The 72,089-nt window shown below is 39.2% G+C and overlaps 1 protein-coding gene across 6 annotated transcripts; it reads right to left on the bottom strand.

The window, feature by feature from the left end:
* Positions 1–19,319: 19,319 nt before the first annotated feature.
* LOC148010607 (F-box/kelch-repeat protein At1g16250-like) lies at positions 19,320–39,999 on the bottom strand. 6 transcript variants are annotated; one of them, XM_087671702.1, is made up of 6 exons: positions 39,688–39,999; positions 38,496–38,594; positions 37,145–37,461; positions 22,549–22,774; positions 20,154–20,539; positions 19,320–20,067 (listed from the first exon to the last, which is right to left on the bottom strand). In XM_087671702.1, the coding sequence occupies exons 3-6, from the start codon at positions 37,442–37,444 to the stop codon at positions 19,711–19,713; spliced, it is 1,269 nt and encodes a 422-aa protein (XP_087527828.1). In that variant the 5' UTR covers positions 37,445–37,461; positions 38,496–38,594; positions 39,688–39,999; the 3' UTR covers positions 19,320–19,710. The 6 variants fall into 6 exon arrangements, with proteins under 6 accessions (XP_087527828.1, XP_087527827.1, XP_087527825.1 ...); XM_087671701.1 differs by having other exon boundaries at positions 38,530–38,597; XM_087671699.1 differs by having other exon boundaries at positions 38,530–38,606.
* Positions 40,000–72,089: the final 32,090 nt, after the last annotated feature.

A 72,089-nucleotide genomic window follows, 5' to 3' on the forward strand; every position in this document is an offset into this window, starting at 1 on the left:
TGGCCTATCTTCAACCAATCTTCTTCAAGGAAATGAACTAAAACTTGAGCAATGCAATGAGCATACTGGCTTCTAGTTGACCACCCTGTTGTTTTCAGCTTTGGACCAGTATATGCAGTATTTGAAAAGATATTTTCAGCAACAGCCATGGAATGAAATTCAACAAATATAGATTCTTCACCTTCATCTTCTTCCATCAGCTCTTCCTCATTGTCATATCTTGCACGTAATAGCATGCCAGCAACTGGATTCGCCTTTCCTGCAATATGATTTAATTCAGGGTTGAGAGATTTAATATATGCAATCCATCTTAGCATAGCAATGCCGGGTGTAGAGCAGTTGGCAATCATGCCCAAGAGTGGAAGACAATCAATTTCTACCACTACATAAGCACCTATAAAGTATTCACGATCACACTTTAATGCTGTTACAACTCCCCACAATTCCCTTTTTACTTGTGCATATCTCCTTTGGCATTCATTGAGAACTTTTGCTCCAAAACGAATTGCATACATGTTACCTTCAAGATCCTCTTGGCCAGCATCCCATCCTATCCTAATGGGACTTGTATCCGCAATAAGGATGATGGGTTGACCATTTGAATAATCAGCCCTTTTGAGAGTGGGGGCTGAAATTAATAGCTTCTCTAATTTACGCATAGTGAGAGTATGCTCATTACCCCAAGAGAATCTTTGGCCTTTTCTTAAACATTGATAAACATTTTTGGCTACATGAGCAAAATGTGGTATCCATATGAGATAGAATACGCATGTGCCAAGAAATCTTCTTACTTCTGAAACATTTGTGCATTTTTTGCATTCTGCTGATGGCATCTATCTTGATTGGTGAAGGTTTGCATCCATAGGGGCCACATAGATGACCGACCACTATGACTTCTTCTACTCCAAAAATTGACTTAGCTCCAGAAAGGGTAAGATGTACCTCTTCTAGCCTTGTTAAAATCCTGTCACAATCATCAATATGGTTAAAGCCATCTTCGTCAAGCTCCTCATTCTTTTCATTGACTTCACATCCCTTAATAGGTACATCATCAAGAAATGAAAGAGTAAGCTGTGGAATAAAGTCCCTTAAGACTTTGTGCATGGCATTCATCATATGGGCTACGGAGTTTGTTGCACCTTGTGGTAGAGTGCACATGCGGACCAATCCAAGAGGTGTCTTCATTGTGGTAATGTCTCAGATTTCTAATGAAAGCTGAAATTAGTCATATCTTGAATATAGGTCGCCCATAGAATAAATTGCTCTACCTACAAAAGCTGTAGCAAATTTGTCAACAATTGGACCTGAACCAACATTTCAGATTGTGACACAATTAACAAACTGTAGATCTTGAATGAATCGTAAAGATCCATTTTTCTTGGGCATGGTACACCATCGGTTTGAGTAAGGTGCTAAAGAAGGTTCTAAAATCTTCATTCTGATCTTCTCATTTAGAAGTTCCAATAATTTGGGCAAATGCGCCCTTGGAATAGTAATAGGCTTGAGGTTCCAAGGCACATGTGGGATCGTAAAAATGACCATAAGAGCCACAATATTTGGATCCACGCAACCTATTTCACTTGGTTGAAATGCAAAAGCTTTTCCATGTTTCATTAGCATTTGCATAAAAGAGTGCTTTTCAGCCGACGAAAGGAAAGAATTTTCACCTATTTTGAGCTCTTTTATACTTTTAGATGTGAACTTGTGACCAATGTTGGAAGGATCACGAAGACTTGGCCGATTTTCTACCTTATCAACCAGCCCTTTACTTTCAACCCTATCAACCAGCCCTTTACTTTCAAGAGGCAGTGGGACTGCCACACAGGCTTGACTTTCTTATCCACCGTCTTGTATTTTGTCTCCACTTGCGCTTCAGCCTTGTTGAGTAAACCAATGTCTTCCTGCTCAACAAATTCTTGAATTGTTTGATAAAAATCCAATATATATACTTCTATGGACTGATTTTCAGCCAGATTTTGTGTATGAGCAGCTGAAATTAGTCATATCCTGAATATAGGTCACCCATAGAATAAATTGCTCTACCTACAAAAGCTGCAGCAAATTTGTCAACAATTGGACCTGAACCAACATTTCAGATTGTGACACAATTAACAAACTGTAGATCTTGAATGAATCGTAAAGATCCATTTTTCTTGGGCATGGTACACCATCGGTTTGAGTAAGGTGGTAAAGAAGGTTCTAAAATCTTCATTCTGATCTTCTCATTTAGAAGTTCCAATAATTTGGGCAAATGCGCCCTTGGAATAGTAATAGGCTTGAGGTTCCAAGGCACATGTGGGATCGTAAAAATGACCATAAGAGCCACAATATTTGGATCCACGCAACCTATTTCACTTGGTTGAAATGCAAAAGCTTTTCCATGTTTCATTAGCATTTGCATAAAAGAGTGCTTTTCAGCCGACGAAAGGAAAGAATTTTCACCTATTTTGAGCTCTTTTATACTTTTAGATGTGAACTTGTGACCAATGTTGGAAGGATCACGAAGACTTGGCCGATTTTCTACCTTATCAACCAGCCCTTTACTTTCAACCCTATCAACCAGCCCTTTACTTTCAAGAGGCAGTGGGACTGCCACACAGGCTTGACTTTCTTATCCACCGTCTTGTATTTTGTCTCCACTTGCGCTTCAGCCTTGTTGAGTAAACCAATGTCTTCCTGCTCAACAAATTCTTGAATTGTTTGATAAAAATCCAATATATATACTTCTATGGACTGATTTTCAGCCAGATTTTGTGTATGAGCAGCTGAAATTAGTCATATCCTGAATATAGGTCACCCATAGAATAAATTGCTCTACCTACAAAAGCTGCAGCAAATTTGTCAACAATTGGACCTGAACCAACATTTCAGATTGTGACACAATTAACAAACTGTAGATCTTGAATGAATCGTAAAGATCCATTTTTCTTGGGCATGGTACACCATCGGTTTGAGTAAGGTGGTAAAGAAGGTTCTAAAATCTTCATTCTGATCTTCTCATTTAGAAGTTCCAATAATTTGGGCAAATGCGCCCTTGGAATAGTAATAGGCTTGAGGTTCCAAGGCACATGTGGGATCGTAAAAATGACCATAAGAGCCACAATATTTGGATCCACGCAACCTATTTCACTTGGTTGAAATGCAAAAGCTTTTCCATGTTTCATTAGCATTTGCATAAAAGAGTGCTTTTCAGCCGACGAAAGGAAAGAATTTTCACCTATTTTGAGCTCTTTTATACTTTTAGATGTGAACTTGTGACCAATGTTGGAAGGATCACGAAGACTTGGCCGATTTTCTACCTTATCAACCAGCCCTTTACTTTCAACCCTATCAACCAGCCCTTTACTTTCAAGAGGCAGTGGGACTGCCACACAGGCTTGACTTTCTTATCCACCGTCTTGTATTTTGTCTCCACTTGCGCTTCAGCCTTGTTGAGTAAACCAATGTCTTCCTGCTCAACAAATTCTTGAATTGTTTGATAAAAATCCAATATATATACTTCTATGGACTGATTTTCAGCCAGATTTTGTGTATGAGCAGCTGAAATTAGTCATATCCTGAATATAGGTCACCCATAGAATAAATTGCTCTACCTACAAAAGCTGCAGCAAATTTGTCAACAATTGGACCTGAACCAACATTTCAGATTGTGACACAATTAACAAACTGTAGATCTTGAATGAATCGTAAAGATCCATTTTTCTTGGGCATGGTACACCATCGGTTTGAGTAAGGTGGTAAAGAAGGTTCTAAAATCTTCATTCTGATCTTCTCATTTAGAAGTTCCAATAATTTGGGCAAATGCGCCCTTGGAATAGTAATAGGCTTGAGGTTCCAAGGCACATGTGGGATCGTAAAAATGACCATAAGAGCCACAATATTTGGATCCACGCAACCTATTTCACTTGGTTGAAATGCAAAAGCTTTTCCATGTTTCATTAGCATTTGCATAAAAGAGTGCTTTTCAGCCGACGAAAGGAAAGAATTTTCACCTATTTTGAGCTCTTTTATACTTTTAGATGTGAACTTGTGACCAATGTTGGAAGGATCACGAAGACTTGGCCGATTTTCTACCTTATCAACCAGCCCTTTACTTTCAACCCTATCAACCAGCCCTTTACTTTCAAGAGGCAGTGGGACTGCCACACAGGCTTGACTTTCTTATCCACCGTCTTGTATTTTGTCTCCACTTGCGCTTCAGCCTTGTTGAGTAAACCAATGTCTTCCTGCTCAACAAATTCTTGAATTGTTTGATAAAAATCCAATATATATACTTCTATGGACTGATTTTCAGCCAGATTTTGTGTATGAGCAGCTGAAATTAGTCATATCCTGAATATAGGTCACCCATAGAATAAATTGCTCTACCTACAAAAGCTGCAGCAAATTTGTCAACAATTGGACCTGAACCAACATTTCAGATTGTGACACAATTAACAAACTGTAGATCTTGAATGAATCGTAAAGATCCATTTTTCTTGGGCATGGTACACCATCGGTTTGAGTAAGGTGGTAAAGAAGGTTCTAAAATCTTCATTCTGATCTTCTCATTTAGAAGTTCCAATAATTTGGGCAAATGCGCCCTTGGAATAGTAATAGGCTTGAGGTTCCAAGGCACATGTGGGATCGTAAAAATGACCATAAGAGCCACAATATTTGGATCCACGCAACCTATTTCACTTGGTTGAAATGCAAAAGCTTTTCCATGTTTCATTAGCATTTGCATAAAAGAGTGCTTTTCAGCCGACGAAAGGAAAGAATTTTCACCTATTTTGAGCTCTTTTATACTTTTAGATGTGAACTTGTGACCAATGTTGGAAGGATCACGAAGACTTGGCCGATTTTCTACCTTATCAACCAGCCCTTTACTTTCAACCCTATCAACCAGCCCTTTACTTTCAAGAGGCAGTGGGACTGCCACACAGGCTTGACTTTCTTATCCACCGTCTTGTATTTTGTCTCCACTTGCGCTTCAGCCTTGTTGAGTAAACCAATGTCTTCCTGCTCAACAAATTCTTGAATTGTTTGATAAAAATCCAATATATATACTTCTATGGACTGATTTTCAGCCAGATTTTGTGTATGAGCAGCTGAAATTAGTCATATCCTGAATATAGGTCACCCATAGAATAAATTGCTCTACCTACAAAAGCTGCAGCAAATTTGTCAACAATTGGACCTGAACCAACATTTCAGATTGTGACACAATTAACAAACTGTAGATCTTGAATGAATCGTAAAGATCCATTTTTCTTGGGCATGGTACACCATCGGTTTGAGTAAGGTGGTAAAGAAGGTTCTAAAATCTTCATTCTGATCTTCTCATTTAGAAGTTCCAATAATTTGGGCAAATGCGCCCTTGGAATAGTAATAGGCTTGAGGTTCCAAGGCACATGTGGGATCGTAAAAATGACCATAAGAGCCACAATATTTGGATCCACGCAACCTATTTCACTTGGTTGAAATGCAAAAGCTTTTCCATGTTTCATTAGCATTTGCATAAAAGAGTGCTTTTCAGCCGACGAAAGGAAAGAATTTTCACCTATTTTGAGCTCTTTTATACTTTTAGATGTGAACTTGTGACCAATGTTGGAAGGATCACGAAGACTTGGCCGATTTTCTACCTTATCAACCAGCCCTTTACTTTCAACCCTATCAACCAGCCCTTTACTTTCAAGAGGCAGTGGGACTGCCACACAGGCTTGACTTTCTTATCCACCGTCTTGTATTTTGTCTCCACTTGCGCTTCAGCCTTGTTGAGTAAACCAATGTCTTCCTGCTCAACAAATTCTTGAATTGTTTGATAAAAATCCAATATATATACTTCTATGGACTGATTTTCAGCCAGATTTTGTGTATGAGCAGCTGAAATTAGTCATATCCTGAATATAGGTCACCCATAGAATAAATTGCTCTACCTACAAAAGCTGCAGCAAATTTGTCAACAATTGGACCTGAACCAACATTTCAGATTGTGACACAATTAACAAACTGTAGATCTTGAATGAATCGTAAAGATCCATTTTTCTTGGGCATGGTACACCATCGGTTTGAGTAAGGTGGTAAAGAAGGTTCTAAAATCTTCATTCTGATCTTCTCATTTAGAAGTTCCAATAATTTGGGCAAATGCGCCCTTGGAATAGTAATAGGCTTGAGGTTCCAAGGCACATGTGGGATCGTAAAAATGACCATAAGAGCCACAATATTTGGATCCACGCAACCTATTTCACTTGGTTGAAATGCAAAAGCTTTTCCATGTTTCATTAGCATTTGCATAAAAGAGTGCTTTTCAGCCGACGAAAGGAAAGAATTTTCACCTATTTTGAGCTCTTTTATACTTTTAGATGTGAACTTGTGACCAATGTTGGAAGGATCACGAAGACTTGGCCGATTTTCTACCTTATCAACCAGCCCTTTACTTTCAACCCTATCAACCAGCCCTTTACTTTCAAGAGGCAGTGGGACTGCCACACAGGCTTGACTTTCTTATCCACCGTCTTGTATTTTGTCTCCACTTGCGCTTCAGCCTTGTTGAGTAAACCAATGTCTTCCTGCTCAACAAATTCTTGAATTGTTTGATAAAAATCCAATATATATACTTCTATGGACTGATTTTCAGCCAGATTTTGTGTATGAGCAGCTGAAATTAGTCATATCCTGAATATAGGTCACCCATAGAATAAATTGCTCTACCTACAAAAGCTGCAGCAAATTTGTCAACAATTGGACCTGAACCAACATTTCAGATTGTGACACAATTAACAAACTGTAGATCTTGAATGAATCGTAAAGATCCATTTTTCTTGGGCATGGTACACCATCGGTTTGAGTAAGGTGGTAAAGAAGGTTCTAAAATCTTCATTCTGATCTTCTCATTTAGAAGTTCCAATAATTTGGGCAAATGCGCCCTTGGAATAGTAATAGGCTTGAGGTTCCAAGGCACATGTGGGATCGTAAAAATGACCATAAGAGCCACAATATTTGGATCCACGCAACCTATTTCACTTGGTTGAAATGCAAAAGCTTTTCCATGTTTCATTAGCATTTGCATAAAAGAGTGCTTTTCAGCCGACGAAAGGAAAGAATTTTCACCTATTTTGAGCTCTTTTATACTTTTAGATGTGAACTTGTGACCAATGTTGGAAGGATCACGAAGACTTGGCCGATTTTCTACCTTATCAACCAGCCCTTTACTTTCAACCCTATCAACCAGCCCTTTACTTTCAAGAGGCAGTGGGACTGCCACACAGGCTTGACTTTCTTATCCACCGTCTTGTATTTTGTCTCCACTTGCGCTTCAGCCTTGTTGAGTAAACCAATGTCTTCCTGCTCAACAAATTCTTGAATTGTTTGATAAAAATCCAATATATATACTTCTATGGACTGATTTTCAGCCAGATTTTGTGTATGAGCAGCTGAAATTAGTCATATCCTGAATATAGGTCACCCATAGAATAAATTGCTCTACCTACAAAAGCTGCAGCAAATTTGTCAACAATTGGACCTGAACCAACATTTCAGATTGTGACACAATTAACAAACTGTAGATCTTGAATGAATCGTAAAGATCCATTTTTCTTGGGCATGGTACACCATCGGTTTGAGTAAGGTGGTAAAGAAGGTTCTAAAATCTTCATTCTGATCTTCTCATTTAGAAGTTCCAATAATTTGGGCAAATGCGCCCTTGGAATAGTAATAGGCTTGAGGTTCCAAGGCACATGTGGGATCGTAAAAATGACCATAAGAGCCACAATATTTGGATCCACGCAACCTATTTCACTTGGTTGAAATGCAAAAGCTTTTCCATGTTTCATTAGCATTTGCATAAAAGAGTGCTTTTCAGCCGACGAAAGGAAAGAATTTTCACCTATTTTGAGCTCTTTTATACTTTTAGATGTGAACTTGTGACCAATGTTGGAAGGATCACGAAGACTTGGCCGATTTTCTACCTTATCAACCAGCCCTTTACTTTCAACCCTATCAACCAGCCCTTTACTTTCAAGAGGCAGTGGGACTGCCACACAGGCTTGACTTTCTTATCCACCGTCTTGTATTTTGTCTCCACTTGCGCTTCAGCCTTGTTGAGTAAACCAATGTCTTCCTGCTCAACAAATTCTTGAATTGTTTGATAAAAATCCAATATATATACTTCTATGGACTGATTTTCAGCCAGATTTTGTGTATGAGCAGCTGAAATTAGTCATATCCTGAATATAGGTCACCCATAGAATAAATTGCTCTACCTACAAAAGCTGCAGCAAATTTGTCAACAATTGGACCTGAACCAACATTTCAGATTGTGACACAATTAACAAACTGTAGATCTTGAATGAATCGTAAAGATCCATTTTTCTTGGGCATGGTACACCATCGGTTTGAGTAAGGTGGTAAAGAAGGTTCTAAAATCTTCATTCTGATCTTCTCATTTAGAAGTTCCAATAATTTGGGCAAATGCGCCCTTGGAATAGTAATAGGCTTGAGGTTCCAAGGCACATGTGGGATCGTAAAAATGACCATAAGAGCCACAATATTTGGATCCACGCAACCTATTTCACTTGGTTGAAATGCAAAAGCTTTTCCATGTTTCATTAGCATTTGCATAAAAGAGTGCTTTTCAGCCGACGAAAGGAAAGAATTTTCACCTATTTTGAGCTCTTTTATACTTTTAGATGTGAACTTGTGACCAATGTTGGAAGGATCACGAAGACTTGGCCGATTTTCTACCTTATCAACCAGCCCTTTACTTTCAACCCTATCAACCAGCCCTTTACTTTCAAGAGGCAGTGGGACTGAAATTAGTCATATCCTGAATATAGGTCACCCATAGAATAAATTGCTCTACCTACAAAAGCTGCAGCAAATTTGTCAACAATTGGACCTGAACCAACATTTCAGATTGTGACACAATTAACAAACTGTAGATCTTGAATGAATCGTAAAGATCCATTTTTCTTGGGCATGGTACACCATCGGTTTGAGTAAGGTGCTAAAGAAGGTTCTAAAATCTTCATTCTGATCTTCTCATTTAGAAGTTCCAATAATTTGGGCAAATGCGCCCTTGGAATAGTAATAGGCTTGAGGTTCCAAGGCACATGTGGGATCGTAAAAATGACCATAAGAGCCACAATATTTGGATCCACGCAACCTATTTCACTTGGTTGAAATGCAAAAGCTTTTCCATGTTTCATTAGCATTTGCATAAAAGAGTGCTTTTCAGCCGACGAAAGGAAAGAATTTTCACCTATTTTGAGCTCTTTTATACTTTTAGATGTGAACTTGTGACCAATGTTGGAAGGATCACGAAGACTTGGCCGATTTTCTACCTTATCAACCAGCCCTTTACTTTCAACCCTATCAACCAGCCCTTTACTTTCAAGAGGCAGTGGGACTGCCACACAGGCTTGACTTTCTTATCCACCGTCTTGTATTTTGTCTCCACTTGCGCTTCAGCCTTGTTGAGTAAACCAATGTCTTCCTGCTCAACAAATTCTTGAATTGTTTGATAAAAATCCAATATATATACTTCTATGGACTGATTTTCAGCCAGATTTTGTGTATGAGCAGCTGAAATTAGTCATATCCTGAATATAGGTCACCCATAGAATAAATTGCTCTACCTACAAAAGCTGCAGCAAATTTGTCAACAATTGGACCTGAACCAACATTTCAGATTGTGACACAATTAACAAACTGTAGATCTTGAATGAATCGTAAAGATCCATTTTTCTTGGGCATGGTACACCATCGGTTTGAGTAAGGTGGTAAAGAAGGTTCTAAAATCTTCATTCTGATCTTCTCATTTAGAAGTTCCAATAATTTGGGCAAATGCGCCCTTGGAATAGTAATAGGCTTGAGGTTCCAAGGCACATGTGGGATCGTAAAAATGACCATAAGAGCCACAATATTTGGATCCACGCAACCTATTTCACTTGGTTGAAATGCAAAAGCTTTTCCATGTTTCATTAGCATTTGCATAAAAGAGTGCTTTTCAGCCGACGAAAGGAAAGAATTTTCACCTATTTTGAGCTCTTTTATACTTTTAGATGTGAACTTGTGACCAATGTTGGAAGGATCACGAAGACTTGGCCGATTTTCTACCTTATCAACCAGCCCTTTACTTTCAACCCTATCAACCAGCCCTTTACTTTCAAGAGGCAGTGGGACTGCCACACAGGCTTGACTTTCTTATCCACCGTCTTGTATTTTGTCTCCACTTGCGCTTCAGCCTTGTTGAGTAAACCAATGTCTTCCTGCTCAACAAATTCTTGAATTGTTTGATAAAAATCCAATATATATACTTCTATGGACTGATTTTCAGCCAGATTTTGTGTATGAGCAGCTGAAATTAGTCATATCCTGAATATAGGTCACCCATAGAATAAATTGCTCTACCTACAAAAGCTGCAGCAAATTTGTCAACAATTGGACCTGAACCAACATTTCAGATTGTGACACAATTAACAAACTGTAGATCTTGAATGAATCGTAAAGATCCATTTTTCTTGGGCATGGTACACCATCGGTTTGAGTAAGGTGGTAAAGAAGGTTCTAAAATCTTCATTCTGATCTTCTCATTTAGAAGTTCCAATAATTTGGGCAAATGCGCCCTTGGAATAGTAATAGGCTTGAGGTTCCAAGGCACATGTGGGATCGTAAAAATGACCATAAGAGCCACAATATTTGGATCCACGCAACCTATTTCACTTGGTTGAAATGCAAAAGCTTTTCCATGTTTCATTAGCATTTGCATAAAAGAGTGCTTTTCAGCCGACGAAAGGAAAGAATTTTCACCTATTTTGAGCTCTTTTATACTTTTAGATGTGAACTTGTGACCAATGTTGGAAGGATCACGAAGACTTGGCCGATTTTCTACCTTATCAACCAGCCCTTTACTTTCAACCCTATCAACCAGCCCTTTACTTTCAAGAGGCAGTGGGACTGCCACACAGGCTTGACTTTCTTATCCACCGTCTTGTATTTTGTCTCCACTTGCGCTTCAGCCTTGTTGAGTAAACCAATGTCTTCCTGCTCAACAAATTCTTGAATTGTTTGATAAAAATCCAATATATATACTTCTATGGACTGATTTTCAGCCAGATTTTGTGTATGAGCAGCTGAAATTAGTCATATCCTGAATATAGGTCACCCATAGAATAAATTGCTCTACCTACAAAAGCTGCAGCAAATTTGTCAACAATTGGACCTGAACCAACATTTCAGATTGTGACACAATTAACAAACTGTAGATCTTGAATGAATCGTAAAGATCCATTTTTCTTGGGCATGGTACACCATCGGTTTGAGTAAGGTGGTAAAGAAGGTTCTAAAATCTTCATTCTGATCTTCTCATTTAGAAGTTCCAATAATTTGGGCAAATGCGCCCTTGGAATAGTAATAGGCTTGAGGTTCCAAGGCACATGTGGGATCGTAAAAATGACCATAAGAGCCACAATATTTGGATCCACGCAACCTATTTCACTTGGTTGAAATGCAAAAGCTTTTCCATGTTTCATTAGCATTTGCATAAAAGAGTGCTTTTCAGCCGACGAAAGGAAAGAATTTTCACCTATTTTGAGCTCTTTTATACTTTTAGATGTGAACTTGTGACCAATGTTGGAAGGATCACGAAGACTTGGCCGATTTTCTACCTTATCAACCAGCCCTTTACTTTCAACCCTATCAACCAGCCCTTTACTTTCAAGAGGCAGTGGGACTGCCACACAGGCTTGACTTTCTTATCCACCGTCTTGTATTTTGTCTCCACTTGCGCTTCAGCCTTGTTGAGTAAACCAATGTCTTCCTGCTCAACAAATTCTTGAATTGTTTGATAAAAATCCAATATATATACTTCTATGGACTGATTTTCAGCCAGATTTTGTGTATGAGCAGCTGAAATTAGTCATATCCTGAATATAGGTCACCCATAGAATAAATTGCTCTACCTACAAAAGCTGCAGCAAATTTGTCAACAATTGGACCTGAACCAACATTTCAGATTGTGACACAATTAACAAACTGTAGATCTTGAATGAATCGTAAAGATCCATTTTTCTTGGGCATGGTACACCATCGGTTTGAGTAAGGTGGTAAAGAAGGTTCTAAAATCTTCATTCTGATCTTCTCATTTAGAAGTTCCAATAATTTGGGCAAATGCGCCCTTGGAATAGTAATAGGCTTGAGGTTCCAAGGCACATGTGGGATCGTAAAAATGACCATAAGAGCCACAATATTTGGATCCACGCAACCTATTTCACTTGGTTGAAATGCAAAAGCTTTTCCATGTTTCATTAGCATTTGCATAAAAGAGTGCTTTTCAGCCGACGAAAGGAAAGAATTTTCACCTATTTTGAGCTCTTTTATACTTTTAGATGTGAACTTGTGACCAATGTTGGAAGGATCACGAAGACTTGGCCGATTTTCTACCTTATCAACCAGCCCTTTACTTTCAACCCTATCAACCAGCCCTTTACTTTCAAGAGGCAGTGGGACTGCCACACAGGCTTGACTTTCTTATCCACCGTCTTGTATTTTGTCTCCACTTGCGCTTCAGCCTTGTTGAGTAAACCAATGTCTTCCTGCTCAACAAATTCTTGAATTGTTTGATAAAAATCCAATATATATACTTCTATGGACTGATTTTCAGCCAGATTTTGTGTATGAGCAGCTGAAATTAGTCATATCCTGAATATAGGTCACCCATAGAATAAATTGCTCTACCTACAAAAGCTGCAACAAATTTGTCAACAATTGGACCTGAACCAACATTTCAGATTGTGACACAATTAACAAACTGTAGATCTTGAATGAATCGTAAAGATCCATTTTTCTTGGGCATGGTACACCATCGGTTTGAGTAAGGTGCTAAAGAAGGTTCTAAAATCTTCATTCTGATCTTCTCATTTAGAAGTTCCAATAATTTGGGCAAATGCGCCCTTGGAATAGTAATAGGCTTGAGGTTCCAAGGCACATGTGGGATCGTAAAAATGACCATAAGAGCCACAATATTTGGATCCACGCAACCTATTTTACTTGGTTGAAATGCAAAAGCTTTTCCATGTTTCATTAGCATTTGCATAAAAGAGTGCTTTTCAGCCGACAAAAGGAAAGAATTTTCACCTATTTTGAGCTCTTTCATACTTTTAGATGTGAACTTGTGACCAATGTTGGAAGGATCACGAAGACTTGGCCGATTTTCTACCTTATCAACCAGCCCTTTACTTTCAACCCTATCAACCAGCCCTTTACTTTCAAGAGGCAGTGGGACTGCCACACAGGCTTGACTTTCTTATCCACCGTCTTGTATTTTGTCTCCACTTGCGCTTCGGCCTTGTTGAGTAAACCAATGTCTTCCTGCTCAACAAATTCTTGAATTGTTTGATAAAAATCGAATATATATACTTCTATGGACTAATTTTCACCCAGATTTTGTGTATGAGCAGCTGCATATATTTCAGCCAATGTGTCAGTAGTAATCAATCCAAAAAAAATGCCCGAAATATCTTCATTTTCAGTCATCATGTCATAAGTTTTCAGCTCCCTTTTTACATGACATAAATATTTTCTTTTAGCTTTAGTCATGGCTGGAAGAGACTTATAACAACCCATAGTATTGGTTGTACATACATACAGATTTTCTAGAGACACAATTTCTATAGCATCAGGAGGTTCAATCTTTTTACATGACGCACTGCCATAGCCTCCTTTTATAGAAGTGCAGCAGCCTGAAAACCCTTGAATTCTTGCGCATTATGAGGCACAGGATAATCACGCAGTTGATCTTTGTTTCGATGATGGTTAACACACACAATAAGGAATTGGACAGCTCGTTCATTATCCTTGCTTTGGATTCGAGCATAGGAAGAACCGTCATCAAGAGCTTTTGTTTCCCAGCGGGCTTCGAAAATATAGGGTTACCCAAGAATGATAGGGTAACTACAAGAGTCTTGAACAAAAAAGTAAAAATTGTATTTTATGTCTCCAATAGTTACCTGCACATTAGGACATGCAGCATATAACTCTCCAAAAGAGTTGTTTGCAGCACTCATTCACCAACCTGGATCAATGTCTATGGGCCATCTGCCACTTTCATAGAGACTCCTTCCATCACGTTTATCTCCGAGCCATCGTCTAAGAGTGCAATACATGGTGTTTCTTTTTCTCCAATTTTGATCTAAGGTGAATTCAATTTTGCTTCCTAGAATTTGTTCTTCTAGGACTCGTTTGAGATCGTTTGCAGATTCTATGTCAGACGGCAATTTGTAGCATAGCTGCTTCCCTTTCTTCTTTCCGTCGGTCTTCTTTGTTTATGGTGCATCTTCCATCTCTTGATCTAGACAACAAGCTTTGGTTATTCAAACATTCTTCTAGTTACCCGTTTCGAAGGGCCAAAAGAGGAAGGCCCTGGTTCATCTTCTCTTCTTCTCTTTTCTTCAATCAAGACTTCTTTATGATTGACGTCAGCCAAATGTGCAAAGGCACAAAAAGAATCTACCCGTTCTTTCCAACCAATTATTCCTCGAATGCATTGACTAGCATTTAGCCAAATCTTCTTTCACTGCTTTACCACGTTCCATTTGATCTAGTGCTTGCATCCATACTTTAGATTGCACATTAGCTTTACATGCTTTTAAACTTGATTTAGTTGGCTCAATTTGCAACCCATAGGTAGCTGCATCAATTGTTGCATAGGCATTCTTTACAGCTTAATCTTCTAATATTTTCTTCATTCCACCATTGCCAAAATTTGGCTCCAGTGGAAGACCAGTTTTAGCTGCATGAATTTTTCCATCTTTCCAAAAGACGAGCTTTTGTGCTTCAGCCTCACAGAAGGCAGAACACTCCCTCTTGTTATGTTGTTGGCTATCACACCAAATATAGCGCCTCTTAAAGCCTTCTCTCATGGGTCTTTGAGTTGATGAACATCCTCGTTCTTCAACTTTGACATCCAGCTTCTCCATCTTTGGAACTAATTTTTATAAGATTCAAATGAAGGTCACACATGTTTTTAATGAGTTCGTCCATGACATCATTTTTAGAAGGAACAGAAGAAGAAAGAGTTGGTTGATTAGTCAAAGGAATAGGGGATTTTGAAGGTGGAACAAGCTCCATCAATGGAGTTGTTGAAGTTGAAGTAGAACCCAATCTTAGCCGCATCCGCTCTCTTCGAGTAATTAAATTAACTGCATCAATAACATCTATCCATGCAGTCTTGACTCTTGATTCGGAGGTAGCATCTTCTAGGCGATCAGCAAGCTTCTCTTGCAGAATGGGATCTATAGCCTTAAGGAATAATTCAAATCTTCTGACCTTCCATACTTTGTTTGTCTTTAGCATCAAGTTGTCCAAATTTACTTTCAAACTCATGGTATAAACCTGTTGCAGCTAAACCTTTGTTGGGTTTCTCAACCCAATCAGTGAAACTTTTCTTCGTCATTAGCCCAGATTCTTCTAAGAAGAATTCTTCACGTAGGGCTTTTTTGAATGGATCATCCAATCTTGTTTAGATGAGGAGAAAAGAAATCAGAAAGAAGGCAGCACCAGTCAGCAGACATATACTTCAATAGCACGTGAGCAACTCTTGGTTCATATTGCCTCCACCAAATGGTCATATTGCAATAAGAAGGGATATCTTGTCAGTACTTGTTGGAAAAAATATACTGACAAAATGAAGTGCAACAAATGTAAGAAGACAATGCATATTACCAATAAATGTCCTACCATCCCCCCAAAGTACCAAAAGAATTGGAGGCCAACTTTGTCTCCAAAACACTTGGTGATCAACTTTTCTACATCTATAAATCCTCTACTTGTAAGCTCTCCTGTAGCGTGATTTATAAAAGTATCCTATTTTGTTTAAGGGGAGGCATCAACATGTCTTGTAGTCCAATGCCACTTTGGCATTGGGGAACATGTGAACCCTATGTATGCAAGGGTGGATAATGGTAGCTAGGTGTGAATGAACCAGAGGGCAGGGGAAACCCTAACCCTAGCTATCTAGAGGCTATTTAAATAGCCTAGAGGTCACTCTCAATGTAGAGGAGAGTGTACCACTTGCACTTGTAAACAACTCATTAAAAAAAATCTTCTTCTTGTACTTGAGCTCTCTCCCCCTCTTGTACACACTTTCTCTTGTTCTCACTCTAATATTTCAACATATATCACTTTATTATTTATTCGTTCAGGGCCATATCACTAAAGGGAAGGCCGGTCACACATTGTGACTGCTCGAGTTCCCACATCTTGTGTATGTGTGTGTGTGTCTCTCTCTCTCTTGCTTTTACTCCTTCCATTATAGCTCTTACTTCCACTCCATGCTTCCACTTTAGGGCTCACTCCCTTCAACAAGAAGTACTTCAATGATCTCATTTGAGAATATCTATCTAGAAAGACTAGAATAATCTCTATTTGTGTACTAACTTAGTGTATTCCATCACTAGTTCATGATGCAAAGACTTAATTAGGTTACTACTTTGGGTCTTCTCCATGATCGAAATAGAACATCCCTATTGGTAGTAACCATTTTTGTTCAAAGTTTTAAGCATTTGACTCTATGTTGAGAAACATTCCCAATATATACAAAGAATAATTTCATACGTCAATTAGTCCACAATTGGTTAGAGTTTGCATTGCTAAGCATTGGTGTTTGCATATCACGAACTTACTCTTTTATTTAATAATGTATATATGATTCAACTGAGACCAACATTACTTTCATTCATCTCCCTTTACAATTTGAGCCTTCATAATAACATTTCCTATTGATAATAAAGTTTTTCAATTGAGCATTAATTATTGTTATTTGAGTCCCCCCCTAATGATATTAACCTTTTTCAATTGAGGTACACATTGTTTTCACTAATCTAAGGAAAACTTGTTATCATTTGTCAAAGTCTCTATTGTAATAAAGCTTTTCAATTAAGCATTAAGCTCATATTTATTGTTATTTGAGTCCTCCCACTAATTGTAGTAACCTTTTTCAATTGAGGTCTACATTGTTTTCACTAATCTAAGGAAAACTTGATATCATTCATCAAGGTCTACTTGTAAGTTTAAGCATTTGATCCTAATGTATGAAGAACCATTCAAAGACTTTTAAACGCCTTTTAATAACCATACATACTTACACATTGATTGGCTAACATTTATTCTACTAGCTTTGGTTGTCATACATAACAAATGCATTTTTCAAAAATGTTAGTAGGTTTATAGTAGTAACGAAGTGTATATTTGAAGGTATAATAAGTACTTTTCTCTAGTTTCTAAAAGTAATATTATATGTTAAATTGTAAGTTATTGTTACTTCATAGTGTGGACAAACATATCTACATTTTGGCCCTGGGAAGGGAAGGAAGCATATGCCTCTTTATTATCCTTAGTCAATGGACATCGTGTCAAAATATTAAGATGGCCTTGAAAGGATCAACAAATTAAAACGGTTCACCCTCATAGAGTTACCAAGACTATATATTGAGTAATGGTATGTTATAGAATGAGTTCCACAAATGCATTAGAATTAGCAATATTTTTATTCTAATTTTGGGTTTGAGACACCTAAAATAGATTTATTGGATTGCCTAGTTAAGGCATAAGCTTTTTAAATGGTACAACTAAATGCAAGTTCCAAAGCAATTGGTTTGCTATTCAAAATCTCTAAGATATTTTAGTTTTATAACTAAAGTACTTTTAAAAATCACTCCTTTTTTAGGACATGACAAAATTTTCATCCATACTTTAGAACTCCAACCGATACAAATACACTAAAATGCTATTTTCAATTAGCGCTATCGGTGGCACCCCTGCCTCATGAAATGTCATCCAACCATGTAATTGATGAAAATTCACTAAATACCCAAATATGTTAAGAAAAATGCACTTTGTTTCCAAAATTCCCACCCCCCCCCCCCCCCCCCCCCCCCACAACCAACCCAAGGTGTTGTGTTCACCTCCCTCCCTTAAAGCACAAAGCATTGAGGTTGAACATTGCAATCTTGGCCTTGGTAGTACATGTGTGATCAACAAAGTACATGAATCAATCAAAGGGTGTCCATGGGCATTAACCCATGTTGCCTAAAAAGTGCTAACATTGTCTACATTGAACCCATCCTCATCACACCACCAACCATGTCTATTGAATCTCTCTAGCTATACACTTGTAATTAGAAGCACACTTGGCCACCAAAAAAACGTAAGAGCAATGCTCTAGTGCATGACCCTAAGCACTTGTTTAATCAACAAAATATGATGTTATCTTGGGACACAAAATCAAGATGAGAAACAAACATATTGATACAATAAGAACATCAACAGTGTTGTAGTTATCAAGCATTCTCACAATCTACCACATCAATTGCACTTTACCCTCCACCCTAACTTTGCAATGTCAAGATGAAACAAACAAAAGTTTGCACAATTATGTATGGGTTTAGCCCTCGCAATGGCTAGACGAGTGATTGTTATGTTGCAAAAACACCCACATCAATGTGAAAAGTTTGCATCTTGAAAAGATGTATTGTGGATCCAAAGAAGGGCAAGATGGGGAGCCCTTGCCATTGAAGGCAATGAACTCTAATGAACTAATTAACTATTACAAGCATGTATTATTGACGATTGCTATGAATTGAAAAATTTACCCCTTTTAGGGATGGCTAGTTTTTGATCCCTTGACCTACATGCTCACATCATATTTTATCTAGGGTATGAAGTGCCCCAAATGAGAACCTAGGCTGCAAGTTGATGCAAATGTAACAGCTCTTGACTAGTCCATACAAACATGACCTAGAAATTGAACATCTAGCTGCCAAATTGAGTTGGTTTCCGTTAAGTGACTCTATGTGGCTTATGTTGTTCAGCTGAATTGGTTACCTCCATGACAACAATCTGATAAAGTGAATCTCCATGAATTGTTTACCCACCAAAAGACAGGAACAAGCCTAGGGTTTCATTGGAGATGGGGAATGATATAAATATCCTTGGGGCACTCGAAAGGTGCATTAAAAAAATACTTCAAGATCTTCATTGTGACCCATATTATGTAGCACCTTAAGGCATGAATTAGAGAGAGAGAGAGAGAGAGAGAGAGAGAGAAAGGGGGTTAAGGGGCCAACAACAAAAGATGAAGTTAAGGTAATTTGGAATCAGATTTTTGCCTTCTTAGAGCACATAAGAGAACCCATACTAGCCCCTACCAAGAAACCAGTTAACATTCGATATTATTAGGGGTCAGGGAATGTATTTGAGAGCATGAACCGTAAATTGAGGATAAAACACTACTTCAAAGGTATAATTAATACACATGTTGTGAGATGGGCTAGATTACGCTCTGACAGAGAAAAAATTAACTCCAGTATCATTTTCCACATAGCTAGCAGAGGATGATACAACAAAGCTTGCTCCACAATGGTGGTCTTATCCAAGAAAGAAATTATATCTAAATACATGTTAGCCCAAAAAAACAACTCGAAGTCCAATACGCCTATCAAGCATACACAACTGCCGATATCTGGGTGCTATAATACACTTCAAATAACTGATCACAAGTGAGACTGCTCTTTGACAGACTCATGAATCTCCTCTACAAGATATAATACACTTCAAATAACTGATCACAAGTGAGACTGCTCTTTGACAGACTCATGAACCTCCTCTACAAGATTACAAAAGGCCCAAAGAGGTGTCGATAAGAAGACACTCCTCTTTCAAACAACAGGACTCCTATAACCACAATACTGCTGAAGCCAACACATTACCTTCACAATTGCCCATGTCTGCTGCATTTTGCCATGGAGTGACCTTGAATGGTCCTTCTGAAAACAATTTGCAGACTTCCGTTGTATTGAGAAATTGTGTGATATATCGACTCTGCTTCGATATTCGCCTTCCACCAACAATGTAAAGATCATCATCGATGCTCTCACAAGCAAAGCCGAAACGAGAGGACTGACGGTTGTACACATCACCCGAAAGATCGCCCACATGACACCAACTATTTGTCTCTTCATCATACATCATCAACTTGCTTTGATGCCCAAAAAGCAATTTTCCATTGTACACAGTGTTTGGCCCAGGAACCTGCCCAAATTCACAAGCAACCTTGAAATGGATCCCTTACATAAAACATCAAGTCAATATAGTTCAAGCAGAGTCTAGAATCATACCTTGTGTGAATCAAGCCACATCTCAGGGATCAAACTCCAAGTACCAGTTTCAGGATCATAGACCTCAGCAGATCCTCTTTTGGGTCTGTTTTCATACTGATTTCGCATATACTCACCTCCTACGACCCAAAACTTACCTTTCAAGGCCAAGCCATAGCAACTCGACCTCACATTTATCATATTTGGAACACATGACCACACATTGTGTTTAGAGTCATACACCTCTACTGAATTCAAGAAGCAATTCTTTCCTTGGCCACCAGCCACATAAACAAAATCTCCTATAGCTGCTGCTGCAAACCAGCTGCGGGGAATATTCATGCTTGCAGCTGTTGACCATCGATTGGTGAAAGCATCATAAACCTTCACTTCTCCAGAGACAACTCCTGAAACACAGAAGAATATACAAAAGCAACAAAATGCACAGTTGAGCTCATGTTTGAAGAGTTGTCCAATGAAACTTAAGTTTACATTCTCCAGTGTCCACAAACGATAAAATGAAACTAGGTCCAATCCTGATCTTACAAGCAAGTGGCAAACAGGTTGCTTCATGAATAGAGAAACTTCTTACAAAGTCTCATGACAGCTAATGAAGGAGAGCAAATTGCCTGTTGAGATAGAGACTAGAATATTTGTGAAATCCAATTTTATACTATACATAGGTGTAAATTGCCAATGTCTCTGTGAAGTCTATGGTTCTGATACCCCCACTTGACACATTTTCAGCTGTTAGTATTGCTTACCTTTCTGCTTATACTTCCACAAATAGCATGCGAACCTTAAAAACTGTAGAGCCTCAAAGGACCTTAGTGTCACAACTAGTCCCATAGATTAAGAATTACTCTAGTAGAGTATCATGAAAGACTCTATTGAAATTTGTCTCAAGCTAAGGCAGTGGAATAAAATAAACAAGTTTATGCTATTGAAAGGGTTTTGGCAGATATAGAGAGACCTATTTCGAAGAACGAAGAAAGGAAACACATTTATATCCACCAAGTTAGCATGCTGGATGATGGTTGTAAGTAGGATTCTTCATCATACATCCTAGGCATCAAATTAGTTATTATAACCATCCCCAAGGAAAAAACATGACATGAGACCACCACCTCGGTATCGGAAATTATTTTGAGACAAGTATATCATGATGTAGAATCGCCCATATAAATCTCTTTGGGGCTGGTGGATCATTTCTGTTGTTGCATTGGCAAGTTCTACAGGTGTGTTGACAAAATTATGGAAGATATATTGGTAGAGCATAAGCTAGAAGTGTAGGAGAGACGTTCCTAATTTTTGACAGGTAGAATGGGAGGGAATGATGGGATTGTGTGCAGGTAGACAAGGTGGATGGCGGGTGCATACCATGCTCAGGACTGTGTGAAGGATTTACCTGATTGGAGCAGTGTATGTGCTATTCATGTCATCTTAATAGATCTCCTAAATGGTGTATTCCTGAACTGTAAACAATTGTTTTGTGCAAGGACCTGGTTCATCTTTTCATGCAGTTGCATTTTTATCTTCATGCCATCTTAATAGATCTCCTATATGCTGTATTCCTGAACTGTAGACAATTGTTTTGTGCAAGAATCTAGTTCATCTTTTCATGAGTTGCATTTTATCTTACTGGAAATTGAAAGTAGAGACAGAAGTTTCATGTGCAATGATGGAAACCAACAACCTAGAAGCTTAGAAAATTAGTTTTGGTATGTCGACACTTAAAAATATTATACTTCCTCATTGTACCATGAAGCACATATAGTGAGCATTGCACCTGGAGACCCTTGTCAGAGTTTTTGTTCCTTCCATAGTACAGCCCATGTTTTTAGCAGCTGGCTTTTTACGGCAGAATATAATTCCATTGTGAAACATAGGGATGTGCCACTGTTGAGCTCCAGAGAATGTTACCTTTCTAATAATCTGCCTTGTAGACAACTTGCATCTCAACAATGTTAAAATTTTCTCTTTCTACTACCTCTAATCCATCCACATCTCTAGATTCTACAGCATAAACCATCCACATTTACAAGTAGTGGTCAAATTTGTCTCTCTGCTACGTCTACATCATCCGCACATTCAGATATCCAATCCCTTATTTAGACTTCGTATGCACCTTATGCTATTGAAATACATCCATTATAAGCTTGTCACTTCCACAACATTGACAAACTCTGAACCATACAATATTTAACTGGAGGGATGCTCGTATGCAATTGCAAAAGTTGAGAGAGTGTTTTAAGCATTACTGAGCATCCCAAAAAGCAGCTCCCTTTACTGTGCACTGTAAGGTGGATATGCGCAGACAAACACCCATACACTTGAGAAAAGAATGTTCGTATAGCAGCACATAACAATAATCAGATTATGAAAGGAAATACAACAAATGTTTTAGTTTACTAACCTGAGGAATATCCATGTATATCTGAAGATTTGCTATGCATTCCACCCATCAGGAGAAGATTAGACCCAACAGCCACACAGGCAAATCCTTGCCAGCACAAGCCTTCTTCAGACCCAGGAATTGGTGGCAATTCATACCACTTGTTGGACTGTGGATTGAAAGCTTTGAATGGTGCACCAATTGGCCTCTCTGCCAGAACATAGAGCCATGCTTCTGCAGATCCAACCTTCAAACACCACAATAGTAAATGTGGTTAATTTTACAAAGCCAACAAATGTGATAGTTGTGTCCATGTTACAAATCTGAAGTACAAGGTTATAGCAATTTTGAAACGTGAAAGATAAATGACAAATCCAAGACTTCCCACATGCACACCCCTCCTTTTGTAATACTTTAGATTAGTATGTGGGGGCCCCAAAAAGATACGAAAATCCACCAGGAAGTACATAAAAGAAATACAAAATCGCACCTCAGAGATGGCTGGGGGTACATGTGAACAGAAACACACAAAAACCTGTTTTACTCAAGAGAATGGGGCAGGCAGAAGCTTTTTTAATGAAAACAGAAACTCTCAAAGCCTGTTTTACTCAAGAGAGAGTGAGAAGACGTAAGTGTATAAAGCTATCAACATCACCAAGTGAAGCACAATCATTTAGGAAAATAGTGTAAAGAACCATGGAAGGAAGAGCAAGGTTGAAAAGATGAAAATCCAAATTTGGCATGGCTGCATGCAGTCCATGTTGTACATGTTGTCCCTTCAATGGTTCCTCACAAGAAGAAATTACAGACCATTGACCAAAATCATCAGTGTGGACTACAGTCCCAGTACTTATGTGCCCTAACACAATAGTACAAGGTTGCTATTGCTCAAATAACATTGTAAGAAGAGTGGACTTTTTGAATGCTTTCCAATCTCACACAGTTGCCCTGAGGATCTTGCCTACCAGTCTATGTGACATGCCTATAGAGGTGTGTAGCATATGGGCAAGACAAAATCATAAATATTCTACAGACCATTGGCCAAAATCACCAATGCCAACTTCAGTCCCAGTACCCAAATTTGCTAACAGAATAGTCCAAACTTGCTAGCCAATGCATGTGCATGCATGTTTAAAATTTTAAGGCCTTCGTGCATCTTTGGAGAGTAAACCTTGTCTGCTCTCACAAATCTCGCCTCCTTTATTCTTGTGATATTACCAGAAGATCTCGATAATGCTCAAATGAAATGATCAAATTCAATTTGTCCACATTCCAAGGATGAGTTGAAGTGCACGTAAGCCATCAGTGCAGACTGGACCATCCTCAATTTGACATGCAACGACAAAGTGGAGAGTTACCAAAAGTCAATCTACTCGTGAAATTTTCCGTTTGCTGTTTATTTGGCCAAAGTAATTTGCAAACCTGGTACCATGCCAAATTGACTCAAGAGTTCATACGAGGTTGCTAACTTTTGCTCTTCATTTCAGAGCATAAAAAATGAGTCACCAGCGTACACATGAGACAAAAGGCGTGGAAAAGTAAACCACCATGCAATAGAAGGCCCTACAACATTTCTCCTACCTCAACTGATCCATGTATACCAGCAAGGGATGCATGGCCATTGCACACACTGTACAATACAGCACCAAAGACACCCTTATATGACTCATTTACCAAGTATCCAAGCATCCAAGCATCAGCCAATCCATTGCTTGTTAACATTGAGAAGTCCCATCCTTATACCACCTTGGACCCACCCACCCCCGCACACATCTTGTGAGTAATACATAATATTACTGAGACATGCATATTTTTGTTTTTTTAATGAAGCCACTCTTCCTTATTCCATAAACAAGGGTTCACCTGAAGATGATACTACCTCAAAAAAGTCAAAACTAATGGAGAACCAACATCCATTACCAGCATAGAAACTACCATAGAGGATTGCTACAAAGGACATCCAAGGAAACTGTAGCCATCAAAAGATATGGCTCCAAACAAGCACAGTTTTTATCCTTCTGTGATATCCAAACTGCTCAATATCTAATCAACAGCCGTCATGTCATTGTCTGCTGCTTTCTGTTTCATGCTGCTGTTTTCGTCAAAACACAGCCTCTTGCTGCCTTCGTGACTGCATCTGCTGCCCAAATGCCCACCATGCTACTCTGACCTGTCCTGTACTGAAAATGCAGCCTCTTGCTGCCCTAGACTGTGGCTACGGCCAGAATGCAAAATTCCCTCATCAGGTACTCCTTTCTTTGAGTGCTAGATGACTGCTCACCTGCAAGATCCATCCTAGTGATGACACACTCATCCTACTATTCATGGCAGTTTCAACTCTTTAGCACTGCACAACACCCGCTTGTTCACACATAACATCAAATCCTCACATGGTATCAGAGCACAGTGCTCACAATTGAGCTATTATGAAGCCTTTGGGCTGATAAGTGCACACAACCTCACCTCTCTGTCTCTCACCCACAACAGATATTCACACTTGGTCATTGTCAGAGCAATTACCGTCACTCCCATCCAATGTCATCTACTGAGGTTGTATGGGAGTGGTATCGACGCATGTATCAACATCAATCTATACGTGTGTCTCCTATTGCTTCACCAATGAAGCTGATGTCTCTTGTGAATTTTCCACCATCTTCTTCAGCCAAACCCTTTATGTCATCAACCTCAACCCACTTGATACAAGGTCAAAGGGATGTGCACTTTAGTCAAGGCAACCAGCTAGAGAGAACGTGTAGCTCTCAGCTGAGTAGGACAGACCACTTTTTGGATGACTAGCAATCCAACATCTTGATCCCAAACAAGTCTAGTGGCAGGTTTTTTATGCCTTTGGTTTACATCAGCCACATCCTTTCTCACATTTGCACAAAAGCAAAGCATCAAAATTTCACATCCTCATGACAGATCTCTATTGTTTCTATGATGTGCACTTGTAGGATCATACAAATATGTAAACCTCTAAAACATTTTTCTTCATGTGAACACGTTTTTACACATGCCCCATTCACAAATCCCAACACACTTGCCCTCTCATCATCATCATCATCATCATATAGAACCCCTTGCATCACCCCTTGGCTGGCCCTAGCTAGGTATCTTTTAGGTCCCTTAGATAGTTATTCAGTAGCTAAACCTTAGCTAATCATTCTATAGGACCCCTTTGCTAGTTATCCAATGAAACTCTTCCCTTTTCTTATCGATATCTCTGCACTCTAGCGTTTTACCTCCATTTGGCACATACCAACCTCATGTGCCTAATGCCACTATGTCTTCTAGTGTTCTATTGTTGAGAACTCCACTTGCAAACCATGCTTACATTTACCTCATGCAAGTACTTACGGCGCTCCATTGCTGGCAACTCCACTCATGAACAATGCACCTTACATTTAGCCTCAATTGAGCCACTTGCACACAACCATTGACCCACCAAAGTCAAATGAGGATCTCATCACTTTATTTCTGAAAAACTACCCACACATTATTTCCATTTATACAGCAAATTATCATCTTGCCCGCGTTGCCAACCTTTTGTGAGTTGAGTGTTGGCTACTACATTACGTATAGTCAATGACCAAGTCTACAACAAGAATCGTTCTTCCCTCGCTTCTATGCAAGAAGGGGCCCTAGTTTCCATTTCTTCAAAGAGGAAGTCGAGGAGTGGCAATACCTCTAAAAATGGTAAGACAAATCTCAAGAAGATCAAATCTGCTTCCCTGTACAATACAAATCTGCTTCCTCGATACAATACAAAATTCCATGCCTTCTTCAAAGGGGAAGTCAAGGAGTGGCAATACCTCTAATAACGGTAAGGCGAATCCCAAGAAGATCAAATCTGCTTCCTCATACAATACAAAATCCCATGCCCAGCCATGTTGATGAAGAATGTGATAAAAAGGCTAGGCAAGGAAGAGTAATCCATCCTGCACTCCCACCCTAGTCAGACCTCAAGCCCTGCTAGAGGTGGCAATGCTGCCCCTCCTTGGCAACTAAGAGGGGGTTGTCCGGGAACTCCACAATGCCACCTAAGATATACTTCATTAAGTACACACCACCCTTGCACTAGAGCCATTCCATTTAATTTCCAAGTATTTGGCACCCTCCTCAATAGAGCTATCCCCCCTTCCAAGTATTTGACACCCTTGTCACCAAAGAAAACTCCATCAGCCAAGCTCAAGCAACTTCATGACAGCATTGGCCTTGCTTCTCCTCCTTCAACATCGCCTTGATGGCGAGATTCTTAACCATGCACTTTAATATAAAACCCCTTCAAGGCACTATTCTTATTAAGACACCTACAATGCATACCCGAATTCGATTTGTGTATAGTGATTGGGGTGTTTTGGCTGGTTGGGAAAAAAACATGGATGGCCTCCCAGTGAAAACCTTTGCATGTGTGTCGGCATTTTCCATCTACTATCAGCAGTACTTTTTGGCTTCACCATCCTATCTTCTACCATGCTGTCATGTTCTTTTAGGATCCTTGACATAAGATAGGTGCTAAGCAAGGTTAAATTTAGGCCAGCCAAATTTTTTTATTAAAACAGCCCCAAAAAGAGCCAAAACAAATTGTTTGTCCAGTTGGGGCTTAGGTAGGACAAATACCCACCCAAGCTCTATAAAGGGACCAAGAGGGGCATCCACATGGTGATAATCAGCCTTCTTGAGAGAGAGAGAGCTTGAAATTTGAAACTTCAATGAGAAGAGAGAGGGAGGGAATGAGAAAATGTGTTGTTTCTTTGCAGTGGCACCGGGAGGGCTTTTTTTTTTGGTTGGCTGGTGGTATGGGTGTGGGGTGGCTGGTCTGTGTTTCAGTAGCAGGTGTGTTTATATACAAGGACAAGGAGCCCTCAACCAGCTACCATAACAGTTTTTGGACCACCCACAAACAGTTGGAAATTGTCACCCAAATGTTTAGTTCAATGGCCACTTTTTTGTCCCATATGCACCAATTATCACCAAATCCCATTGGCCAAGATCTAACTGAACAGGTCAGGATGGATTGGACTAAAGGTCCCATCCACCAGATATGGACAACCCCAATATTGCTACATGACTAGCCCATCAATCATAGTAATTTTCCTAGTTCCATATGATGCCCTCTTGAGAGAGACAGAGAGAGCTTAAAATTTGAAACTTGAATTAGAAGACAAAGGAAGGGAATGAGAAAATGTGTTGTTTCTTTGCAGCAGCCCCACAGCCGGGGGTAGTACTAACTTTGAGCTTAGCTTGGTTTCCACTCACTTGTAATTCCCTATACTCAATGGTGAACCCTGATATGTGCGACATCACGAGGGTGTAGTATTGAGATGGATGTGAGTTCAAAGGTAAAAAATATTATGATGGAGTTAGAATACAGAAAAGAAGAGGAAGCAAGGTGGACATGTCACAGGGATGAACCACTGCATCCACAAGTCGCAGCCCAATTAGTTGAAGAACCAGTGTTAGAAGAAGAGAAGGGGGAGGATGATCTTGGAACACCTCTACCCATTGAGATTGAGGGTGAGGCCAGCTTGGCGCCCTCCTGTGAGGCACGGGATACCTTTGATGAAGAAGAAGATGAAGAAGTAGATGAAGCGATATAGTTAGAAGATGAGAATGGAAAGGCAAAGGCACCTAGGGCAGGGCATCCGTTACATGGAACCAACACTTCGAATGGAAGGGCAAAGGCACCTAGGGCAGGGCATCCGTTACATGGAACCAACACTTCTACCTTAGATGATGATATAGGTGAAGAAGAAGAAAAGAGAGAGGAGTTAGAAGAGAAGAAAGAAGAAGAGGGGGAGGATGAGCTCAGCCCAAATCTTGGAACACCTCGACCCCAATAACCCCAACAACAAGAATCAACCAAACCCTCACAATTCAATGATGATAGACTAGAAAAAGAGTTAAAGGAGAGAATCATGAAAATATGAGATGAGATAGAAGAAGATGATAGGAAAGAATAAGAAAGAGATTTGTTAGATGGAGTCATAGAGAAGATCAAGGAAAAGATGAGACAAGAAAATAGAAGAAAAGAGATAGAAGAACAAGTAGAGTTAGCTAGGAAGAAGCTAGAAGAAGAAGAGAAGCTAGACCATGATAGAAGAAAACAAGTAGAAGAAACCAAGAAGAAGAAAATTAGGAAAAAGATTAGCAAGAAGAAAAAGACGAAGAAAGCCAATTGAAAGAACAAGTATGGAGAGCTAGGAAGCCAAAAGAAGAAGATAGACTAGAGCAAGAAGAGCAAGAAAAGATAGATCAAGGCAAGAAGGCCAAAGAAGAAAAGATAGAAAACAAGAAGGAAGAAGAAGAGCAAAAGATAGAGAAGGAAAAGAAGGAGAATGAGACGAAGAAAAAGTCGAAACCAAAAGCCAAGAAACGGAGGCAGGCCACTAGAGCCAAGATGAGAGATGAGAAAGAAGATGCCTCCAAAACCCCCCAAACTCAACTCGTGGCTAAGAATGAAGCAACCTCAACTTTTGATCCAAGGCCACATCCCATCCCGGTCAAATCGGATCAAAGTAGGAACCAAGTGTACTTCAGCAATGGAGTCATTGGCTACTCCTTTGCACCCAAAGAGGCAAACCCTTGTAAGCTTGAAAAGGAGGAGTCAGAGAACAAAGCCTCAAAGAAGGGAGAGCATAAGGGAGTGCTCGCAATATGGTCCAATCAAGGTGACTTAGTGCCATGGAAGGGAACCTTGCTAGTTGAGCCTTGGAGAACTCTCCAACTCACTCTTAAGGTGAATGTCTTTGGTCTATGGAACCCGTTGGGACCATACTCAATGCTAACAAATATTGAGATCTCGGCATTTAGGCTGCAAGCAATGCAAGGAGTTGTCATCCCGATCCTATAGATCCGTGACACACCAAGCACCACAAATACAAGCGTCACCCCAAGAACTTCAAGGATACCTCTACTTCTGCAAACCAAAATCCGGTCTAAGTGTGACGACTTAGTCCATTCCCTGCCAAGAACCTCAACTCCAAATGAGGCTAAGAAGAGCCAAAGAGGTGCCATGCACCAAGACCGCACATTCTGTGCGAGAAAGCAAGCTGCACCAACCAGCTTATCTAAGTACAAAGCAAGCAAGAAAGATCCGGCAAAGAGGCCAAAGAAAACAACCCAAGTACTTGACTTGGCGATGAGAGCGAAGCGTCTTGGCAAACGAACCAAGAGACCCAAGTCCCCAAGGCCCAAGGCGATGGCATGAAGAAAGAGAGGCCCGGCACAAGGAGTAACTCAATGGACTGCCTCTCTTACAGTGTGGCACAACATGGCAACAACCGCACCTGCTGAGTTGAAGCGGAAACAGATCGATAAAGAGAGCTGAGAGCAGGTACAGTAATCGAGGAGTTCAAGGACTCAGAGCTGAACAATGAACAGTGTTTGCTAAGGATAGAGAGTGAATCGTCAGATGGGTGTGTAGCAGTGCAATACACACAAAATGCAAGAATGTATTTACACTTAGGGTACGGTACACTTACACCCGTTAGGGTGGATTCACATGTGTGAAGAAATATATACACGGGAGAGCGCATAAAGGGCGCGTAAAGGGCCTTTACACCCAACAACCTCCCACTTAAAGGTCATAAGCGAACCTATAACCAACTCCCACAAGTCTAATGCAATGCTCATGTGAAGCCTTTACAAGACTTTTAGTGAGAACATCTGCAGGGTTATCTTGTGATTTGATCTTAGTCAGGGTGACTAGACCATCATCCAAAACCTGTTTGATAAAGTGATACCGAACATCAATATGTTTGGTACGTGCATGAAACATGGCATTCTTAGCCAGGCATACAGTGCTCTGGCCATCACATCTAAGTACAGGTGTTTTGGTGGGCAGCCCAAAATCCTTGACCAAACGACCAAGCCAAATTGCTTCTTTTGAAGCCTCAGTGGCTGAAATATATTCAGCTTCAGTGGTACAGAGTGCTACTATTTTTTGCAATCTAGAGCACCAAGAAACCGCCCCACCCGTCAATGTAAAGATATATCCACTAGTAGATTTGCGAGTGTCCAAGTCACTTGCCATGTCTGCATCACAATACCCCAGCAGATCCAACGTACCCTTGCCATAGCAAATACATTTTTGTTGTGTGCCCTTAAGATACCATAAGATACATTTTACTGCTTCCCAATGTGCTTTGCCAGGATTTAACATGAACCTGCTTACAACTCCCACTGCATAAGCAATGTCAGGTCTAGTACCAACCATAGCATACATGAGTGAAGCACAAGCTGAAGCATAAGGAACACCCTTTATGGTAATGGCTACCATGTCATCTTTTGGGCAATCTGCTTTGCTAAGCTTAAGGTAAGGTGGAAAAGGTACACCAAGAGGCTTAGCATTAGACAGAGAAAAACGATCAAGTACTTTGTTGATGTACTTTTCTTGTGAGAGAAATAAGAGTTGTTGCTCTCTATCTCGTGTGACACGCATGCCCAAAATATGATCAGCTGCACCCAAATCCTTCATAGAAAAGGTTGAATTCAACTACCTTTTCAATGCATTAATCTGGCTTTTATACTTACCAGTAATAAGCATGTCATCCACATAAAGCACAAGTATAATAAGGCTTTCATCATCAGCCTTTTTAATATATAAGTAGTGATCTGCACTACTCCTTTTAAAACCATGTGAGAGCATGAAGGCATCAAACTTTTTATACCATTGTCTAGGAGCCTGTTTTAAACCATACAAGCTTCTCTTAAGCTTACATACCAAATGCTCCTTTCCATGTATAACAAAGCCTTCGGGTTGTTTCATGTACAGCTCTTCTTCCAGATCACCATACAGAAATGCAGTTCTAACATCTATCTGATCAAGTTCAAGATCCATAAATACTACAATGGCAAATAACACTCGAAGAGTGATCATTTTGATAACAGGAGAAAACACTTCCTAAAAATCAATGCCCTCCTTTTGTGTATAGCCCTTAGCCACAAGTCTGGCTTTGTATTTGGGTTTGCCATCCACACATTTTATTTTATAGACCCATTTGTTAGGAATGGCTTTTCTATCCTTGGGCAATGTAACCAAATCCCAAGTATCATTCTGATACAATGACTTCATTTCTTCCTGCATAGCTAGCTCCCACTTTTTCTTTATCTCACATGATAAGGCCTCTTTATACGTAAGAGGCTCACCTTCATCTGTGAGCAAAATGCAGTCCAAAGAAGGATCGAACCTTTCTATAGGTCTTCTAACATGTGTAGACCTTCTTACCCAATGATCTATGTTATCAAGTAGTGGATCCGCATCCAAGGGAATGTCAAAGACCTCATTGTTTGGCTGTTAAACTGCATGTTCAGGTTGCTGTAATACAATAGTGCCTCTCCCCAAAACGAATGTGAGAGATTAGCTGTGGACAACATGCACCGAATCTTCTCATATAGCGTGCGATTCATTCGCTCGACCACACCATTAGAGGATGGATTGTAAGGAGCTGTAAGCTCTCGTTTAATCCCATTGTCACCACAAAACTTATTGAAATCTTTAGATACATACTCTCCCCCATTATCTGTTCTTATGCATTTTAACTTTAGGCCTTTTTGAGTATTAACCAAAGCATAAAACTTTTTAAAAGCATCCAATGCCTCACTTTTCTGTTTAAGCAAGTAAACCCATAGCTTCCTAGAGTGGTCATCAATAAAAGACACAAAATAAAAGAAACCACTATGAGTTTTTATTGGCATGGTGCAAACATCAGAATGGACTAGATCCAAGATATATGCCTTTCTAGAGGCTCCATGAGAGTAGGGACTCTTTACATGTTTACCAAAAATACAATCATCACAAAAGTCGAGCTTTAAACTTTTCACATCAACTCTTCCAAGTGAAGAGAGTGCCTGCAAAACCCTTTTGGCTCATATGTCCAAGACGCTTGTGCCATAACTCCATGTGCGACTGTACTTCAACAGCTGCAATAAACTTTCCAGGAAGTGCCTTGCAATAGAGATAATACAGAGTCCCCTTTTTACCACCTCTAGTGACTAGCATAGATCCTTTATGTATTTTCCACATGCCACCACCAAAAGTAGTAAAGTAACCTTTGCTATCAAGCTACCCAACAAAAAGCAAGCTCTTCTTGATGCCAGGAACATACCTAACATCATGGAGAATCAATTCCTGACCATTTTCCAGAGCCAGGTGTATGGTGCCCATTCCTTCGATATCACATGCATGATTGTTGCCAAGGTAGACTTTTCCAAGATTACCTTTTGCATAAGTAGAAAAACACTCCAAAGATGGAGTTACATGAAAAGAAGCACCGTTGTCAACAATCCACGATTGTGACAAACCATCATGAGCTGACAACAAAGCATCTATCACATCTGTTTTAGTAATATACATGTCCTCCATTGTCATAGCAAGCGGATCTGAAAATGCAACCAGCAAATCAGCATCTTTATCATCTTCTATCTCCTCAATAACAACACTAGATACCACATTTGCTTTTTCTATCTCTTTAGGGATAGAGTTGCCATCCTTGTCATTCTTTTTGCCTTTTGCATTAGCTTGCTTCTTACGTTCTTGTTCCTTTTTAAAGTATCTGCAATCAGGATTTTTATGCCCTTAGCGACCCCATTGATAACAAGTTACATCTTGTTGTTTTTCCTTACTTTTGCTACGACTTTTGTTTTTATTTTCAGCATTATACCTTTTTTCAGGTCTTCCTCTTACATTGTAGGCTAATCCACTGTTTTCCCCACTTGCCTTGCGTCTCATCTCCTCATTCAGAATAGAACCACGCACACCATCAATGTCAAGTTGGGGTTATTGCTCAATGACACAACCAATGCTTCCCATGAATCGGGCAAAGTCGTGAGCAAAAAGATAGCCCTCAATTTAGGATCAAAAGCTAGCAAACCAGCATCCTGTAACTGACTCAAAATACCAGTGAAAGCATTCAAATGCTCTGAAGCAGGTTTGGACTCATCAAGCTTCTAGTTGACTAACTTCCGCATGAGATGTACTTGGTTGACAAGAGTTGTATTCTCATAAGTAGCCTTAAGCTTTTCCCAAACTACATAGGCAATATCAAGCCCCTTTATATCAACCAAGATGTCATCTATGGCGGCCATTTTAATGTAAGTAATGGCCTTTTTATTCATTTTAGCCCAATCCTCATCTAATAAAGCAACAGGCTTATGTTCTTCTAAAGCATCATCACAATCCTTTAGAAAGAGTATACCCTACATACGATCTTTCCAAAGATCAAAACCATTTCCGTCAAATTTACGAATCTCAAAGAGATTCTTTATGTCGAATGTAGATGCACTGCCAGCCATTTTCAGCAATACACAACTGCAATAATGGGCTGAATGCTTGCAGCCAATAGCAAGGTTTCTGAATTGTAGCAGCAAGTACACACTCTTGTACTTCCAAAGTGTCCAAGAAACAGATGTTTAGCTGCAAATTTCAGTCTCAAGTACTGATTACAGCATATGCACGAATCAAATCTAATACATTTGCATTAAGGATAGCTCCCACTTCACATCACCAAAATTCCCAAATGCAATGACCCAAATGCTGTATTTACCACTGTTTCATTGCATAATGAGTATTTAACAATGCATGTACCAAGAGAAACTGCCCTATTTCAACATTTGAAGCATCCAAAACTATAAAGACTCCCACTCAGCAGTGAATCTGCCGTAGATTTCACTGTCCAATCCCAACACGACTCAAAAACACATCACCAATGTAAAAAGTCCCAAAATTTCTGCAGTGAATCTGCTCCAATTGCATAAATACATCATCCCGAGCATCAAGTGCAGGCTAATGTTACAGGAATTTCATGATTTCTGCAAAAGCCCCAAATTTCGGGGTCCAACAGTGCACAATTTCCAAGAAATTGGCTCATCCAAGCAAAAATTTCACTTGCATTTGAGAATCCCCAAAAAATTTCTGAGGCCTGTGCATTCAATGTCTGCAAATTATGGTCCAGAGATCACTGCAATATGTGTCAGGTACTAGATTTGGGAAAAGCCCCAAATTTTAAGACCCAGACTTGCACAAATTTGCACTCTCTGCTTATAGGTGTGAACACCTGGTAGAAGGGGGAAAAAACAAGGTGATGAAAAATTAAACGAAAAATGTCGTTGACCTTCTATCCGTCAATCGTGCAGCCCCGTGCAACCCATTCATCATGTCGCACGCCTGCAGTCCTGTCGCGCAGATCACCCCGTCACGCAGTCTCGCTCAGTCCTGTCGGGCAGGTCGCCTCGTCACGCAGTCTCGCCCAGTCCCATCGCGCAGGTCTTCCTTGTCGTCAGTCTACGACTAACGTTCGTTGCACCTACCCACGACCAGCTGATACCTACTCATCTACTCCTCAACAGCCTAATAGACCAATTGCCTGCTTGCGTGAGCCATTAGCTTTGATACCAGTTTACTGAGTCAAAGTGGAAACAGATCGAGAAAGAGAGCTGAGAGCAGGTACAGTAATCGAGGAGTTCAAGGACTCAGAGCTAAACAGTGAACAATGTTTGCTAAGGATAGAGTGAGTCGTCAGATGGGTGTGTACCAGTGTAGTACACACAAGGAATGTAAGAATGTATTTATACTTAGGGTACGGTACACTTACACCCATTAGGGTGGATTCACATGTGTGAAGTAATATATATACGGGCGAGCGTGTAAAGGGCGCGTAAAGGGCCTTTACACCCAACAGCACCACCACACCTTGACCCCAACAATGAGACAACTTGGAATCACCCCTACAAAGCTTGGCATGCAAAGCCATAAGTACCAAGCCACCTCAAGTTAGGACTATGACGCCTCCACTCCTCAAATGTAATTGAGTTGAGAGTGGACTGGAATGCAAAAACAATAAAAGAACTAAGTCTAGATGGGTAGACCCTAGCCAGCTTGATAGCATAAGCTGTGTTAAGACCCCCAAGTCATAGTGCGGCAGACACTGACCAACTTGATAGAAAAGGCTGCGTTAAGACCCCGCTAAGGAGTCAGGCAGACACTCACCAGCTTGATAGTATAAGCTGTGTTAAGACCCCGGAAAGAGTCAAGAAACCACCCTTAATTGCTGAGGACAGTAATTCATTAAGCGGGGGTGAGTGTAAGGGTATGGGCTTTGTAGCTATACCATGGTGTAGGAGCCAAAAACACCTATATAGAGAGTAGTTGTAACTCTGAGCTCAGCTTAGTTTCCACTCTAAGTGTGATTCCCTATACTCAATGGTGAACCCTCATATGTGCGGCGTCACGAGGGTGTAGTCCTAAGATGTGCCTCAATGCTGTATCTTTTGATATCATGAATCCAGAGATTCCTTATTGATATATCTTGTGTGCCATTCCGCTGTGCCTTTTTGTGCCTCATGACAGGTTTTACCATGAATTCCCATGAACGTTCGTAGCAGGGGGGGTTGTCGTTGGTGTGTGGCAGGGGTGTGTGCACCCACAAACAGCTAGAAATGGTCACCCAAATGTTTAGTTCAACGGCAACTTTTTTGCCCCACGTGCGCCAACTGTCACTGGATCCCATTGAACAAGATTGGATGGGGTCAGACTTACTGAACAGGACAGGATGGATTGGACTAAAGGCCCCATCTACCAAATATGGACTACCTCAATATTGCTACATGACTGTCTTGGAGTGAAAACACAGCTGTTGGCCTCACTGGACTGCTGCTACAGTCATCGGTACTCTACATTGTGCTGCCTTAGGTTATTGTACAATTCATTCATTTCCGTCATTATTTGTATATTCTACCCTTTACAGATAGCCCATCAGCATTCATTTGTTGTCAGAGTTCATTCATCCTTTTTTCAATTGATTATTGCCCACCTGTTCACATGTGGTATCAGATACTCACACGAGAGTCTATCTAAAAAGTAAAAAGTACTTAATAGACTAGGCAATGCCCAAGTAAATGTGGCACAATCTCTGTATACTAAGTGCATTTTCACAATTCTCAATTTGATAGCACTGCCATGACCAGTCCTGGTTTAAGGACTTTACCTTTGACAATGCAGCACCCAGTAAATTCTATACATACTAAGTAGTTGGATCTTTAAATGCCGGTTTTCCCTGACAGACTCAACACACTCTCCTAAAAACCCTAACCATAGGGCTTCTGGAGCATAAGCTTTGGCTTCAGGATCTCTTCGGGTTTTCATGATAAAAAATGATGATATGGAATTAATACATGCCAAACAAGATAGAATTAGGTGTCTAATTTACTGCTAATACTACATCTGCCAAACCAGATAGCTAGCATTGAAAATTAAGTGAATAGCTATGCCTGCCGACAATCCAAAAAAAGGATTAGCATAATAAGGTTTTTTCTTGCCAACCAAATCTCAATGACACAAAGTCCCAAACATTTCTGTTGAATCATTCATCTTCACTGCTATTAAAAACAATGCCCCTTACAGTCTTCATTATCCCAAATCAAATAGGTATATCCAAAATACTATAACAAGATTGTCATGATCGCTTAAATCTACAGCAATCCTCAGCATCACATTTTCTCTACTTACATGTTGGTGGACATCTAGCAATCTGAATATTTTCTATTTTGAATCCATTCATTCCACTTTTTGCTCATCCTGAATTTCTAGAAACCAAAGACAGGAGAGACAAAAATTTACCTGTGATCGTAGATAGTGGAAGTATGTGCTTTCACAAAGCTGTTTCCAAGCCTTGCACACAAAGCACAACTTTGGCAATGCTATTCTTGCTACCTTCACAAGGCATAACTGGGCTATGTCATCTGGCAACCCTGGTATTAAGTCTCTTGTTGTATGAGAAAAAGTCTCTCTATGCCCAGCCTTATTATCTCTATTAATAAACAGTGGCTTCGAGTGTTTTGTCTTTTCTGTGTTGCCGCATAGATGTTCACTTATGTGTGATGTGAATTGGCCTTCTTCCTCACTAGAAATTTTGTCCATGGTGGTGATTTTAAGACCTTCAATCAAGTTAAAAACAAGAACGTGTCAGCAAATTGTAATACAACATTGAAATCTCCCTCGCTCCCTCCACACCCAACCCACAGATAAGGCAGCCTTGACAGGATCTCTCACAATCTGGGGCACATCACAGCATACAGGTGACATCTTCTATCTAAAAGCACACAGCATTAACATTTTACATGACTCAGTAACTATCATCTGCAGGAACTGGGAACCTGTAGCATAATTCTTGAAAGACTTGCATCCAGCCAAGATAAACTTATTCATGCATGACGAAGTATAAACCATAGAAACTTCTCTGTTATGAAAGATGGTTGAGAGTAAAACGAGGCAACACACAGTCAAGCGGGAAGAAACTACAGCCAGTGCTTAGTGGGCTTAAGTGCAATTTGGTGGCATGATTATGTGCCTAGAGCATTGCCCACCCTCTTAAGTTGCAATGCATTCATTTCAGCAGTTCAGGCCACAATTTTGGTGTTGCAAGAGGAAAAGGGTGCCTACGCAGAATCTGTACTCTGATTCTCTCAAGTTTGCCACTCAATGGCTACAGGCCCTTATCAGCAGCTCCAAGTGGTAAATGCAATTTCTTGAAACCCAAGTGTTGGTGCTATATGTGTCTAACAAGTTTGCTGGGGCTCACAAGGTTATTGACGATAAATAGAAACAATCAGCCCAAGACGAAAACATGTCACAAAACCGTTTGGTCAGTCATAAGAAGCAGGCTTGTTTGCTACAACCTGCATTAGAGGGACTACTTCAAAACATCCTATGGACTTGGTTAAATCCCTTCCATTAGTAGCTAATCACCACAACTTGTGCAGCTAAGTCCAAAGCTATACCAAACAATACCTAAGTATACGAATTTAATTGTCCATATGAAAATAACATGCAAAAATTGTATTCCATATAACATGCCATCCTTAGAAACAGCACATAGCAAAGCCCAAATAATGGGAAAATATTAGTTTCTTATATAGCACACAAGAAGTTGACAAAATGGAGACAGACTAAACAAGTAAAGAAATAGTACTGCTTTACACCACAACAGGTTGCTCGAGCTTCACCTTAGCCCTCAATTGTGTATGCTCTCTTGGTGTTTCCAACTTCCAAATCCTTTGCAACCTGCACACTGCTTTGGATTCTTGCAATAAAAAGGAGAAATTTAACACAAACACCTCATATGACAACAATCTTTTGACTATCACTTACTTGAGTCAAGGTTGCCTATGACAATATTTTCCTTTCTCATAAATTTTCTGATGCATTAGAATGAACCCCAAAGACAGATTCTCATAACAAACTCAGAGCAATAATCAAACAGTTAAAGCAAGCATTTGGCATTCTCCATCTTTGCTATCACTACACATTTTCAAGATAGTAATCTCATTGAAGAACATCCAACATCCTTTAAAAAACAGTAGGAGGGTGATTTCTGACTTTTTCCAAAAAGCTGTAGTATGTTTAGAACGAATTCCAACAATTGGCCAATTCTAAACTCCCAATAAGACACTCAAATTCTGAAAATGAGGAAGCCTCATACCAGACCATGCACCCAAGATGCTCAAGGTTGTACTGTCGCTACTAATCCTAGCACCACTCTGGAAGACTTTATTCCACACACCCAAGACGTTCAAAGGTTGCATCATCACCCACATTTATTTCAACACTCAAATTCTTGGTTTGGTCATTTGATACAAACAAAGGTTTTACCCAATGCCTATATTTTCAAGAGGATCACAGCCTAACATGGTCGAAGAATTCTTTGAAACTGGACAAACTCTTACATTGGATCCAAAGAACTGAGTGCCGGCCTCCCGGTCACACAAGCTGCCTCTGATTTATGCCAATGCCAATAATCAAATCATGCTTGTTGGTACTGGACAGGATGCACACAATCTGTCTCTGATTGATACCAATGCCAATAATCAAATCATGCTTGTTTGTTCTACACAGAATGCACACAAGCTACCTCTGATTTATACCAATGCCAACAATCAAAAGCATGCTCCCTCTGATTTATACCAATGACAACAGTGCAGGTGAGGCTGCAAAAAAGCGAAATACATGCTCATACACAGCAAATCTGGACCAGACTTAAACAGTAATTCACCACCGTGGGTATTGGAAGACAAAATGAAGAGAGAAAAATGGAAGGTCCCAGCTATATCAATCATTAATTGCAATAATTTCAATGGAAAGTGATGGCATGAAGGGAGGGTCACCTGGGGGATGATGAAGGAATTTGAGACAGCAGCCAAAGCAATGATGGGAGGGGTATCACTCGCTGTGAATGTGAGGGGCGACAGGATCATATATACGGGAGGATGTTGCCGAGGCAGATGCCGGAGTGCCATATCTATCCACCAGCATGACGTCTTGGATCACAACTCTGCTGCTGCTGCTGTGATCTACTCTCTCTCTCTCTCTCTCGACGCATCATCCTTATCAACACAACGACCAAAATCTGAAACTGGGAAGTTATAGTATGTTTGTTCTCTCATTAAAGCCTCCATCTCAGCCTTCCATCTCCTATTTATTTAATGATCATCTCCATTGTGGTTAACTTGGGGTCAACTAGCCATTTGGCACAATTAACATTTTAATATTCTCTCTCTCTCTCTCTCAAAACAAGCGGAAGAAGTTTCAACATTTTCCCATGTGCTGAAAGGGACTCTTCCCCCTTTTGTTTCCCTATAATGTTCAACATCATGAGCTTCTACACGGGACACACCGCATACCTAGCTAGTTCCGATTGGGGGTAGGGGGCTATCAGCTCATAGCCCCTCCCTTAAAAGAGCTCGTGATGTTTTTGTGATTCCCAATGTGAGAATTATGATGGAAATTTGTCTAAAATTTTCTATGGCACAATGCTCTCTCATAGGAGGCCCCATTTACACTAGTTAACATTTTCTTCAATGTACCAACAATATGTAGACCAATTGGTAAAACAATGTGTGTGTGTGTGTGTGTGTGTGTGTGTGTGTGTGTGTGTGTGTGTGTGTGTGTGTGTGTTATCCCATCATTCATGGGAACAATTTCTTTATGTAAACAGACAAACATATATGCACACATGCACATGTATGCACGCGTGCATGCACACACACACACAATCTCTCTCTCTCTCTCTCTCTCTCTCTCTCTCTCTCTCTCTCTCTCTCTCTATATATATATATATATATATATATATATATATATATATTCTCAGAGAGAATGAGAGTGTGACCAAGGAGGATTATGAGGACAATGAAGAAAAGACACAAAGTCTAGTTTTACTTCATGTGAGGTAGCCCCCTTAATTGTCCAAAGAATGAGTATCTTGTAATAGGTGGCCAAAGCTCAAGATCCCAACCGATGTCATTCAAACTGGTAGTGATTCATGAACTTAGCTAACTTCAAGAATTTCAACTCTATCTCACAACACAAGCAAGGTCAAATCTAACTTAAGTAAACCTCTGGTAGTTGTAAAGCAAGTTAGGGGTAAATCAAATCCACACTTGGTTCATAGATATCAATGCTTTTTAACTTGTCATGTAATGCACAACCACTAATATTTTCCCCTCAAATGGAATCAATTGTGGTCTAACTAACCCAAGGTCTCATATTTCTAATTGCTCAATTTAAGAGTAAGGTTTGAAAAGCTACCTAACTTATTGGATGCAACCTTGGACTAAGATGCCATTGTCTCCTACTCTCCACCCAATGCACATGGCTAATTTTAGTTGTCTAAACAGGTTATACTACCACTACATGATAGTAGATAAAAATAACTTCCATTTATAGCCCATTAGTTAAATTTAATTCTAACAATCCCTTAGTAAATAACTAACAATAGTAAAACAAGATCATGTTCCTTTTTAAATCCCTAACTAAGTTTGGATCCTTATTTTTTAATGTAGAATAATGCCCATTAACCATAATGATCATGGTTAGATACATGCATCTCTTGTCCTTGGTCATAGGGGTATTATGTGCTCACAATTCTCCTAAGTTGTGTCTATGAATTGAGAGACTTATGTATCTCATGCTATTAACATACCACTTTTTAGACCCTACTTGTGTGTGGGTGCCATGAAGGTTATAAAACCACACCCTTGGGTGATAAATCCTTGCCTAAGCAACAAGTAGAGAAACCCTCACCTAACCAAGGAGCTATACCCCACCTAACCTTTGAGCCAACACAGTGGTCATTCTTGATTTTAGGTCTCCTCATCTAATTACTCATGCATGGATTGAGAAATTAGGTTTCTTTTTAAGGAGCACATTTATAAATACTATATATGCATACCATAATATATCATTCTAAACATTTTCAAAACAAAAATGTTTCTTACCTTTCAATGTTTTAAGTATAAATTATTCTTCCCTCAACATAATTCTTATTTATGGTTCAAACATCAAGGATAGACACACCTAGGAAGCTTTGACTTGCCTAGTGTTAGTAGATCAAACTCCTTGAGTTACTTACATCTTTTCTTTCCTTCCCTAGTGTTAAGGAATGAACTTGCAAATCACAAGGTGTGACTAAAGACTGAATAAAGATATGATATGTAGATATGTGAAGGGCTTAAATGTGTTTGGAAATGAACACATTATTTTTTTGGGCCATTCCTAGGCATGCATTTGGCCTTTCTTATTCAATAAAAGTTTAGGAAGTGGTGGATGACAAGGCTTTGCCAAAGTCGATGTTGTTGTTGATGTTAATATATTTGATTGGTGAGAATTACAAGGTGTGGAAGGATAAAAACTTGGTTTTGAAAGTAGAAATAAGGAAATAGAGTTCTCCACTAGATATATGTTGCTAGATTGGAAGATGGGTCTAACACTAAGCAAGAGTAGTTGAGGACCCAATCTATATATAGGTTGTCATGAAAAAAATATGTGAATGCATGTGTTTGCACAGGCTAATACATAATTATAGAAGACATCTTCTTTGGTTCCTTTTTGTGAAAGTCCTCATTGTCGCAATGGTTATCTACATGGTTGAGGGATTAAAAACATTATCAATGTTGAGGAAAGGGAAACTATGAAGAGGATTGCAATGTGATAAGAATAAGAACCATTATCAATGTTGAGGAAAACGAAATTATGAAGAAAGATTGTAAGGAGATAGAATCTTGGATAGACAAACATGTGAGTTTGACCCGAGGGGTAGTTGAAGTACATGTCTCCATTATTACACAACTACCAAGTGAGATGGTAGTTGGGACATAGAAGATCTTCTCATTGTAAAGTGCTTTTCTGTGACTAGCCTAAGATAGTTCAGATTTAGTTCCCAAAAGCTCACGACACGAGAAGAACATTCATTATAAAATTTGAGTGCTAGGATCACCCATGAATACTTTATGAGCCTCTGATTAAAACCGAAACATCAAACAAAATTGTGTGCATGAAAATATCTTGCAGCCTAAATAAAAGAATCTCATGCATATATTGTAAAATCATGTGGGCAAGTCACAAAGGCCTAGTTTAAAGACTAGAGATTATAAAACTAGGCAAGAGAGGAACAAAAGGGTTGAGGATATCCACCCAAAAAAATACAAGTATGTATTTCATGTGTAAAATTCAATAGAGAGCTCATTATTGTGTGTGAAAACTTGAAGGCTCTTGCTTTTTTCTTTTTCCCTTCTTACTTTCACCATAGCCAAATCTTAAGAATGAAAGAGTGTCTATGAAAGATAGTAAGTAAGGGAAGATAGGAGAAGCCTCTCTTCTTTTTCCACTCTCTTTCCTATTCTTTTTCTTATTCTCATGGCTCCTTTACGTGCGCGTTGTCGCAACGCATAGGGTTGAAGGTCACCACAGGGGTTTGGCAAGAGAAGAATGTATGGGGGTTCAAGAGCTTAGACTTCGGAGATGGTAGAGATAAGAGAAGGGTTGAAGGTTTCAAGCCAAGTTCTTGAAGATAAGAGACAACAAGGTGAAGGTAGATTTAGGGAGAGGAGTAGAAAAAAGAGAAGGAGTTCGAAGAAATTGAAGATGTAAAAGAATACTCCCAAAAAGAAATAGAAAATGAAGAAGAATACTAACAGAGATGAAGCATGTCAGTTTCTTTCAGTATTATGAGAAGATATAACTCTAATTTAAAAAAACGTGTATAAAATAATACCTTCCTCTATGTTGCTCAGATCGCCAATTTGAGGCTTCCATTGGCTCCGAAAGGTGGTAAAATACCAGCACACTTGGCCAGAATTCTGCCAGATCAATCTGTCTTCATCTCCCCCTTTGGAGTGCTGTTCACTGCTTGAAAATAGCGATCACGTGTCGCGTGATTTCGCCAATATCTCTTTTTACATAAAATTCTCTCAAATTAGCTGAAAGCTACATGCTTTCTTTTACATGTTATCATAATCTTGAAGTTGGCTACAGCTTTATGGATTTTTACAAGATATAATATCTAAAATATTAAAATTTGGCTAAAACTTGTCAAAAAATCTAATATTTTTGAACCATGGACACTAAGACTAATGTCTAAAATGGCATTGGCTCTCTAAATCAATAAGAAATCCACACTCTAGATTTTTTTACACGGTGTGCGTGTAGCGGCATGACATTCACCCCCCTCCTAACTTGCACATTCTCTAGCATGTACCAAAGTCTTATGGATTTGCAGTGTTAGAAGAAATATCTTCTGCCATGTCAATCTCTTCATCTTCTACCTCTTCTTCTTGCTCTATGTCTACATGCTCTTGAATTATATCCAAGTCTTCTAACTCATATGTTGAACTTTCTCTATGGGTATCTTCATGTTGGTTCCATCCAATTGAGCCAATGAATATGTGGCATTGTCATGAATGGCCTTTACCACATACGGGCCAAACCAACCCTTTACCATCTTCCTAGAAGCACTGTATTGATTGTCTAGGCTGCTGTCATAGACAAGCACCCAATCATTTTCTTGAATTGCTCTTGGCCGAAGTTGATGTCGCTTATCGAATCTTCTTTTGTACTTTAGTCTTGCTCTCTTTAGCTTCTCAATAGCTGCTTGAACATCTTCATGCCTTCTTTCTAGTTGCCATATGTGCAAAGTCAGCAACTCTTCTCTACTGATGCCTTCCTCCCAAGGTAGAAGACTCCATGTGAGAATAGATTCTTCAATTGGCATAATTGGTTATTGTCCATGCACAAGTTCAGTTGGCATATAGCCAGTCTCACTGTACTGTGAGTAGTCCGGTCAGCCCATAATGCAAAAGGTAGCATTTTAGGCCATTCTTTGATCTTTCCTCTACAAGACTTTGCTAGAGCTTTGAGAATAGCTGGTGCCCTCTCTTACTTTTCCCATTGCCTTCAGGGTTGTAGGCTGATGTTAAAGCCAACTTAATACCCAATCGAGCAAAGAAGTTGTGTGCCTCATCAGCATCCAACTCTCCTTTATCTACAGTTACTTTACCCACACAACCATATCTACAAAACACTTCTTCAAGCAAAAAACAACAAACAACTTGAGTGGATTTGGTTGTTAAGGCTTTGCCTTCAACTTGATTGGTTAGATCCTCTCTTGCAAGCACTAAATATTGCATATTCCATATTCCTGTAGGCATAGTTATAAGATCAATAGCCCATCTATAATGTATAGACAAAGGATAAGTTGATTGTAACCCATCTCGATGCTTGACCATAGAATACATCTGACACACATAACAGGTTTCAACACAATGTGCTATGTCCCGATACATGTTTTGTCACCAATATTTTTCTTTGACTTTACTAAAGGTTCCCCATATGCCTCTATGGTCAGCCCACAGGGTTTCATGAAATTTCTTCATTACCTGTTGTTGCAATCTTTTTTTAAACCTAAAATTCAGACAAGCGCTCCTTTCTTTTTCTTTACGTGCTTCCATAGATGTCCTTCTTTAAGAAAAAAGCCATAAGCTTTCCTCTGAATATGCTTGAACTCTTCATTAGTCCAAGACTCTTCCTTCTTCATTGTGCTCAAATATTGGCCAATCTTCAACCAATCTTCTTCGTAATCTTCTTCAAGGAAATGAACTAGAACTTGAGCAATGCAATGAGCATGCTGGCTTCTAGTTGACCACCCTTTTTCCATAGATAAATCTTTGATCTTTGTTATTGTATGATTATTTACAGTAGTACCTTTTCCTGTTCTTACTGTACTTAATGATATACCATTAAAAAGATCAGCTTCACTTGCAAGATTCAACTTTGGGTTTGTATATGTAGCAACTGAAAATGTACTTTTAGCAACCATGGAATGAAATTCAGCAAGTGTAGATTCTTCACCTTCATCTTCTTCCATCAACTCTTCTTCATTGTCATATCTTGCACATGACAGCATGTCACCAATCGGATTCACCTTTCTTGCAATATGCTTTAATTCGGGGTTGAGTTATTTAATATATGCAATCCATTTTAGCATAGCAATGTCGGGTGTAGAGCAGTTGGCAATCATGCCCAAGAGTGGAAGACAATCAATTTCTACCACTATGGAAGCACTTATAAAGTATTGACGATCACACTTTAATGCTTTTACAACTCCCCACAATTCCCTTTTTACTTGTGCATACCTTCTTTGACGTTCATCGAGAACCTTTGCTCCAAAACGAATTGCATACATGTTACCTTCAAGGTCTTCTTGGCCAACAGCCCATTCTATCCCAATGGGACTTGTATCCACAGTAAGGATGATGGGTTGACCATTTGAATAATCAACCCTTTTGAGAGTGGGGGCTAAAATTAACAACCTCTTTAGTTTGCGTACAGTAAGAGTATGCTCTTCCCCCCAAGAGAAATCTTTGGCCTTTTCTTAATAATTGTTAAAGATTTTCAACGACATGAACAAAATGTGGTATCCATATGAGATAGAATACACATGCGCCAATAAATCTTCTCACCTCTGAAATATTTGTGCATTTTTCTTGCATTCTGTTGATGGTATCTATCTTGATTGGTGAAGGTTTACGTCCATAGGGGACACATAGATGTCCGACCACTAGGACTTCTTCTACTCCAAAAATCGACTTAGCTCCAGAAAGGGTAAGATGTTTCTCTCCTAGCCTTGTCAAAATCCTGTCACAATCATGAATATGGTTAACTACAAATGTCCTGCAGCCATCTTCGCCAAGCTCCTCATTCTTTTCATTGGCTTCACATTCCTTGATAGGTACATCATCAGGAAATGGAAGAGTAAGTTGTGGAATAAATTCCCTTAAGACTTTGTGCATGGCATTTATCATATGGGCTACGAAGTTTGTTGCACCTTGTGGTAGAGTGCGCATGCGGACCAATCCAAGAGGTGTCTTCATTATGGTAATGTCTATGAAAGCTAAAATTGGTCATATCTTGAATATAGACCGCCCATAGAATAAATTGCTATATCTGCAAAAGCTTCAGCAAACTCGTCAACAATTGGACCTGAACCAACATTTTGGATTGTGACATGATTAACAGGTTGTAGATCTTGGATGAATCGTAAAGATCCATTTTTCTTGGGTACGGTAAACCACCGATTTGAGTAAGGTGCTGAAGAATGTTTTAAAATCTTCATTCTGAACTGCTCATTTAGAGGTTCCAATAATTTGGGCAAATGCGCCATTGGAACGGGAATGGGCTTGAGGTTCCAAGGCACATGTGGGACCATAAAAATGACCATAGGAGCCACAATATTTGGATCTACACAGCCTATTTCACTTGGTTGAAATGCAAAAGCTTTTCCATGTTTCATTAGCATTTGCATAAAAGAGTGTTTTTCAGTCGGCGAAAGGAATGAATTTTCACCTATTTTGAGCTCTTTTATACTTTCAGATGTGAATTTGTGACCAATGTTGGAAGGATCACGAAGACTTGTTGGCTAATTTGCTGCCCTATCAGCCAACCCTTCACTTTCAAGAGGTAGTGGGATTGCCACAGGCTTGACTTTCTTATCCATCGTCTTGTATTTTGTCTCCACTTGCACTTCAGCCTTGTTGAGTAAACCAATGTCTTCTAGCTCAACAAATTCTTGAATTATTTGATAAAAATCCAATGTACATACTTCTATGGACTGATTTTTAGCCAGATTTTTTGTATGAGTAGTTGTATATATTTCAGTCAATGTGTCAGTACTAATCAATCCAAAAAAAATGCATGAAATATCTTCATTTTGAGCCATCATGTCATAAGTTTTCAGCTCCCTTTTTACATGACATAAATATTTTCTTTCAGCTTTAGTCATGGCTGGAAGAGACTTATAACAGCCATACTATTGGTTGTACATACATACGGATTTGCTAGAGACACAGCTTCTGTAGCATAAGGAGGTTCAATCTTTTTACATGACGCACTGCCATAGCCTCCTTTTATAGCAGTGTAGCCCAAAAACCCTTGAATTCTCGGGCATTAGGAGGCACAGAATAATCACGCAGTCGACCTTTGTTTTGATGATGGTTAACACACATAGTAAGAAATTGGATAGCTCGTTCATTATCCTTGCTTTGGATTTGAGCATAGGAAGAACCATCATCAAGAGCTTTTATTTCCAAGCGGGCTTCAGAAATGTAAGGTTGCCCAAGAATGATAGGGTAACTATAAGAGTCTTGAACAAAAAAGTGAAAATTGTCTTTTATTTCTCCAATAGTTACCTATACATTAGGACATGCAGCATATAACTCTTCAGAAGAGTTGTTTGCAGCTCTCATTCACCAACTTGGATCAACATCTATGGGCCATCCACCACTTTCATAGAGATTCCTTGCCATGACGTTTATCTCTAAGCCATGGTCTAAGAGTGCAATACATGGTGTTTCTTTTTCTCCAATTTTGATGATTGTCTCTGTTGTTGCTCTTGCCCAATGCGTACGGGAGTAGTGATTGCTTGGAATGAACCGAGCCTCTTCCTCCTCATGCATGTGCTATAGACGGCCTTCTTTTTAAGAGGTGGGCTGCCCAACTAGTTTGGACCAACTGACCATTACATTTTCAGCTTTCACTTCTTTAATTTGCATTTATGCTTTCTTTATCTTCAACTTCAATTGCTGCAATTAATTATTTAACTGCTTCAAGATGAATTCCTTGTGAAGTCAGCTTCTCTTCATCCTACACAAAAACTCGAAGAACTTGCAAAAAAGCATGCACTGCTTCTTCATCTTAGAAGAATACTCCCAAAAAGAAATAGAAAATGAAGAAGAATACTAACAGAGATGAAGCATGTCAGTTTCTTTCAGCATTATGAGAAAATATAACTCTAATAAGAAAAACATGTATAAAATAATACCTTCCTCTATGTTGCTCAAATCCCAATTTGAGGCTTCCATTGGCTCCGAAAGGGGGGTAAAATACCAGCACACTCGGCCAGAATTTTGCCAGATCAATCCTTCTTCATGTCCCCCTTCGAAGTGTTGTTCACTGCTTGAATAGTGATTGCGCGTTGTGCAATTTTGCCAATCTCTCTTTTTACATAAAAACCTCTCAAACTAGCTAAAAGCTACATTCTTTCTTTTACATGTTATCATAATCTTGAAGTTATCTACAATTTTAAGGAATTTTACAAGAGATAATATCTAGAATATCAAAAATTGGCTAAAACTTGTCCAAAAATCTAATATTTTTGAACCATGGACACTAACACCAATGTCTAAAATGGCGTTGGCTCTCTAAATCAATAAGAAAGCCATGCTCTAGATTTTTTTACACGGGGTGTGTGTAGTGGCACGACATCCACCCCCTCCTAACCTGCACATTCTCTGGCATGTGCCAAAGTCTTATGGATTTGCAGTGTCAGAAGAAGTATCTTTTGCCATGTCAATCTCTTCATCTTCTGCCTCTTCTTCTTGCTCTATGTTTGCTCAAATACAATCAACATCTTGTAAAGTGGTCTTGCAATGAGTGCATAATTCAATACAAATTGTCGATACTCCCTGAGTGGTTAAGGAAACACTAAACTCCCTTGTAGTTGGTTGGTGGTGGTAAATCAACAATCACTCTAACTTTGAAAAAGTCGGTAGCAATGTCATTTTTTGAGACCATGTATTGTATGATATATCCATGCTTTACCCAGAACTAGCATTTTAGGGGTTTCAAGTGAGAGACTATATTAGCTATACTATTCAAAGACTATGCGGATTTTGCCTAGGTGCTCCTCCCAAACTGGAATGAACACATAGGTCATCAACGAATACTTCCAACCACTTTCTAAGCATATCCTCAAAAATAGCAAAACATAAGATGCTGAAAGGTAGTATGCACATTAGTTAGCCCAAATGGCATGACTATGTAGGCAAACACACCCCATTCTATTGCAAATGCCATTTCATGCTTGTTATCTAGGTGCACTTGCACTTGGTTATAACTAGAGAAGGCATCCAAGAAATTGTAGGCTTCTTTCTTTGCCACTCTCTCAAGCATGTGCTCGGTGTATGGTAATGGATAATTATCTCTCTTTGTCACTTCATTGAACTTTTTGTAATTCATGCACACTCAAATATTCTTCTTCAAGACAATTACTATGGATGATACCCAATCCGTGTGCTCAATCTCATAAATGAATCCATTCTTCTTCAAGACAATGACTATGGGTGATATCTAGTCCATGTGCTCAATCTCGTAAATGAATCCAACATTCAATAGCTTGTTTATTTCCTCGTCTGGACGGCTAGCTTTGTGACGTCAAAATCTATAAGCTTGGTCACTGTGACACACTTTCTAGCTCCTGGATCATGTAGCTACTTCATAACATGAAACCTTGTGGGGATTAAATGGGGGTCAAACAGACTTCGATCGACGAACCGAGACTTGCATTGGCTTCTTGGCATCAAACTCCATCTAGGAAAACTCCAGCTCATCGATCCGCAACCATTTTATTTTGCATGAAAATTTGGTCTTTGACGGCCTCTCGGACTCTTTTCCGCTTCAAAAATAGTCTTTAAAATCTGCTCTCAGTACCACTAGGACTCTTTAGACCTGATGACAAGGCCACACCAATCCCACTCAACATCATGAGGTGAGCCCAAACAAAGCAAGCTCATATCTCATTACCTGGTCTTAGCAACTTAGATGCAACATTTAAGAAAAAAAGAACCAAAGAAGGAGAAGAAATAGGGCGAAGTCCAAGGTGACACTCAAAACTAATAGTGCCACCAAGGGAAACAGGTTATGAACGTAGAGAGAGAAACATCTACTCCTATGACAGTGGTAATGGGAAGTGCCAAGGTTGGAGAATACCCTGACCCAAAACACCAATTAGAAGTTGTAGACAAAGTCAAAGAGTGGGTGAGAGAAGCTCAAGCCCACCTGCAAGATGGAGAGCCAATCATGGAGGATGAGATCAATGGACCCTCTAATGTGAGTCCACTAGTCTCCCCACATATCAATACCCCATATAGCACCACACAAGCAGAATCCAGAAGCCATGGACAGATGAACAGCCCAAGAGCATTGGCAAAAAGGCCTTGAGTTAGGGGAAAAGGAAAAGGTTGGCAATTTCTCACAAGATTAATATAAACTTCTGTAACCTTGCCTTTAGGAGAATTTGCTTCGGCAAAACCCCATGCTATGGCAAGTGTTGAAGTAGTGGGTGAAAAGACCCAACATACACAAAGTGACCAACTTTTTGAACCTTGACACAGAGATGCATATACCAAGCTTAACCTTGAACCCATTATCTAGATCCCTACAAGTGAATGTCTTTTGGGAGGGCAAGGAAATGCATGGAATCTTACCTTTTGTTGCATTGGTGATCCCATACGGAAATGAATTGTGATTATGGGAGTAGGAGTTAGTGTGCTTAGCCATGCAGTTCTGCAAGCTTGGGGAAACCCACCAATGGAAGCTACATAGTTTAATGTTACACTAGTGAATGGAACGAAAGTTAAACCATTCGAAGTTCTAAAAGGTTGGCCTCTAAAGATAGCAAGAATTTGATTCTCGATTAACTTCATAGTCATGGAGGGAGTGGACTGCAATATCCTATTAGGTAGGTCATGAATGAGAAACGCTCGAGTGATAAAGGATTGGGGTAATGGCCTAACATTCTTAGGCAATAGAACAAAAGCTCTTTAAGTATAGATGGACACTTGGAAATCCTCACTAGTTGACCTTGATGCTATTTCTACAATATTAAAGGGTGACACACAAGGAAAACACAAATATGGACCCTTAACTAAGTATATTCCTTGCCCTAGGGATGAGCGTGATTGGATGCATGTATTAGCAACCATTGGCCTACCATTCTCAAACAACTAGGATGACTATAGGCAAGCTGTAGAAGCAACTAACAAACCCAATAGAGTCATTAAAATTAGCTTCCTTAATTAGGCCTTTTAGGGAATAGGGTTCGTTCGCGTAATTTATAGCACAGACACGAGTATAGAGCAAATAGTCCTTTTGACAAATAAGTTCAAACAAGTTCCTTTACTTATCTTCAAGTTAATCTTTGTCTCCTGTCCATAGAGGAGAAATTATATGTCCCTTCTACCCTGCAGAAGTAACTGGTCCAAATCACATGGCACCACAATTTCCATCATTTATCTAGAATAGGATCTTCCAACACCACAAACGTTGGGGCCATGGAGGTCTTCAACTCCATTCCGGACTTGGCAAGGGGTGTCTAGAGCTCCCCTAGCCCACAAGCTGCCTAAGAGTGAAATATTATTCTCGTGGCTGGCCTTTTCACCACTCGACCTTCGGCTTGTGATTCGAGTAGTGCCCTTTTCAGGTTTATCCACAATGCAATCGTGGAGGTAATCCACCCATGTAAAGAACCTTTCCTTAATTAATTCATTTAAGAATCAAGCACAATCAAGGCAGTTAGCCCTAATATCATCTTCCAAGAAAACATTCCTTTATCCTCATGGCAATTGTCATCACAGACCCCCACCATGAATTTACCATCAATCACAAGCACTTGGAATAATCATCCAAACAACAATCCAACAATCCGTTGAATGTAAAAGCATTTAGGATGTTGTTTGATCAACCACTAAAACCAATTGAATTTTTCCAAACAATGCAAGAATAGACGCGATAACATTTTCATCTGCATGTTTGTTCTCCCCCTTGGGATCTAAGAGCGAATTTTGCTTAAAGCCCCCTTATTTTGCCTAGGTGCATGTCAAGGCTTCATACAAGCATTACCTTATAAGATACAATCAAGCCAGTACTAGAGAATACTTATTCTTATTTTTCGATTGAGCATCCAAACCATAGAACTTAAGTTCAAATTTCAACATCTATCAAAAGTTTACCTAGTCTCCCAGATTAAAGTTTGTACAAAGCTTAGGTAAGTCAATCTAAGTTTCTAATTGGCCATTTAAGCATGCTTTGGATTCATTGTGTATGGCCTTTGTTTGACTAGTGTAGAGTTGGGGGTCATAGAAATGTTGTGAGTCACAATACTCAAGTCGATTCCTTTTAGCTCTTCTAAGGACCATCATGCGAATATATCTACATACTCTTGTAAGAGATTAATGAGATTATGCTCCTCTTGCTCAGTTAAGTTATTGGCTATGTATATGGGTCAAGGCTTGCCCCCTTCCCTTACCAAGTTGACTTCTTTAACTTTAGCTGGTCCTTCAATGGGTTCACTAACCTGTCATGCTTGTTTGGCTCCTACTAACACCACTATGTGGTCACCCTTCTCATAATTAGTCAAGCATTTGGGTAAGTCATGTGGTTTCTTTTATCGTTCAGTTTCAGAGGACTTGGACTATTTACTTCTTTCTTCTTTGAGCCTCTTGCACATTGGATGGATTGAGAGATCCCTTTCGGTGGTTCATGGTCGTGGGATTTCCACCACATCTAGGTGCTCTAACCAAGTACGATCACAATTTACCTTGATGACTCCTCTTTCCACTCTAAAAGCACCCGCCTCTTAGGGTTTAGAATCCACTCTTATCTACTCAATCGCTCATCCCTTTGTGTCGTATTCTATAGTTTCAACTTCTTCCTCACTTTCCTGACCATTGGAGTAGTAGTCTTCATACTCATCATCCGAATCCTTATACTTAGATTGTTCATCATTCCCATAGCTCCCAATCATAGGACTTTTCTCATCTACAATGAGGGCCTAGTTGTACAACATATTTAGGTCATGCACCTTAGTCTAGTGCCACTTTGGATTCTCCATGAGATCCTTAAGAGGTTCAAAGTTTGCAATTGGGTTACCAGCTAGCTCTCTTGTCGGGTACTTAAGAATTCCATGGAGTTCATGTTTATTAGTTGGTACATGGTAGGAGATAGGTGTACATAATCATGGTAGGACCTAATTAAATAACTAAAGAATGCCTATTGAGGGAAGCAGGTGGACAAAACCCCCAACGGGTCCGCCTTATGGCAGGGTGGTCCCAGAGAACTGGGAGGCTTTTCACAAGGTTTTATCAACGTCCAACCCTTAGAAATTGTTAGGTTAGAACCCCATTTCATGCAGTTTTAGGGGATGCGAATGGGACTATGCCCTACGGATAGAGAGGTTGAGCGACGCATCCCTCTCGTTTCCCATTCTCTTTGAACCAAGTGGGGCATGGATATGTTTTGGCTTGGGTATCTCTGTGTAAAGTAGGATATCCAAGAACCTGATGCTAGAACACTGTCAGGAGCCTTGACCACTAGGGACCCAATTTTCAAGTCACAATCCCAGTGGGTTTGGCCGCGAACATTCCATTGCAAGGCAGACTCAAGAAAACCTAGGCGACAAACCCCGTAACATTCCATGGGAGTGCCGAGAAGTGTCAATTAGATTCGTCTCCCGATGGACCACTAAAAACGTGCCTAGATAGCCAATAGGCAAGCACATTACACTAATGATCTACTCTCATCCATGTGGGCACTCTAGGAGACCAAATCACACGAGAGCACAAAAAAATGAATTCCAAAAAATTGCGCTATCAGATGAAGATGTAAGGAAAAGGAAAGGTGGAGAAAGCAAGAGCAAAAACACAATTGACGAACCCAAATGAGGTAAAGGAAAGGTGGGCAAAGCAAGAGCAAAAACACAATTGACGAACCCAAATGAGGTATCAGGAGTCAAAAATAGGTATTTACATGGAAAATAGATGAAAAAAGACACACACAAAAGTGCTTAAAAGTTAATATCAAGAGATCATAAGTTAAAACACAGGTTGATAAGGGTAGGTTCACATGAAAAAAATAATGAAGAAACACATATAAAAGGAATCATAAATTAATTCGAGGGAACTAGTGAGTCGAAAGCAATAAAAAGAAAAAATGTCAAGATGGAAATAATCGATTATGTTATTAGGTCAAAATGTAGTTTTGATAATCGACTCATTTTTTATGATTCTTTCAACGTGACTAATCAAACAGAGACTTGGCCCCATCAAATCCAAGCATTTCTCACCATTTCAAACAAGAATTCATCATAAAACGATAAAATCTACTTTTTTTCTCATAAAATCACTCATTATGATGCTCATTTTTTGACATTGGAGGCTTGCTAATGTTCTTTCATGGCCAGTAACGATTTGTCCAACTCTAATTCACATCTCTTTCCACTCTTGCTTCATCGTTTGATTAAAAAACATCCATCTTAGCTCATCCCCCTCTCTTTTACATTGATCCATGAGAACATTCCACAAGAGGAGAGAGGAGAGAAAAGAGAGAAAGACTAAAAACAGATCTTGCTGAATAATGCATCAAATTCGGACATTCCTCTAATAATAAAGAGTGAAAAAATGGTGGAGCATGCTGCCCTAATGGTTCCTTGACAGATTGCAGATTGAAAATGACAAAAAATGAGGATTTTGGGGGCGCTAGAAAAAACGGTGGCCCCCTCCCCAAACAATTCCTGAAAAGGCATGTTCTTTCATTTGTAGCTTGTTTAAAGCTTAAACTTAAGCTTTTGAAAAAAATAGGTTCATTTCGAAGTTTTCACACTACGGGGAAAGTGGTTTTTTGCTTTTCAAGGGGCAAATCTATCAAGTTTCTAAGTAACTTTCTAGAATTTCTTGTCTCTTGATTTTGTGACGGAATTTGTTATGCAATCCACTTGCCCAACAAGAGTAACTCTATTGGAGATTAGATAAATGTGAAGAATCCTAACTTGCACAATAGTGGACATCCATTTTCTATAGGTAATTGCATGTTTTTCTATGAAGCGATCTTGGAGATCATCATCTCAGTGACCTTTCTAATTTATCATGAAGGTAAAAACCAATGTTCTTATGGAAATTGATCATAGATAAATTTTGATTATCTTGATAGTGATTCTACAACTATTGTCCAAGGTTAATTGTGCCACTTGAGGATGCTTACGATAACCTAGGTAAAATTATACCTTTAACTTAGATTAACCTATCCATCCCATTGGATACACATGATTCTTATTAATCATAGCCAAGTATAAATTTTGCATTGCTAATTATACTTAGGTGTCGATGCGTTTATCATACATGGATGAGTGCAACTTTCTTTTTCATAGTTTTAACTCTTGCACTTGAATATGTATCCTATAATTATAAAGATGGAATTTATCCCTTTCAATGACCTATTCTCATGTGGCATGGTACATGACCTAGTGTATCTCATGCAGGAATCAAAGCAAGCATCTAACAATTTGGAAATGTATTACTTATGTCCGGTATCGTAGTTGTATTAATAGTGATACCCTTGCCCAAAGCTTTGTTGCTGGTTGTGGGATTGCCACCTGCATGCGACATTCTTCTCTTGGGAGCCATTCTTGATCTTCTTCCCTTTTAGGTACAACCCCCACAAGAACATCAACAGTCTCTTGCTCATATAGAGGGGCAAATGGGGGAATAAGCTCGTGGGGTAGAAGTAAAGGGAAGGTATGTGTGGTCTCCCTCTAAGGAGGGAAAAAAAGGAACCTTTTAGAACCCTTTGTGTGTGTGTGTGTGTGTGTGTGTGTTTTTTTTTTTTTATAGTAGTGTACTGTGGCATCCTCCTTCATTTGCGATGGGGGGGGGGGGGGGGGGGGGTTATAATGGGGGAGGTGGTGGTGTCTCGCCCCACCCACCACCCATCAGCGTACGCATGGTGGTGGGGAGTCCTCAACCCACCTAGTGGCGGCGGGGAGTCCTCAGCCCCCTAGGTGGGTCGTGGACTAGGCAAGATGGCCAAGGGGTGGTAGGTCACGTGGCCTCCCCCTCATCATCATCATCTTCATTCTCTTCTCTTCTCCTTCCCCCCCCCCCCCCCCCCCCCCCCCCCCACCACATTGACAGGGGGGAGGAGATTTAAAAAATTTACATTCTTAGAAAAAATTTGGACTTATGAACATAAATTTTTATCCCCACTTAATGTAAAATGTTAAATGGCCTATAGAGTGGGTTCATGCGTAGGGAGAAAAAAGAGTACATTCCTCTTGATTTTGGGGTGCGTATGCGGGGGAGATGAAGACACAATTGATCTTAAGTACAGAGATAACATACCTTCATGTTTTTTTGAGTCCAATTGCAAACTAGTAAAGACGTGCGGAACTGTAATGGGGGTGACAATTAATGTTTAATGTCAGAGACATTACAATTAGAGAGGCTAAAGCTTAGTATGCACTTTAAAAAGAAATATCTTCATTCTCACAAGCAAGTGGATTAGTTTTCTTATGTATCTTGATTTTTAATGAAAAAACTTATTTTTGCTCTCCAAAATTTTTGGAGAATTATACTATTCAAGCTACATTGTCTAGTGAATGTGAGTTGAATGTTTTGTGGATGTTTTGTATGTGTGAACTATGTATATGTACATGAGTTATCATTATCATGAGGAGACAAAGTTGAAGTTGAAGATGATCAAAGCTAGATATTGATTGACGATAAAGCTATGAATTTGGTGTAAATGAGAAAGAAAATCTATTATATCCTTTAATGGTTTGTGGGATTATCTTTTCTCAATTAAAGGATTGGTTAATACTGGTTTATGATTTTCCTTTCATATGTTTATTCAAACTCGGGTTATTTTGTGGCTTGGATGAAATAAGAGCGGATGGATTGAAGATGATGACTGGAATGCTTGGTTGTTAAGATCTCCTTTCTTTTATCCACTGTTGCGAGGATGCTCCCTTAGCTAAATGTGGGGATATGCTGAGTGCTAAAATGACTATACTTTTAGCTATTTTTTGTTAACTTTTGGATTATTTTTGTTTGATTTTGTGGTTGATGGATTGGTTTTTGTATAGTTTGGAAGTATTTTGGAGTGTATTGGAATGGATTGAGTAGGTTTGAGAAGATCATGATGGTTTTTGATTGAGTTATGATGTGATGTTTGGTTTTGTGGTGCGTTTGTTTGGTTCTAATGGGTGTGTTTTGCTTTTGTTTTGATTTATTTTATTTTGATTTGAGAGGTTACAATTGTGAAGGAGTGGTTTGGAGAATGATTGGGAGTGAGTTGGATGGTTTTTGATAGTTTGGATTGGTTTTAGTTGAGCGAAATGGTTTTTTGTACTTCTTGTTGACCTTCTATGGATCTATTGTCTGTGTATGCTCATGAGAGTGTTCTGTTTGATGGATATTTAGCTTAGGAGAGTTTTCTGAATTTAAAAACGGAATAATAATAGCTCAAAAGAGTTTAAAGAAGCAAATAAAGTAGATGTTGAAAACTTGAAGTAAAGACTAAAGTGATAGTGATAGTAGTGAGCCTTGAGAAGGCATTATAGTGTCTTTGATGTCTTGTCATATCAAATATATCTCTTGGGAGGTATATCCACAACCAATAGAGGATTATTGAGTATGATTCTTTGTTATTCTCATGCACTATTAAGAGAGCATATGTCAAAGAGATAGTGTAGGAGAGATAGCCAATTTCTATGAAGAAACATTGTATCTATATGAGAGATATTGAGAGAGACTATGGAGATGATGAAATATGAATACTATGTGATGAATTCCATTCAAACTTGAGCATTTTTTTGTGTTCTTTTGGTTATTTGATGGTTTCTATGAAGGATATGAAGAATATATTAAAGTTTTGTTGTGATAAATCCGTAGGAGATTCATTATATCATGCTGTGTACAAAGTTTCTTTGTTTCTGGTATTCTTTTTTCTTCCTACAGTTTCTAGAGTATAAAGAACATGCTTGTTGGTGAGACAAGATAGATTTTCTTACAATAGTAGATATGGTGTATAAGGGTGTGTCTACTTATTACAAGGTACTCTTTGATGAACTTCATGATCACAACACCAATAGGATACTTGAGTAAGATAGATAGAATATTGGATATAGTGCATACAAAGATGCTCTCATTGTTGCTAGACATAATGGCTTTTCTTTTTTAAATGAGAGAGAATTTTTTTTTTTCTATGATAGATTTTACCACATTTTAGATACTACCCTTAGCATTTCTAGGTGAGTAGGATATGCATCTAGTAATCATACAAATCATGTATTAGATGAGGTTGTCTCACATTTTTTAGCATTGTCCAAGTAAAAAGTCATAGATATTTTAGCTTTTCTTTTGAGCATAATACTAGGATCTTGATTCTACATCGAAAATAAGAATGTTACTAGCAAAAAATCTCTATATTTGAGAAACTTAACCCATATTAGTTGAACCAACTAGATAGTATCTCAATGATTCAATTTTTAGATCCTTTGAGCCAACTAGATTATTCTAGTTGTAACTTAGTAAGTCAATGTAACAATGGTGGATTGGTGGATGTTGACACTATCAATCCTCTTTTGTACATCTCACCTTTTCAATTGTTAAGCAAACTAGATTATTCTAGATGCAATTCCATAAGTCAATTTAGTCATACTAAGTTGGTAGAAAGTTGATCTAGATTTGGTTAAGATCTCATGCCACCCAAAATGTATTATATAGTAATTGTTTCTATCTTTAATTTAACTAGTACTACTCAACATAACACAGTTAAGAAACATACTCCTTAGAGAAAGCCTTACTAGTTTACTTATAAAAAGTACATTCAAATAATCAAATTAATCTAAGTGTATTAATTCATACAAATAATCATAATCATTCCATAACAAAGGTTACCGCATTACAATAGAAAGTATTAGTATAGTTGCTACATGTAGTCTCACAAACCATTTCTCTAAGAGGAAATTAATCAATTAGTAGAAGATTAGCTCTAGCATGAGTCTCCATTCAAGACAATTATACTCATATCAAGATGAGTTTTTATATAACCAATCTTTGAATTATGATATGATTTTCAATGAGCTCTTGATGATCGTAGCATTAAAAATAACTGTTGAGATAATCTTGAGATTAACAAATAGTCCATAAACTAGCCATATCATGTGCATGTGTGCTGAAATGTGATGTACCGCCTTTGATTACGTGATGAGTAACGTTCTAGTAGTCGCCTAGAGTTTATCTTCCAGCCGTCGCCATCTGTACTCTAACTAGAATGATCGGATTTTGTTTGGCTAGTTATCCCTAGGTCTACCCCGCAATGGAAGCATCCTGCTATTACCCATGGAGGAACGACCTGAAGGTTCCTAATTGACCTAACAGTCACCTATCAACAACTAACTCACATCTGGAGGTGTTCTTGAGAGGCTTCTTGTCCGAAAGGAGCAACTGCCATTACCCTTGGTTCATGGAGTACAACGCTTTTTTCGAGTAGCAAACTAACGATTTATGAAATCCCTCGCAATGCTCTGGCACAACCACCGTACCTTTCCCCTAAGATAATTTACGATTCAAGTTCTGAGACCAAACCCTAACCCTTCCTAGAGTTTCTTCCTAGTGTTTGTTTTTGGGGAAACCTCTCGGCTAACCGAGACCACCCTATCATAGGACTAGATTTGTCGGGAATCTATCCACCCACTTCCCTCTATGGAAGGTCTTAGTTATCTAATTACCGACCAGATTACGTGAAACATATAAAAACAACTTTATTAATTAATATCCTTATATGCACAGTTGTTCATTTACGTAATTTACTCACGGACATACAATCAGAATAAAACAATTCATTGATTATATTTCATAATGTGTGTTCTCTCGCCTATACAAGAGAAAAAGTACAATTTCACGTGCTGCCTCATTCGGCGCATCTGCACGTCACCAAGGTCAAATCCACCTATAGCTAGCATTCATAGGTGTCTCAAGTAGAACTCGGACCATACAGGGGACCAAGTAGTTCCTAGGTGCGAAAAAGGATTTACTAGCCAAACTCCCCCTGGCACCCTTCCACCTCCTACTTAATATGATCCCTACTGGGAGACCTCTCGCCATCGGAGCTGGTCAATGCTTCCACGGTGGTAAAAACATCCCCTCTTGGTATGGGGATTCAGCACCTATCCTTGGGGGAGGTATAGGGCTCCTCAATTCTTATATGTTCCAATACTTAATTCAATCAAGATCTAATCTAGAAAATCACAAACAGATTGATGTCTACAAGCAGTTATGACTTCAATCAATCATGAAACTTTCAAGTGATGCTTAATTCTAGTAACAATTGACACTTGAGTTTCACTTAATGAAAATCTTCCCCTTGGAATTTAACTAGGGGCATCTAGATTTTGGGATCTCTAACTTCCCAGTTCTTGTAACCAAGTTTCTAGGCCTTAAGTCAGTATTTCTCAAGAGACTTATCTTATTTGGATAGAACTTTTTTTTAGAAAAACATGTGGTATCGCGATTGGTAAAGAATTGTTATCCGCACCTATAACTCTATTAGTGACTCCCGTGCCACAACTCCAACTGTTACTTTCATGTTAGTAGGGTCATTCGCGATTTCTACTTTTGAATTCTTTCTCTTCAGGGCCACGATGAAATAGAGACGAGAGTAGAGGTATGATAGAATAGGATAGAGTTCTTCAGTGTCTTCTCTTCTCGGATTAGAGTAGAAGAGGATGAGAGACCTTCAGCATATCTCGAACAGAGTCTCCTCCTTCTCGATCAGTGTCTCGCCCTCATCTTGTTGCTCTTGTTGCTCTTCCTTCTCGATTAGTGTCTCGACCTCGTCAAGATTGCTCTTGTTACTCTCTGTGGTCATCCCCAAGCCCTCAATTTATAGTTTTTGCAAGGGGGGGGAGGTAAAGAGAGGGCACCTGTTTCTTTGGCATTTTTGATGACATCATTGATGACAAAGATTTCGTTTTTTTAACCCTGCAATTTGTTTGGATCATTGTCCTATGAACTCCAAATATAAATGTTTGGGTATTTAAAACGATCGGAATGCATCTGATCGACAAGGCAGCATGGACAGAATTGCAAAAATCCATCAAAATTAGGCGAAAATGATGATTTTTATAAATCACATTATTTTTATCCATCTTTTGTCTTGGATAACTTATTCCCTTCAAAATAAGTCACAGTATATATTTGAATCCATCTAAAGTGAAAATTAAGTCATGTAAATATGATACTAGAGATTTCAGACTATTCTAGTCAACCAATCCTGCTTCCTATAAATCCTATAGAGATTCCGCAGTTTTTTTTTTTTTTGTGGATGTACACCACCACGTATATGCACCTTAAAATAAACTAAGTAATGGGGACATTACATTCTTTCCTCCTTAAAGTAATCGAGATGTCCTCATCTCGAGAGAAACTGGGGGTATTCTTTCATAAGGATTAGCTCATTGACCCAAGTGGCATCCTCTTCAGGATAATCCTTCCACTGGATCAGATATTCTCTAAGGATCCTATTCCTAAGGATTCTTTCTTTTACATCCAAGATTCTATCAGGTTGAAGTTCAAGTAAACCTCGGCTTGGCATTACAACTTGTTGATCATCAAGAATATGATCAGGATTAGGTACATAGGACTTCAAGAGACTGACATGGAATGAACTTTTAGGGTTTTAGGAAGTTGCAGCTTATAAGCATTTGGTCCAAGAGTCTTTATGATTTTGTAAGGTCCATAGTATCTTGGGCTTAGCTTCTTGAAATTTCCCAAGGATAAGGAACTTCTCTTTGGGCATACATGGATAAAAACCTTGTCCCCTTCTTGGAAGATTTGCTCTTTTCTCCCTAGGTTAGCATAGGCTTTCTGCTGATCCTTGGCAGCTTGTATGTCTTGCTTGATGGTTTTGACTTGTTCGTCCATTTCTTCAAGCATCTTTTTAGAAGCTTCAACCTTCAAGGTAGGGTCGGAGAAGTTTAGCGGGGTAGGCATTATTGCCCATATAGAGCTTGAAATGGGGTCATTTGGATGCTCTGATGATAGGACGCATTGTAAGCAAATTCCACCAAAGGTAGATATTGCATCTATCATCTAGGTTCTTTGCAACAATATGCCCTAAGTATGTCTTCAATGACCTAATTTACACGCTCTGTCTGCCAATCAGTTTGAGGGTGATAAGCAGTACTAAAACAAAGCTGTGTACCGAGAGTTTCAAATAATCTCTTTCAAAAATGTGAAGTGAATAGAGAATCACAATTGCTGATAATTCTCTTTGGTAGTCCATGAAGTCTTAAAGATTTCTTTGACAAATAACATGGCAATATCTAAGGCTTTATAGCTGGTTTTGACCAGAATAAGGTGGGTAACCTTAATCAACATGTCCATAATTACCATAGAGAATCATGATCACTGATAATTCTCTTTGGTAGTCCATGAAGTCTAAAGATTTCTTTGACAAATAACCCGGCAATATCTAAGGCTTTATAGTTGGTTTTGATCGGAATAAGGTGGGTAACCTTAGTCAACATGTCCACAATTACCATGATTGAGTTGTATCCACCTTGAACAGAGGGTAATCCAACTACAAAATCCATACTAATGAATTCCCATTTCATCTGAGGAATATCAAGTGGTTGTAGCTTTCCTGGCAGCTTAACTTGTTTGGCTTTTATTCATTGGTAACTCAAGCATTTGATTATGTATTTAAGTACGTCACTTTTGAGCTTTTCCCAATGATAGCTTTTCCTAACTGCATTGAGAGTTTTGGCATAGCCAGGATGTCCTGAAAATGGGAAATCATGAGCTTCCCATAGTATCTTCTTATTAAGATCTTGACTTGAAGGAATACATAACCTTGTCCTGAAATAGGCAAGCCCTTCGTCAACGGAGAAGTTAAGATATTTTGTCTTAAGCTTAGAGTCTTGTTCTTTATTCTTAATTTCCTTCAACATTTGTTGATATTTAGGACCATTATTCACCTTCTCCTTGGCTAGCTCGATGATAGGATTGCTAGGCATTGATATCATTGTAGTTAGTGTTTGAGCTCTAAGAGGTTCTTCTGAGATAAGTGCATTGAGAAACGATTTGTGGCTTAAAGCATCTGCAATTACATTCTCTTTGCCTAGTCTATACTTCATCTCAAAATCATACTCTTGCAAGACTTCGATCCACTGACATTGCCTCATATTTAGATCTGGTTGAGTGAAGATCCATTTAAGGCTTTTATGGTCGGTTACTAGTGAGAATTTCTTCTCGAGTAGATAATGTCTCCATAACTTAAGAGCGTGGATAATTGCAAATAATTTCAAGTCATGAGTAGCATAATTTCTCTCGCGAGTCTTCAATTTTCTGGAGGAATATGCTACTAGATGTCCTTCTTGCATGAGTACGCATCCCAAAGCAAGAGAGCTCGCATCGGTCACTACTTCGAATTCTTTGCTAAGATCAGGTAGTTTGAGGATCGGGGCTGTGACTAAACTTAGCTTGAGCATGTCAAAGCTAGACTGTTCAACTTGGGTCCATTTAATGGCAACCTGCTTCTTGATTAGGTTGGTGAGGGGTGTAGCAATTAAGGCATAATTCTTGATAAAGACCCGATACCATCCTGTTAAACCCAAAAAGCTACAAACTTCACTTACATTGGTTGGAGGAGGCCAGTCTTGTACATCCTTGACCTTGGCTGGATCTACTGAAATTCCCTCTGCTGAAACTATAAACCCTAAATACTCAAATTGCTTCTTGAAGAACTCACACTTCTTCTTCTTAGCATACAACTTGTGAGTCTGCAATGTCTCAAGAACTATCCGCAGTTGTGACTCGTGACTTCCTTCATCCTTGGAATATGTTAAGATGTCATCAAAGAATACAAGGATGAAATCATCAAGATAAGGTCAGAATATAACTTGCCTTAATCTGTTGAAGGTAGCGGGGGCGTTGGTTAATCCAAATGACATTACGATAAACTCGTAATGACTGTACCTTGTGCTAAAAGAAGTTTTTGGAATATCTTCTTGCTTGGTTCTGATCTAGTAATACCTTGATCTGAGATCAAAATTGGAGAAAATTTTCGCTCCTTGTAATCGATCAAGTAGTTTGTTAATCCTTGGAATTGGATACTTATTTTTGATTGTTACCTGATTTAGCCCTTGATAATCAATGGAGAGATGGAGAGTCCCATCCTCCTTTTTCTTAACATCGGAGCTCCCTAGGGTGAGCTACTGGGTCTAATGTGTCCCTGATCTAAGAGCTGTTTGAGTTGTTCCTTTAGTTCTATGGCCTCTAGAATGGACATTCAATATGGTCATTTTGCAACTGGTGCAGCTCTTGGTACTAGCTTGATTTCATGGTCAACTTCTCTTTGTGGTGGAAGTTCAGTTAATTCTTCAAGGAATATGTTAGTTAATTCTTCAAGGAATATGTCAACATATTCCTTAAGCCGCGACGGTTCATCTTCGGCTTCTTTATCCGGCTCAGTTTTATTTAATTTGATTAGGTATACAGGTGAGCCTTTTCTCAAACCTTTAGCGATTCGACAAGCTTTCGCTAATTGAATCTTCAGTTTTCCTGCTTCTCCTTGTGTAGTCACTTGTTGTCCTATAAGATTTAAGAATGTGACTTGGCCCTTCTCACAATGAAAATGAGCGTCATTGGGAATTAACCAGTCCATTCCTAACAAAGACTCATAGGTTCCTAGGTTCATCACTCTGAATTTCATGTTGGTTTGATTGCCACCCAGATTAAACTCCACCTTACTTGTTTGTTGTGTTGAGGAAACTTCTTTTCAATTAGCTAACTCAACTATCAGCCCAGGTGCACGCATTGTGTCTATGCCTAGTTTTCTAGCACACCTTGGTAATATGAATGAATGTGTGCTTTCACAATCGATCAAAATTTTAAAGGGTTTACTGTTATAGGTTGATGGTGCTTGAATCACTAAGAATTATTGATTTGATCCCTTCTTGTTGAGAGAGGCATGAATTCTCGCTCTCTCCATGTCGGGTTCCAAGGTGGGACCTTCATCATCTTCTACTTCCTTAATGGTTATGCTGGCAACTCTTACTCTAGCTATGGCTGTCTGGCTCTGGTTGTTACGAAACTTGCTTTGGCGTTCATTCTGTTTGAGTTTTGGGCATCGCCTTTGGAAGTGGCCAGGTTCGTTACAATAATAGCACCTGAAAGTGTCTTTATTACCACCAGTAAAGTTCTCCACCATTAACATCTTAGCCTTTTTGCTATTAGCAGATTGGAATTGACCTCAGGCTCTTTTTGCATAGCCCCTAGTTATATTTCTGTTTTGGAACTTATTATTCCAAGGCTTATCGTTTCTTGATTTGGATTGGAGTTCATGTACAATCAGTCTTGCTCTTATCAATGCATCTTGGAGGTCGGATGGACGCATTGCTTCAAGACGTGTGTTCAGGGGATCATCTAATTTGTGGCAAAACTTGTATACTTGCTGTGCAATGTCCATAGACGGTGCATACTTGAGAAGTATTACAAACTTCGAGTAATAGGCTTCCAGTGCCATTCCAAGTTGCTTTAAAGAATTCATTCATATTTTGTGTGCGGTATGCTGGTGGAAGATACCGGCCAACCTCACACTACATCCTTTAATACATCCCAACTCACAGACGCTTCACAGATTCCTTAGTCTTTATACCATTGTTTCCACCAAATTTGGGCTTCTCTTGTCAGCTTTTTAGCTTACCGATCATTGCTTGATTAACTGGGGTAATTCTAACAGTAATGAAATAATCTTCCATGGACTCCACTCATATTTTTGCTTTAACCTCGTTGTTTTTGCCTTGGCCATTTAAAAAAAAAAACTCATATCTCAGGCTGCAATACCAAGTTTTTTTATATTTCTTTTCACTCTGATACCACTTGTGACATACCCGCCTTTCGTTACGTGATGAGTAACGTTCTAGTAGTCACCTAGAGTTTATCTTCCAGCCGTCGCCATCCGTACTCTAACCAGAATGATCGGATTTTGTTTGGCTAGTTAACCCTAGGTCCACCTCGCAAGGGAAGTGTTCTGCCGTTACCCATGGAGGACCGACCTGAAGGTTCCTAATTGACCTAACAGTCACCTATCAACAACTAACTCACATTCGGAGGTGTCCTTGAGAGGCTTCTTGTCCGGAAGGAGCAACTGCCATTACCCTTGGTTCATGGAGTACAACGCTTTTTTTCGAGTAGCAAACTAAGGATTTATGAACTCCCTCACAATGCTTTGGCGGCACAGCCGTCGTACCTTTCCCCTAAGATAATTTACAGTTCAAGTTCTAAGACCAAACCCTAAGTAAGTCAACGAATCGGCCCTTCCTAGAGTTTCTTCCTAGTGTTTGTTTTTGGGAAAACCTCTCAGCTAACCGAGACCACCCTATCATAGGACTGGATTCATCGGGAATCCATCCACCTGCTTCCCTCTATGGAAGTTCTTAGTTATCTAATTGCCTACCACATTACGTGAAACATATAAAAATAGCTTTATTAATTAATATCCTTATATGCACAGTTGTTCGTTTACGTAATTTACTCATGGACATACAATCATAATAAAATAATTCATTGATTATATTCCATAATGTGTGTTCTCCTGCCTATACAGGAGAAAAATTACAATTTCACGTGCTGCCTCATTCGGCACATCTGCACGTCACCAAGATCAAATCCACCTATAGCTAGCATTCATAGGTGTCCCAAGTAGAACTCGGACCATACAGGGGACCAAGTAGTTCCTAGGTGCGAAAAAGGATTTACTAGCCAGAGTCCCCCTGGCACCCTTCCACCTCCTACTTAATATGATCCCTACTGGGAGACCCCTCGCCATCGAAGCCGGTCCATGCTTCTGCGGGCGGTAAAAACATCCCCTCTTAGTATGGGGATTCAGCACCTATCCTTGGGGGAGGTATAGGGCTCCTCAATTCTTATCTGTTCCAATACTTAATTCAATCAAGATCTAATCTAGAAAATCACAAACAGATTGATGTCTGCAAGCAGTTATGACTTCAATCAATCATGAAACTTTCAAGTGATGCTTAATTCTAGTAACAATTGACACTTGAGTTTCACTTAATGAAAATCTTCCCCTTGGAATTTAACTAGGGGCATCTAGATTTTGGGATCTCTAACTTCCCAGTTATTGTAACCAAGTTTCTAGGCCTTAAGTCAGTATTTCTCAAGAGACTTATCTTATTTGGATAGAACTTTTTTTAGAAAAACATGTGGTATCGCGATTGGTAAAGAGTTGTTATCCGTGCCTGTAACTCCGTTAGTGACTCCCGTGCCACAACTCCAACTGTTGCTTTCACATTAGTAGGGTCATTCGCGATTTCTACTTTTGAATTCTTTCTCTTGAGGGCCACGACGAAATAGAGACGAGAGTAGAGGTATGATAGAATAGGATAGAGTTCTTCAGTGTCTTCTCTTCTCGGATCAGAGTAGAAGAGGATGAGAGACCTTCAGCATATCTCGGACAGAGTCTCCTCCTTCTCGATCAGCGTCTCACCCTTGTCAAGATTGCTCTTGTTGCTCTTCCTTCTCGATCAGCATCTCGGCCTCATCAAGATTGCTCTTGTTGCTCTCTCTGGTCATCCCCAAGCCCTCAATTTATAGTTTTTGCAAGGGGGGGGGATAAAGAGAGGGCGCCTGTTTTTTTGGCATTTTTTATGACATCATTAATGACAAAGATTTCGTTTTTTTTACCCTGCAATTTGTTTGGATCATAACTTCGTCATATGAACTCCAAATATAGACGTTCGGCTATTTAAAATGATCGAAACACATTTGATCGACAAGCAACATGGACAGAATTGCAAAAATCCATCAAAATTAGGCGAAAATGATGATTTTTATAAATCACCCTATTTTTATCCATCTTTTGTCTTGGACGACTTATTCCCTTCAAAATAAGTCACAGTATATATTTGAATCTATCTAAAGTGAAAATTAAGTCATCTAAACATGATACTAGAGATTTCAGACTATTCTAGTCAACCAATCCTACTTCCTGTAAATCCTATAGAGATTATGCTTTTTTTTTTTGGTGGATGTACCTCACCATGTATATACACCTTAAAATAAACTAAGTAATGGGGACATTACATGAAATATTTACTTCTGTGAGTGGCTACCATGTGCAAGAGTGAATGTGTACGTGTGAGAGTGAAATATGTATATGCATGTGTGCCTAACATTTATTTACTTGTGCGAGAGTGAAATAAGTGCATGCAAGCATGAAATAAGTGTGTGCAAGAGTGAACATCCAATGCAACAATGAGTGTGCATGCATATCCCATCCCATGTGAGAGTGAAATCATACACACCTACAAGTAGGAGTGAAGGAATAAGAGTGGAAGATGAATGTGAGAATGAACCTTGTGAGATTGAAATATGCACACTAATAAGAGTCATATATGAACAACAATGTGCAAAAGTGGTGTGCATGTGAATGCGAGAGTGAATGTACACTGTTTGCATACATGTGGTGCTTGTGTCATCTAAAAGAGGATGCACACTATGAGAGAGTGAGAGTTGTGTGTGTGCCAATTTGTGCAACCAAGATTGAGGTGACAAGCATGAAATGTGAGGCAAGCAATACCAAGTGTGAGGTAGCATTTTTAATGTGGGGAATCAAGAAGGTTTGCATTGTGACCTAGTGAGCCATTGCCAGTAGAGAGAAAAAAGATTCATCTTGAATATTTTCCATAATAAACCACAATAGAAAGGGGGGCGACAACCCCCCAATGGGGTTGCTACCCCTTTGTTTTGTTTCTACCTCTCCTAACTAGGGAAGCACATGATGCACGATGATCTCATCGACATTGAGGTCGGATGATTCAAGAGGGATATTGTCCCTCTCAGTTGGAGGAGCACATTATGCATGATGATCATCGACATTGAGGTCTATTGGAAGAGCATTATGATATGATCATCATCGAGCCAAAGTCAACTGGAGTAACAAGAAGTAAATCTATCAAGCAAGATGAGAGCTAACTTTGACATGCACACAACTGTTCCATATACATTGCTTATGATATGGATCGTTATATTATACCAGCATGCACTACATTTATGTCCAATTCCTTGCAATTTGGTTGCCAATATGGCTTTGCAGCACTTTATATAATCATCGCCACTTGTGACTCACGTCATTGACTCAAGTTGACTACATGAATGTTATAGAATCTATTGCCCTTCCACATACTCCAAGCTCTAGCTCCTTGATCCTCATGTGCAAATCAAGTAGTACTAATTCTCCCTATAAAGAGTGTGGCTAATCTCACTGCATTCCTTTCCTCCACACTAGCTACCTATTAGTTGATCCTTGTCTCTCCCAATTGAGAGCCTTGATGTCTACTAGTAAGAGATAGTACTGAAACTTTCAACTATATCGATGTAGTGGCCATGGATACTTCTCAAGGACGTCCCCAACCACCAATTTACAGATTCAAGTGATGATGACTCTCCAACTTTCCTCCATCACAACAACCCTCGTCATGGTAGTAAAGAGGAGAAAGATTAATCCGAGAGATTTTCCCTAATGAACCATTAAAAGACAGGGTGATTGAACCCCTCATTGTCCATGTCTACTGGATTGATAATCACCTCTGAGTGGCAAGACCAACTGACCCAACAACAAACTCTTCAAGATGATGGATGGAATGTCACCTTTGTGGAATTGGCAACAAAATGCTAATACACAACAAGCGCAAATGAGTGTCTGTAGAAAAAACAGGCTAGTAGCCAAGCACAATATAAAAAATAGGGGGCAAAGAAGCATTCACATATTTAGTGTATACATGCCCATATGAAACACATGGGCATGGCCTAAAACGCCTAGCAAGAAGGCACCCAATTTTTTGGATTAATGATGTGTCAACTTCTTCAGTAGTAATAGCTAAGTACACCTTTAATTGGAGGTTGTGGTGTGGATACATTGGAATATAAATTCACCTAAAGATTGGCACTAGTGTATCACATGAGTTGTGTAATAAGATGTTGGACCCTACACCCGTGATTGCACCACCTATTGAGGCTAGAGCAATCCCTTAAGAGACATAGAGTATTTGAAGGCTCGGCCTTTCTTCTTCCTTGTCGCAAAGACTTGGCATCGTATAGGCCATGGTATGCAAGCCTTGGAAATTACTTGATAGTATGATAAAAATAAATCTTTCTCTCACAACATGATTTCCATTGCCACTAACAGAAGTTGAGAACAGAATTCCACTCAAATGACAACTCTACAATCAATCGAGGTATCCTATACATTAGCTACACAATCTATGTGCATTGTTTATGACTAAATTGTCTCTATCAAGCATATTACCGAGTGGGATAGCATATAGTAGTTTGGGTTATTGAGGCTTTGGTGCTACTAACATGAGTAATTATTGTGCAATTTCCTAGTACAAGCCAATAGCCTAATGCTCTTCTAGCTTGGCATTTCTATTGAGACTAATTTGCATGAGGGGTGCTTTTGGTTGTTCAAGCTAACCTTGCTTGTCCATGGTAATATTATAATTCATGAGACTAGAGTTTTATATGTGGACTAGAGTCTTATATGTAGGATTAGAGTTTTATATATGGACTAAGAGAGAAGTATGATAGTAGATGATGCTTATTGTAGGAAAGTGCCTGTCATTTCCACCAATGTGATGTGCTCTATTTTTAGTTTGTTTGTTGTGACTAGCTACACATGGGTTTCTCTAAGGCACCTCCCGATTGTAGAAATTGCTCTTTGCTATGTGTTGTTTGATCCCACCCCATGGATCCATATTAATAAATCATATTTGTTATTTACATCTTTTTTTAGAGAGAGTTCAATGGGTCTCACTCAATTTAATGATATTTTTTGGAGTTGTTGGTCCACTACTCAACATACTCTAGGGTATCTCATGTTTGTTATTGACCTCTTTTTTCAAGAGAGAGAATGGGTCTTAATCAATTCAATGATAAAACTCTCTTTGTTGGATATGGATCATAAATACACATTTATGTGACCTATTATATCTTCTGAACTAGTGATTGATCTACAAGCTATTTAACCTATATCTTCTACTTCTACATGCTTGTGCTCCAATGCCCCACATCTTTGTAGCTAGAAATGAGCCTCTCTAATACAGCCACCTTGACTTAGAGAGTAGATGAAATGTGTGTACAACACCAAGTCTCAATGTAAAATGATGAACTTATTCTGAGTACAAACTACCTCCAAAATTTGTTGCCTCTACATTGTAAGTTGTTGGAAAGTCATCATTCAAACAAAGATCAATATTTTCCCTCGATGGGACCACGAAGGTCACGAGCATTACTTGCTTGACAAAATATTATCAACAACCTATTTTGCAACAAAGGATAACGAAGGATGCAGAAGTGCAATATTAGTTTGGGAAAGAAAATAATAATTAGGGAAGAAAGTGCAAATACAAAGTATTATTAGGCGTATAAAAGGGGGCCTTGGCGTCATTATAATCATCCTTGACATATTTTTCAAGAATCCAAGAAGAAGAACACTTAACTTAGCATTATCATTAGTTGTTACATTTCTATTTTACTCCTTGTACTTGTAGGCAACCATGGATTCCATAGTGTTATATTAATGGAAGTTTATCATTTCTATTTCA

This window comes from Lygodium microphyllum, chromosome 29 (assembly GCF_053477565.2).
Source record: "Lygodium microphyllum isolate KBCC chromosome 29, Lygodium_microphyllum_v1.1.10, whole genome shotgun sequence".
NCBI classification, from domain to species: Eukaryota; Viridiplantae; Streptophyta; class Polypodiopsida; order Schizaeales; family Lygodiaceae; genus Lygodium; species Lygodium microphyllum.

Bases quoted from the DNA above. Each gene is read 5' to 3' on its own strand.
- LOC148010607 (XM_087671703.1), bottom strand. From the start codon at position 37,444: ATGGACAAAATTTCTAGTGAGGAAGAAGGCCAATTCACATCACACATA. The intron at 22,775-37,144 runs GTAAATTTTTGT...TGGTGTTTGAAG, and splicing joins TCCACTATCTACGATCACAG to GTTGGATCTGCAGAAGCATG. The intron at 20,540-22,548 runs GTTAGTAAACTA...TCTGTGTTTCAG, and splicing joins TATACATGGATATTCCTCAG to GAGTTGTCTCTGGAGAAGTG.